General features: G+C 49.0%; 2 protein-coding genes across 2 annotated transcripts; one reads left to right on the top strand and one right to left on the bottom strand.

The window, feature by feature from the left end:
• Positions 1-29,494: 29,494 nt before the first annotated feature.
• On the bottom strand, positions 29,495-43,260 carry POLR1C (RNA polymerase I and III subunit C). The gene is made up of 9 exons (XM_040351747.1): positions 43,153-43,260; positions 41,084-41,155; positions 39,756-39,863; positions 37,296-37,428; positions 37,088-37,207; positions 35,925-36,080; positions 35,380-35,529; positions 32,507-32,623; positions 29,495-30,028 (listed from the first exon to the last, which is right to left on the bottom strand). The coding sequence occupies exons 1-9, from the start codon at positions 43,213-43,215 to the stop codon at positions 29,910-29,912; spliced, it is 1,038 nt and encodes a 345-aa protein (XP_040207681.1). The 5' UTR covers positions 43,216-43,260; the 3' UTR covers positions 29,495-29,909.
• A 104-nt stretch (positions 43,261-43,364) lies between these two features.
• On the top strand, positions 43,365-61,112 carry YIPF3 (Yip1 domain family member 3). Its single transcript, XM_040351749.1, has 9 exons — positions 43,365-43,495; positions 44,330-44,548; positions 47,608-47,714; positions 48,072-48,117; positions 48,210-48,302; positions 53,500-53,631; positions 54,099-54,212; positions 54,304-54,427; positions 60,509-61,112. Exons 1-9 carry the CDS (start codon positions 43,436-43,438, stop codon positions 60,637-60,639), a joined length of 1,026 nt encoding a protein of 341 aa, XP_040207683.1. The 5' UTR covers positions 43,365-43,435; the 3' UTR covers positions 60,640-61,112.
• The last annotated feature ends 10,285 nt before the right edge of the window (positions 61,113-71,397 follow it).

Raw genomic sequence — 71,397 nt, 5'->3', positions numbered from 1 at the left:
TACTATTCCTTTATATTGGCTTTTAAAATTTAGAAATACAGCAATTTAGAAACTGGGTAAAAAGTTTAGCTCTGGGAAACACTTTTTGAAAGATAAATAGTGCACTTTATATACAACTATATAGATCAGACCAAAATGAGGGAAAAATAAAAAAGGAAAGAGGGACGGAGGGACATTGTTCCAAATCAGGGACAGTCCCTCGAAATCAGGGACGGTTGGGAGCTATCCAATATATAATCGTAGAATGGCAGACAGACAACCTAAAGAAATATATAGGGTTGTCCCGATACCGATACTAGTATCGGTATCGGGACCGATTCCGAGTTTTTTCGGCGGTACTCAGACGCCGATACCCCGCCCCGATACACAAATAGAATACTTGCCACCCCCCGTCCCCCCCCGCCACCGCCGACCGCCGCAACCGAAGCCGCCGCCGCGATCCGCCGCCGTTACGCCGCATCCCCGCTACCCCCGACTGTGTAATACGGGCGGGAACATTACAGCTTTGAATCGCTGTAATGATTTGCGCATAGACACTCCCCCTTGCTCGGGTGAACTGTCCAATCCCGAGCAAGGGGGAGTGTCTATACGCAGCGCGGGGCCAATCATTACAGCGATTCAAAGCTGTAACGTTCCCGGCGTATTACACAGTCGGCGGCAGCGGGGATGCAGGTAAGTGGAACATGGCTGGATGGGGGGAGACGATGGCTGCATGGGGGGAGACGATGGCTGCATGGGGGGAGACGATGGCTGGATGGGGGGAGACGATGGCTGGATGGGGGGAGACGATGGCTGGATGGGGGGAGACGATGGCTGGATGGGGGGAGACGATGGCTGCATGGGGGGAGACGATGGCTGGATGGGGGGAGACGATGGCTGGATGGGGGGAGACATGGCTGGATGGGGGGAGACGATGGCTGGATGGGGGGAGACAATGGCTGCATGGGGGGGGACGATGGCTGCATGGGGGGAGACGATGGCTGGATGGGGGGAGACATGGCTGGATGGGGGGAGACGATGGCTGGATGGGGGGAGACATGGCTGCATGGGGGGAGACGATGGCTGCATGGGGGGAGACGATGGCTGGATGGGGGGAGACATGGCTGGATGGGGGGAGACAATGGCTGGATGGGGGGAGACATGGCTGGATGGGGGGAGACGATGGCTGGATGGGGGGAGACATGACTGGATGGGGGGAGACAATGGCTGCATGGGGGGAGACGATGGCTGGATGGGGGGAGACATGGCTGCATGGGGGGAGACGATGGCTGCATGGGGGGAGACGATGGCTGGATGGGGGGAGACATGGCTGGATGGGGGGATACATGGCTGGATCGGGGGGAGACATGGCTGCATGGGGGGGATACATGGCTGCATGGGGGGATACATGGCTGCATGGGGGGATACATGACTGCATGGGGGGATACATGACTGCATGGGGGGAGACATGGCTGCATGGGGGGAGACGATGGCTGGATGGGGGGAGACATGGCTGCATGGGGGGAGACGATGGCTGGATGGGGGGATACATGGCTGGATGGGGGGGATACATGGCTGGATGGGGGGATACATGGCTGGATGGGGGGGAGACATGGCTGGATGAGGGGGAGACATGGCTGGATGGGGGGGATACATGGCTGCATGGGGGGAGACATGGCTGGATGGGGGGAGACATGGCTGGATGGGGGGGAGACATGGCTGGATGGGGGGAGACATGGCTGGATGGGGGGGATACATGGCTGGATGGGGGGGACATGGCTGGATGGGGGGGAGACATGGCTGGATGGGGGGGAGACATGGCTGGATGGGGGGGAGACATGGCTGGATGGGGGGAGACATGGCTGGATGGGGGGGATACATGGCTGGATGGGGGGGACATGGCTGCATCTGTGGGGGGACATGGCTGCATCTGTGGGGGGACATGGCTGCAATATGTGGGGGGACATGGCTGCATTTGGGGACACATTTAAAAAAAGTATCGGTATTCGGTATCGGCGACTACTTGAAAAAAAGTATCGGTACTTGTACTCAGTCCTAAAAAAGTGGTATCGGGACAACCCTAGAAATATATACCGTATTTATCTGCCTATAGCGCACACCGGCGTATAGCGCGCACCCCTAATCTAGACGTGAAATTCCTGGATTTTTTTTTATTACTTACAGTTTTGGTGTCTTGCCAGGCGTCCATCGGCGGCCTTGTCCGGTCCGGTGTCCGTCTGCGGCCTTCGTGGTGTCCTCCCCGCTTTTCCCGCGCTGTCTCTGAGCCGATCCCCGCGCTGTGTTTGAATGCCGCCGCCGACATATACCGAACGCAGTTCACTCGGCCACGCTCGGCTCCTCTCGCATAACCGCGAGGGGAGCCGAGCCTGGCCGAGTGTACCTGAGTGTACTGCGCTCCGTATATGTCGGCGGCGGCATTAAAAAACACAGCGCGGGAAGCGAGTATCGGCATATATCACGCACCAATGATTTTGCCCTGATTTTAAGGGCAAAAAAGTGTGCGGTATACGCTGATAAATACGGTACTGTATGTAGTATGGCAAATCCAAGGCTTCCGTTCCACACTAACTAAAAGTCGCAGGCTGCCTTACTGTACAGTTGGAAGTCTTTGAAGAGAATAGATAACCGGGGGCTCAAGCTGAGTGTTTCCTCGCTGTGACTAGGAGGGCAGGTTCTGCAAGCCAGATATTGCTTTTGCTATCTTACATTAGAAAGGGACAGGTTTTAAGGAATTAAGGTGGGAAATGTGACACAACAGAGCAGAACCTGAATATCTGATGAAATAAGATTTCAATTTACCATACTGGTGACCCCACAATAGGGATGAAACTTTTCCATGGAAGGGAGTTTAATAAGACACGTGGCCACTCATTAAAACTAGAAGAAAAGAGGTTTCTTTACTGGCAAGGATGTGGAATTCCCTTCCACAAGCGGTGGTCTCAGTGGGGGACATCAATAGTTTAAAAAAACTATTAGATAAGCACCTGAACGACCACCACATACAGGGATATACAATGTAATACTGACATATAATCACACACATAGGTTGGACTTTTTTTTTCAACCTCACCTACTATGTAACTATGTAATCTGACTGAGATGTGGCATGAAGTTCTGGCAGAAGGCAAGTCCCATAAACATTTACCCATAGCAACTAAAAGGCAATTTTCTTCCTATGGGAGCCAAAATCCAGTTCAGTGCAATTATGACTTGGCCACATAAAAAGCCACAGCTCACGAAACATGCCATGGCTCCTGGAATGGCCAATAGCGTGTCGCATTGGTACAAACGCTGTATTTTAACACCAAGACCCCATGCACGTGATACCCCATGGCATCCCACCAACCTCCCTCCATTGCATGCCAGTTGGTAGTACCTCCTCGCTTACTGAGCTAATCAATACATTGGAGCCACTAGAAAGTCTGGGCACTGGCCATGACTCTTGGCTTCACTCACCTATCTGTGACTTGGATGGCAGAAGATCCCCATGCACGTGATACCCCATGGCATCCCACCAACCACCCTCCATTGCATGCCAGTTGGTACCACCTCCTCGCTTACTCAGCTAATCAATACATTGGAGCCACTAGAAAGTCTGGGCACTGGCCATGACTCTTGGCTTCACTCACCTATCTGTGACTTGGATGGCAGAAGATCCTGCTCCGGTTTGATGGGTAAAAGAATTTTACGCCGTGTGGCACCAGCATCCAAAATCCAGAGAAGCAGCACGAGAGTGGATGGTGACCTCTCCATGGTAGCTTCCCACCTAGCGGAGGTATAAGAAACCTTGTACTTTGCCCCTTGTGTCCTGGGAAAAAAACACGTTACTTTCCACTTGCTGGCCAACTGGGAAGTCCTGTATGTCTCTTGGCACCTCTTTCTGTGCCCAGTCACTCTTCTGATAGAGAATTGGCCTCCTGAACACTTCAGTCTCAGGGCTCAGGCATCTTCTGATAGATGAGATGGTTATCAGCTGGATTTATATGCAGGGGTGCATCTAACACAAAAGCCCCCCCTTTGCCCTGGCCCCCTCTTCTATCTCACCAAAGTATATGGCAGGAGTTGCTCAATGGGGTCTCAGCCTGGAGAAAGTCTCTGCTATGAGCACTAAATAAACCCAGCAGGGAGTCAGCTCCCCCCCAAACCAACTCACTCAGACACAGCATCCTGACTCAGCCCAGACCCACCCAGAAGAGGAGTGAGAGTGATACATGGAGAGCGAGGAAGAGGAAGGAGAGGATGATACATGGAGTGTGAGGAAGAGGAAGGAGAGGATGATACATGGAGAGCGAGGAAGAGGAAGGAGAGGATGATACATGGAGAGTGAGGAAGAGGAAGGAGAGGATGATACATGGAGAGTGAGGAAGAGGAAGGAGAGGATGATACATGGAGAATGAAGAAGAGGAAGGAGAGGATGATACATGGAGAGTGAGGAAGAGGAAGGAGAGGATGATACACAGAGAGTGAGGAAGAGGAAGGAGAGGATGATACATGAAGAGTGAGGAAGAGGATGGAGAGGATGATACATGGAGAGTGAGGAAGAGGAGTGAGAGTGATACATGGAGAGTGAAGAAGAGGAAGGAGAGGATGATACATGGAGAGCGAGGAAGAGGAAGGAGAGGATGATACATGGAGTGTGAAGAAGAGGAAGGAGAGGATGATACACAGAGAGTGAGGAAGAGGAAGGAGAGGATGATACATGGAGAGCGAGGAAGAGGATAGAGAGGATGATACATGGAGAGCGAGGAAGAGGAAGGAGAGGATGATACATGGAGAGTGAAGGAGAGGATGATACAAAGAGAGTGAGGAAGAGGAAGGAGAGGATGATACATGGAGAGCGAGGAAGAGGAAGGTGAGGATGATACATGGAGAGTGAAGGAGAGGATGATACAAAGAGAGTGAGGAAGAGGAAGGAGAGGATGATACATGGAGAGTGAAGAAGAGGAAGGAGAGGATAATACACAGAGAGCGAGGAAGAGGAAGGAGAGGATGATACATGAAGAGTGAGGAAGAGGAAGGCGAGGATGATATATGGAGAGTGAGGAAGAGGAAGGAGAGGATGATACATGGAGAGTGAGGAAGAGGAAGGAGAGGATGATACACGGAGAGTGAGGAAGAGGAAGCAGAGGATGATACATGGAGAGAGCGAGGAAGAGGAAGGAGAGGATGATACATGGAGAGCTAGGAAGAGGAAAGAGAGGATGATACATGGAAAACGAGGAAGATGAAGGAGAGGATGATACATGGAGAGCGAGGAAGAGGAAGGAGAGGATGATACACAGAGAGCGAGGAAGAGGAAAGAGAGGATGATACATGGAGAGTGAAGAAGAGGAGTGAGAGTGATACATGGAGAGCGAGGAAGAGGAAGGAGAGGATGATACATGGAGAGTGAGGAAGAGGAAGGAGAGGATGATACATGGAGAGCGAGGAAGAGGAAGGAGAGGATTATACATGAAGAGTGAGGAAGAGGAAGAGGAAGGAGAGGATGATACACAGAGAGTGAGGAAGAGAAAGGAGAGGATGATACATGGAGAGTGAGGAAGAGGAAGGAGAGGATGATACATGGAGAGCGAGGAAGAGGAAAGAGAGGATGATACATGAAGAGTGAGGGAGAGGAAGGAGAGGATGATACATGGAGAGTGAGGAAGAGGAAAGAGAGGATGATACATGAAGAGTGAGGAAGGAGAGGATGATACATGGAGAGTGAGGAAGAGGAAGGAGAGGATGATACATGAAGAGTGAGGGAGAGGAAGGAGAGGATGATACATGGAGAGCAAGGAAGAGGAAAGAGAGGATGATACATGGAGAGTGAGGAAGAGGAAGGAGAGGATGATACATGGAGAGTGAGGAAGAGAAAGGAGAGGATGATACATGGAGAGTGAGGAAGAGGAAGGAGAGGATGATACATGGAGAGTGAGGAAGAGGAAGGAGAGGATGATACATGGAGAGTGAGAAAGAGGAAGGAGAGGATGATACATGGAGAGTGAGGAAGAGGAAGGAGAGGATGATACATGGAGAGTGAGGAAGAGGAAGGAGAGGATGATACATGGAGAGTGAGGAAGAGGAAGGAGAGGATGATACATGGAGAGTGAGGAAGAAGAAGGAGAGGATGATACATGGAGAGCGAGGAAGAGGAAGGAGAGGATGATACATGGAGAGAGGAAGAGGAAGGAGAGGATGATATATGGAGAGTGAGGGAGAGGATGATACATGGAGAGTGAGGAAGAGGAAGGAGAGGATGATACATGGAGAGCGAGGAAGAGGAAGGAGAGGATGATACATGGAGAGTGAGGAAGAGGAAGGAGAGGATGATACATGGAGAGTGAGGAAGAGGAAGGAGAGGATGATACATGGAGAGTGAGGAAGAGGGGGCAGGGAATGATACATGGAGAGTGAGGAAGAGGAAGGAAAGGATGATACATGGAGAGTGAGGAAGAGGAAGGAGAGGATGATACATGGAGAGTGAAGAAGAGGAGTGAGAGTGATACATGGAGAGTGAAGAAGAGGAAGGAGAGGATGATACATGGAGAGTGAGGAAGAGGAAGGAGAGGATGATACATGGAGAGTGAGGAAGAGGAAGGAGAGAATGATACATGGAGAGTGAGGAAGAGGAAGGAGAGGATGATACATGGAGAGTGAGGAAGAGGAAGGAGAGGATGATACACAGAGAGTGAGAAAGAGGAAGGAGAGGATGATACATGGAGAGCGAGGAAGAGGAAGGAGAGGATGATACATGGAGAGCAAGGAAGAGGAAGGAGAGGATGATACATGGAGAGTGAGGAAGAGGAAGGAGAGGATGATACATGGAGAGTGAGGAAGAGGAAGGAGAGGATGATACATGGAGAGCAAGGAAGAGGAAGGAGAGGATGATACATGGAGAGTGAGGAAGAGGAAGGAGAGGATGATACATGGAGAGCGAGGAAGAGGAAGGAGAGGATGATACATGGAGAGCAAGGAAGAGGAAGGAGAGGATGATACATGGAGAGTGAGGAAGAGGAAGGAGAGGATGATACATGGAAAGTAAAGAAAAGGAAGGAGAGGATGATACATGGAGAGTGAAGAAGAGGAAGGAGAGGATGATATATGGAGAGCGAGGAAGAGGAAGGAAAGGATGATACATGGAGAGTAAAGAAAAGGAAGGAGAGGATGATACATGGAGAGTGAAGAAGAGGAGTGAGAGTGATACATGGAGAGTGAGGAAGAGGAAGGAGAGGATGATACATGGAGAGTGAGGAAGAGGAAGGAGAGGATGATACATGGAGAGTGAGGAAGAGGAAGGAGAGGATGATACATGGAGAGCAAGGAAGAGGAAGGAGAGGATGATACACAGAGAGTGAGGAAGAGGAAGCAGAGGATGATATATGGAGAGTGAGGAAGAGGAAGGAGAGGATGATACATGGAGAGTGAGGAAGAGGAAGGAGAGGATGATACATGGAGAGTGAGGAAGAGGAAGGAGAGGATGATACATGGAGAGCAAGGAAGAGGAAGGAGAGGATGATACACGGAGAGTGAGGAAGAGGAAGCAGAGGATGATATATGGAGAGTGAGGAAGAGGAAGGAGAGGATGATACATGGAGAGCGAGGAAGAGGAAGCAGAGGATGATATATGGAGAGTGAGGAAGAGGAAGGAGAGGATGATACATGGAGAGCAAGGAAGAGGAAGGAGAGGATGATACATGGAGAGTGAGGAAGGAGAGGATGATACATGGAGAGTGAGGAAGAGGAAGGAGAGGATGATATATGGAGAGCGAGGAAGAGGAAGGAAAGGATGATACATGGAGAGTAAAGAAAAGGAAGGAGAGGATGATACATGGAGAGCAAGGAAGAGGAAGGAGAGGATGATATATGGAGAGTGAGGAAGAGGAAGGAGAGGATGATATATGGAGAGCAAGGAAGAGGAAGGAGAGGACGATACATGAGAGTGAGGAAGAGGAAGGAGAGGATGATACATGGAGAGTGAGGAAGAGGGGGCAAGGAATGACTACAGGGGATACAGTGCAGGAGATGGATGGAGGGAGAGCAGAGCAATCCCTGACACAACACCATACACATGGCATGACCTGAAACAAGTATCCTAATGCCCTGTACACACGATCGGTATTTCCGACAACAAATGTTTGATGTGAGTTTTTGGTCGGGTATTCCGACCGGGTGTAGGCTCTATCAACAAATGTTTGAGAGCTGGTTCTTAATTTTTCCGACAACAAAAGTTCTTGTCGGAAATTCCGATTGTGTGTATCCAATTCCGATGCGCAAAAGTTCTACGCATGCTTGGAATCATTGTACTTAATTTTTCTTAGCTCGTCGTAGTGTTGTACGTCTCTGCGTTCTTGACGTTCGGAATTTCCGAGCAACATTTGTACGACCGTCTGTATGCAAGACAAGTTTGAGCCAACATCCGTCGGAAAAAAATCCACGGTTTTGTTGTCGGAAATTCCGATCGCGTGTACGCGGCATAAGAATACTTTCCTAAATGTACAGAAGACATAACTTCTGTTAACTAAAGCAGTGGTTCTCAACCTCAGTCCTCAAGTACCCCCAACGGGCCATGTTTTGGTAACTTCCCTCAGATAAAATAGCTCTTATCAATACCATATCATTGATATTGGTTTAAAGCAGCTGTGCAAAGTAAAGGAAAACCTGAAATCATGGTCCGTTGGGGGTACTTGATGAGCCAATTAACCTACCAGCATGTCTTTGGATTGTCGGAGGAAACCGGAGTACCCGGAGGAAACCCAGGTAGGCACAGGGAGAACATGCAAAATCCAGGCAGGTAGTGTCGTGGTCGGGATTCGAACCAGTAACCCTTTTTACTGCTAGCCTTTGGTGGGGGGTACAGGTCTGTTTGGCTCCCTATGGGTGGGGACATGCGCGTTTGGCTTCCTATAGGTGGGTTTAGGTGTGCTTTGCTCCCTCTGAGTGGTTACAAGTGTGTTTGACTCCTTATGGGCGCAGTTAACCTAGAACAGGTGCGCTTGACTCTATCTACATAGATACAGGAACGCTCAGCTCCCAATGGTTACAGGTGCACTTTGCTCCCTCTGGGTGGGTACAGGTGGACCCAGCTCCCTCTCTGTGTGTATAGGTGTGATTAGCTCATTCTGGGTGTATACAGTGGGTACAAGGGTGTTTGACTCCTTATGGGTGGGTACAGGTGTGTTCCACGCCATATGGGGGCTAACAGATGTGCTTGGCTCCCTATGGGTGGGTACAAGTGTGTTTGGCTCCCTCTGGGTGTGTACAGGTGGGCTTTCTTCCCTCCAGGTGGGTACAGGTGGGCGCATTTAAGTTAGTACAGGTGCGCTTGGCTCCATCTACATGGATACAGTTACGCTCAGCTTCCTCTGGGTGGGTACAGGTGCATTTAGTTCCTTATGGGTGGCTAAAGGTGTGCTCAGCTTTCTCAGGGTGGGTACACGCAGGGCCGGCCTTTGGGGTGTGCGAGCTGTGCGGCCGCACAGGGCGCCATGGGCAACAGGGGCGCCGTGCGGCCATCGCAGCTTGCAGAATGTGAGTCGCAGTCAGTTGCTCACATGATCATCACAGGAGTCTGACTCCCATGAGTCACAGCAGCAGGTGCTGCCAGGTCCCCCTGCGCGCTGCCAGGTCCCCCTGCCCTAGGACTGGGTGAAGAGCAACGCATCGGTTGCGGCACCTGAAAAAAAATGGCTGCTGCCGGCCCCCGACAGGCACACTGCGCATGCGCCGCCGCTGCACGGGAAAGCCAGAAAACGCTTGGCTATTCTCGGGCAGATGGCGCATGCGCAGTGGCGTCTAAGCGCTGGGCGGCGCCATTTTTAAATGCAAAGCCGCACCGTCCACCGAAAGGTAAGTCAGTTTAGGTGACCAGGGGGCGAGGGGTGAAGATGGGGGGCGCCACAGGATTAGCTCGCACAGGGCGCCTGAACACCTAAGGCCGGCCCTGGGTACAAGTACACTTGGCTTACTCTGGGTGGGTACAGGTATCCTTAGCTTCCTTTGGGTGGGTACAGAGGTGCTTTGTCCCCTCTAGGTGGGTGCAGGTGCCCTTAGCTCCCTTTCGATTGGTACAGATGCTCTTGGCTCCCTATGGGTGGCTAAAGGTGTGCTCTGCTTTCTCTGGGTGGATACAGGTGCACTTAGCTCCTTATGGGTGGCTAAAGGTGTGCTCAGCTTTCTCAGGGTGGGTACAAGTACACTTGGCTTACTCTGGGTGGGTACAGGTATCCTCAGCTTCCTTTGGGTGGGTACAGATGTGCTTGGTTCCCTCTAGGTGGGTGCAGGTGCCCTTAGCTCCCTTTCGATGGCTACAGATGCTCTTGGCTCCCTATGTTTGGGTACAGGTGGGCTCAGCTTCTTCTTGATAGGTACAGCTGTGCTTCGCTCCTTCTAGGTTGTTACAATTGCATTAGGCTCCCTCATGGTAGGTACAGGTGTGCTTCGCTCCTACTAGATTGTTACAGGTGTGTTGGGCTCCCTCTGTGTGGGCACAGGTACAGGTACATCTGGGTGAGTACAAGTGGGCTTAACTCCATCTGGGTGGGTACAACAGTTTTTTTTTACTCCCTACTGTTGTGTATAGGTGTAATTGGCTCATTCTGGGTGTATACAGGTACAGGTTGGCTTGCTCTGAGTTGGTACAGGTAGGCTTGGCCCCCTCTGGTTGGGGACAGGTGTGCTCCACTCTATCTGGGTGAGTACAATTGGGCTCAGATCACTCTGGATGAGAACTCATAGGCTCAGCTCCCTCTGGGTATGCTTGGCTCATTCTGGGTGTGTATAGGTAGGTACACTTGGCTCCCTCTGAGTGGCTACAGATGAACTTAGGTTAGCATAGGTGTCAGGTATGATAGGATGCCATCAGGAAATTTGCCTTCACCTCCTGTTTGGACATCGACATTCATCATTCCGATCTCGGCGTTACAGACACACCTGTTTGAGTTGCTTCACCGTTGGCATCATACAGCAACAGTCCTGAAGAAGGGAGGGTCTTTATTCCCCTGAAACGCGTTGGCTTGACCACTTGTTTCTACATTCAATGAACCATTACAAATTCACCGTCCAACTTGCATTTCATTGGATATCGGGTGCTCCTTTTTACCTACCTTAGCCTCCTGGACAGGACAGAGAAAACAAATTTGAGTATAGTCAGTGGGAGAGGGTTAAAACTAGGGTTGTCCCGATACCGATACTAGTATCGGTATCGGGACCGATTCCGAGTATTTGCGGGAGTACTTGTACTCCCGCAAATACCCCCGATACCGACATAGGATACTTCCCCCCCCCCCGATGCCGCCGCCGCTTACGCCGTCGCCGTTACGCCGCATCCCGCCGCCGTTACGCCGCATCCCCGCTACCGCCGACTGGGTAATACGGGCGGGGAACATTACAGCTTTGAATAGCTGTAATGATTCGCGCCGCGTATAGACACTCCCCCTTGCTCGGGTGAACTGTCCAATCCCGAGCGAGGGGGAGTGTCTATACACAGCGCGGCGCAAATCATTACAGCTATTCAAAGCTGTAATGTTCCCCGCGCGTATTAACCAGTCGGCGGCAGCGGGGATGCAGGTAAGGGGGACATGGCTGGATATGGGGGGGAGACATGGCTGCATGGGGGGAGACATGGCTGGATGGGGGGGAGACATGGCTGCATGGGGGGAGACATGGCTGGATGGGGGGGGAGACATGGCTGCATGGGAGGAGACATGGCTGGATGGGGGGGAGACATGGCTGGATGGGGGGGAGACATGGCTGCATGAGGGGAGACATGGCTGGATGGGGGGGGAGACATGGCTGCATGGGGGGGAGACATGGCTGCATGGGGGGAGACATGGCTGGATGGGGGGGAGACATGGCTGCATGGGGGGGAGACATGGCTGGATGGGGGGAGACATGGCTGCATATGGGGGATATGGCTGGATATGGGGGGGACATGGCTGCATGGGGGGGACATGGCTGCATATGGGGGGGACATGGCTGCATCTGGGGGGGACATGGCTGCATCTGTGGGGGGACATGGCTGGATATGGGGGGGAGACATGGCTGCATGGGGGGAGACATGGCTGCATATGGGGGACATGGCTGGATATGGGGGGACATGGCTGCATGGGGGGGACATGGCTGCATATGGGGGGGACATGGCTGCATCTGGGGGGGACATGGCTGCATCTGTGGGGGGACATGGCTGGATATGGGGGGGAGACATGGCTGCATGGGGGGAGACATGGCTGCATATGGGGGACATGGCTGGATATGGGGGGACATGGCTGGATATGGGGGGACATGGCTGCATGGGGGGGACATGGCTGCATATGGGGGGACATGGCTGCATCTGTGGGGGGACATGGCTGCATTTGGGGACACATTTAAAAAAAAGTATCGGTATTTGGTATCGGCGAGTACTTGAAAAAAAGTATCGGTACTTGTACTCAGTCCTAAAAAAGTGGTATCGGGACAACCCTAGTTAAAACATCTGGCAATGTTTATCTTGTTATCTGTGTCTTCCTACCTCGGTGGCAATCTCTTTTTCATTTTAATGGACAGGAAGTGAGGGGCAATCTCTCCAATGGGGGTCACAGGCAGAGATATAAACGTGACCCTTCCCCGCTATATCCACAGCTGAACAAAATCATTTCGGTGGATTTTGGCTTTAGTTGCGTTCTGTTGGGTTTTACATACATCAGATTTTCCACATCTGATGTCCCCCCCACCGGCACTTTTCTCACAGCTCAGCTTCTGCACTTCTAAATTTAGTCCTCGCTCTCCACCCCTAATTGAAGGGCGTCTACCGAAAAAAAATTTTTTTTCAAGGGCAAATTAGAGGACATAGAATAGATCATCCGGGACTGAGTGGAGTTTTCTAACTAGCTCAGGATGAAGATATTTCCTGCTTGATTTATTGATCTCACCTCTCGCCTGGCTGTAAATCCTAGTATAATGTCCCATCAGGGACTGAGCGGGTGCCTGGGATTACGATTTATTATCAGGACTTCTGGATTATCATGTGTGGAGGACTCTGCACTCCACCTGACATTAACCATATGCCGCAGCTAAACACTCCAAGATGGAGAACAAGGGCCAGATTCTCAAAGAGATACGACGGTGTATCTCCTGATACACCGTCGTATCTCTGACTTAGGCCGGTCGTATCTATGCGCCTGATTCATAGAATCAGGTTACGCATAGATATGCCTAAGATCCGACAGGTGTAACTGTGTTACACCGTCGGATCTTAACTGCAATTTAAAAATGTCCACTGGGGGCGTTCTCGCTGATTTACGCTGAGAAATATGTAAATCAGCGAGATACGCCAATTCACGAACGTACGCGGGCCCGACGCAGTGTTGTTACGACGTTTACGTAAGCGTTTTCCCGGCGTATACTTACCCCTGCTTCTATGAGGCGCAGCCAATGTTAAGTATGGGCGTCGTTCCCGCGTCAAATTTTTACATCGTTTGCGTACGTCGATTCACAAACCCGCTCGTCGCAAGTTCCGCTCACGCCGAAACCACTGACGTCCTAGCGACGTCATTGGGAGCAATGCACGCCGGGAAAATTCGCGGACGGCGCATGCGCATTTAAATCGGCGCAGGGACGCGCCTGATTTAAATAGTACACTCCCCCTAGCCGCGGAATTTGAATTCCGCCGGGGGATTTACGATCCGCCGCCGCAAGTTTGGAGGTAAGTGTTTTGTGAATTACCCACTTGCCTCTCAAACTTGCGGCGGCGGATCTTAAATCACATAGATCACGTGGATCTAAAGATCCGATGATCTATGTGAATCTAGCCCCAAACCTCCATCAGAAACTACCAAAGCCTGAGGCCGTGTACACACGATCGGTCATAACCGATGAAAACGGACTGAAGGACCGTTCTCATCGGTTAACCGATGAAGCTGACTGATGGTCTGATGTGCCTACACACCATCGGTTAAGAAAAACGATTGTGTCAGAACGCGGTGACGTAAAACACACAACGTGCTGAAAAAAACGAAGTTCAATGCTTCCAAGCATGCGTCGACTTGATTCTGCCATCCGCCCGCTTCGCTGATTGTGGCCCGCGACCAGTTACCAAGTCGCTTAAGTGGCCTTCGCACTTCCTATCTCTACAGGAATCTAGATATATGGGGCTACATCACCCCGCATAGTAGAGCCCATTAACGGGAACATTTACAGCATCCCTCTCGGGGATGTTGGATTCTTTAGACTGGCCAATGTACACTGTACAGACTCCGAGAAGATGAGTTATTATCAACATACTGTACTAGAGTACCATCATTAGTCAATAAGCACTGCAAACTATCCTTTATAATACAAAACGCAAAATGCCACTCCTCCCAAAGGAGGTATTTTAGTTGCAGGTGGAGATTTTTAGTCTACATCCAATCCACATAGGTGTGAACCCAGCCATAGTCAAGTCCATGTAAATCTTCAGAATCGTGATCTTTATTCTAAGCAAAAAAATCGTGATTCTCATTTTATCCAGAATCGTGCCGCTCTAGTATACAGTGATATATTTTTTTTTTAACCACTTAAGGACCCCTTCACGCCGATATACGTCATTAGAATGGCACGGCTGGGCACATCAACGTACATGTACGTTACCATTTAAGCCCAGCCATGGGGTCGCCCGCGCGTGCACGCGACCCGGTCCGAAGCTCCGTGACCGCGGGACCCGCGGACCCGATCGCCCTTGGAGTCCCACGATCGGTCCCCGGAGCTGAAGAACTGAGAGAGCTGTGTGTAAACACACCTTCCCCGTTCTTCACTGTGGCGCCGTCATCGATGCTGTGTGTTCCCTTTTATAGGGAAACACAATCAATGATGTCACACCTACGGCCACACCCCCCTACAGTTAGAAACAGAGATGAGGTCACACTTAACCCCTTCAGCGCCCCCTTGTGGTTAACTCCCAAACTGCAATTGTCATTTTCACAGTAAACAATGCATTTTTAATGCATTTTTTGATGTGAAAATTACAATGGTCCCAAAAATGTGTCAAAATTGTCAGAAGTGTCCGCCATAATGTCGCAGTCACAAAAAAAATCGCTGATCGCTGCCATTAGTAGTAAAAAATAAATAATTAATAAAAATGCAATAAAACTATCCCCTATTTTGTAAACACTATACATTTTGCGCAAACCAATCGATAAACGCTTATTGCGATTTTTTTTACCAAAAATATGTAGAAGAATACGTATCGGCCTAAACTGTGGAATTTTTTTTTTTAATATATATATTTTTGGCGGATATTTATTATAGCAAAAAGTAAAAAATATTGCATTTTTTTCAAAATTGTCGCTCTATTTTTGTTTATAGCGCAAAAAATAAAATCCGCAGAGGTTGATCAAATACCACCAAAAGAAAGCTCTATTTGTGGGAAAAAAAGGACGCCAATTTTGTTTGGGAGCCACGTCGCACGACCGCGCAATTGTCAGTTAGAGCGACGCAGTGCCGAATCGCAAAAACTGGCCAGGTTCTTTTAGCTGCCTAAAGGTCCGGGTCTTAAGTGGTTAAGTCTAAAAATCATACTGCAACCACGTTAAAACACATGCCACGGTGTGAATGATCCCTGAGCTGAGCTGTAAATAAATATTCCAAATCCATCAATCAGAACACAACAATTGGCCACTGGTTGCAGCAATAGGAATCCACTCCAACCAATCATACGCTTTCTATATTTTTAAATTTTGTCTCATTTATTATGTCACATTTTAGGGCACCCATAGTGCAGCCAATTTTGTGTAGCACTACCGCCGAAGGAGCTGCTGGTTTAGATTTGGGCCTGCCGTTACCTTACTGTTCCATACGCTCGTTGCAGGGGTTGTCCTTGAAGAGTTGTCCACAACAATGTACGCACCAAACACAAAGGCCCAGATTCAAGAAGCAATTGCGCCCGTGTAACCATGAGTTACACGGCGCAATTGCTTACTTGCTCCGGTGTAATGAGTGCTCCTGATTCAGGAACCTCGTTACACCGGCTGCAGCCTAAAATCTGCGCGGCATAAGGCTCTTATGCCTCGCAGATTTTAGGCTGCATTCTTGCGGGGGCCGCTAGGGGGCGCTCCCATTGTGTATCAGCGTGTAGTATGCAAATTGCATACTACCACTGATTCACAATCTTGCGCGGGCCCCGCGCAAGCCAGGTACGGAGTTTCCGTACGGCTACTTTAGCGCAAGGCTGCCCTTTCTAATAGCAGGGGCAGCCTGTGCTAAAGTATACCGCCGCTCCCGCGTCACGACGTTCAAATGTTACGTTGTTTGCGTAAGTGCTTCGTGAATGGCGTTGGACGCCATTCACGTTCACTTTGAAGCAAATGACGTCCTTGCGACGTCATTTGCCGCAATGCACGTCAGGAAAGTTTCCCGACGGAGCATGCGCTGTACGCTCGGCGCGGGAGCGCGCCTAATTTAAATGATTCCCGCCCCTGGCGGGATCATTTAACTTGTGCGCGCTTACGCCAGGCAAATTTTCCGGCGCGCCCTCGCAAGTCACGGAGCTACTGCTCCGTGAATCGAGGGCAGCGCAAAATATTTGCGTAGGCGCAGGGCAAAATCGTTGCCCCGCTCCCACGCAAATATCGCGCAAATCTTATTGAATCTGGGCCAAAGTCTCTTTCAAGGGTTTTATTGACACAATTATCCAACAGAGGGGTAGAGGGACAGGGAAGAGTCAGGCACTTTTGACTTTGCGGGTCACGGGAATCACTTAGATCCAGAGGATTAACTCAGCTCCACACTAGATTGTAGCAACCACCAGATAGGCCTACTCTCACCGGCCTAGCAGCTGATGCGAAGCTCGACAAAGTCTCTGCCATCGTCAGGCCTTCCCACGATCTTCTGCCACAAGATCATGTAACCGACTGCACACTCGATATAGTTCCAACAAAAGTTACACGACTCGCGGTGCCAAGAATCTTTCAGCCGGACCGGCAGCACAGTGAGGTAAATAAGCCAGGGTATGTCCATCAATTGAAACCCACTTGTTCAGCTTCCTTCCTTGGATAAGGTAGCGAAGGACCATCCCTGGATCAGTAGGCCCCAGAAACTCCTAGGCCTACTCTTAGTTGCTAGGCCTCGGGCCAGCAGGCCCCGAGGCTACAAAACAGCTCAACATCCCTGAGGCCAGGAGGTCGGGTGACCACATGTTCCGGATTGCCCGGGACAGTCCCGCATTTTGCAGGTCTGTCCCGAGCACCTTCATTCCAGGACAATACAGTGTCCCGGAATGAAACCGACACAGCCACCCCCCAAACCAAACGAATGCCCCCAAAAAAGGCCACCGCATCACCGCTTTACTCACTGACAGTACTTGTCCTGGCCAGGAATGCCTAAAAGAAGCACAGTCCCCGCCCCCAGCTTGTGAGTGGAGAAATCATAAATCCCGCTTTTGTGTCCAATCACTGTGCTGTGATTCTTTACACCACAAGCTGATTTTTGGGAAGGGGGGTGTGAAGGATATGCTTCAGTTTAAATTCTCCCTGCTCGTTATGCTGTGTGTGTGTTAGAAGTAAAAAGGATTCATGTATTACAGGCTGTTGAAATGTTAATGTCCCTCCCCCAGCCAGCCCTATGTTAAAGGGTAATTGATCTATTGTGTTGTGTGAAGAAGCCCTGTGGTTACGGTTTACTATGATTAGAAGGGACTCATGTTAATTATTCTGATTGCTTCATTGTGGTAATTACCTCTTCTATATGCGGGGCCAAGCTGTCTAGATAACGTATTCTGTCACAACTAGTAATTACCTTCACTGATGTCATTATCTAAAGAAATGTGTTTACAGGGTCGGCTCCGAAGTGTCTGCCTATAATCTGTATGGAAGCCCCAGTGTGAGGGGGGGCGGAGATTATCATTGTAACAGTTTTGTAATGACATATAAGCTGTGTGTTATAACATTAAAGCTCTCTTGTTCCAGCAGTAAGCTCTGACTCATGTGTGGCTTATTGGGTGATCCCAGGAATATTCCTCCTCGTGGAATGTTGGGGTGATTTGCTTTTATGGGAAGAAGGGAATGCTTGACGGGGATATCATTCTAATACCGTCACAGGGGGTGTCCCTGAATGATAGTTTTGAAATGTGGTCACCCTACCAGGAGGGCCCTCAGGTCGGGATCGGAAGACTAACCCCACTAAATGGCGTCTGTCTCTTGAGTACCCCTCCCCAGAATGCACAGCGGGTTAACCACGCCCCCTGAGCCTCCTCTGAGAGAGAGAGATACCCAATACATCCAGCCTGTTGCCTTTCCAACCGTGACCTGCGGTGACAGCGACACCGACCGTCATGGGGAAACTTGTGCAACCCAGCCGAACTGAACAGAACCAACAATTTAGAATACTCATTCTGAGCCAAATCTACTGCTCAGGCAACTATAATTAAACACATAGCGCCCACTCAATGGGAGCAGGGCGCTACATATGCTACACCAGAATGTGGAAATATTTTAATATCTAGAAGGTGATCGAGGTACGTTTGTAAAGAAAAAAAGAAGGTGATCGAGGTGCCAAGCTGTTCACACGTAAAAATATAAGTACTACAGCGCTAATTAAATATCAAATTATGAAGCATTAACAAAATTACCAAATAATAAACGCAGCAAAAAGTGATGTAGGTCAAACAAATTAGTGCAATATATATATATAAATTAATTTGCGCTGAATATTAACTTAGAAAATGCAAATCGTGCTGATAGGTGACCCATGACTAAGTCAAGTGACTATTGACGTAACGCGTGGGGGAGGAGTTACGAGCGGGACGGATCTAGGATTCGATCTAGGATTCGAATGAGGAGAGGAAACATCATATGAGCTGAGCTGCTTAATGAAGGATCGGTGTATTGTTGCTATATGCGGCTTTTAATCGGTGGATTCGTGAGTGTGCCATTGTTAGAGACCATCTATCCTCCTTGTATTGTTTAATACTCAGCTGCGCTATGAGAGTTTTTCTCTTTTGTTTTCCATGAGCTGTGGTTAATGTGGAAGAGGCGTTCTACTTGTGAAGCAGGAGCACGTTGTCTGAGATCACATCACACCTTCCTTTAATCATCACACTGATTTGGGTGTTGTTTCATTGAAAACCACTGGTGTATATTTATGCAATTGGACTTTATTTGTTTCATTTTGCCTATTAATTTGACACTTAATAGTTTCTTTAAATCACCTATCAGCACGATTTGCATTTTCTAAGTTAATATTCAGCGCAAATTAATTTATATATATAAAGCTGTTCACACGGCATTCCGATCCCAACCTTTCCAACCTGCTGAATTCAGGAATGTTGAACTCCGTCGAGAGCCCCGACCCTCAGCCAGATATATCGCCGTGTTTTTATTCTCTGCAACGTTTTCCTGAATCAGCTCACAGTGACTTCCTGTTTTTTCAGATTTTATTTTTACAGCTCTTCGTATCATGAGTCTCCCCGAGCGCTATAAGAGATTTATGTCATTCCGACCCCACCTCATACCTACTAATATTTCATCATATGCTGGGGAAGGACGCTTAAAGAGGAACCATCATATACCGCAGCGCTGTACAGAGAAAACTGAGCCGGTCATATCAGTCTATGCACCAGAGGAGCTTACACTCTAATGTCCTCACCACAGTCACACACTATTATTATTATACATTTATATAGCTCTGACATATTCGACAGGGCTGTACACAGAACACTGAGCCAGTCACATTGGATTCTAAACCATCTTCTATTGTCCCATTGAAAAGCCTGAGGCTGGTTTCACACTATTTTCACAGGGGGTCCCGTGCGTCCCCTTTTCACCGTTTCAGGTCCGATTTCAGCTCGAATTCGGACCTGAAATGGACCGAAAGACACATAGGACCCTTGTGCAAATTTGTACCGGAGCCGCAGCAGAGTTATGTGAACTGACTCCATAGAGAGCCGGTCAAAATCTCCTGCTATATCATGGTGCCCTGACGTACTTTACAAGTACACATCAGTCATGCAAGGTCGGACTGGGGATAGTGTTGGAGGCGGGGATGCGACACAGATTGTGGCTAGGCCCTCTGGTGCTCGCGTGTCTGGCTTTAACGGAGGTTATTACTAAGAATGTTGATCGCCGGCTTCGGCCGAAATTTGCACATGTTTTTTCTTCTGTGTATATGTGTCTGTTGATACCAACCCGTTGTATTATTGCTGTGGTTCATGTGGACCCCGTCTTCTGTTATGAATAAATAAACAATTAACCACTTAAGCCCCGGACCTTTAGGCAGCTAAATGCCCAGGCCAGGTTTTGCGATTCAGCACTGCGTCGCTTTAACAGACAATTGCGCGGTCGTGCGACGTGGCTCCCAAACAAAATTGGCGTCCTTTTTTCCCCACAAATAGAGCTTTCTTTTGGTGGTATTTCATCACCTCTGCGGTTTTTATTTTTTGCGCTATAAACAAAAATAGAGCGACAATTTTGAAAAAAAATCAATATTTTTTACTTTTTGCTGTAATAAATATCACCCAAAAACATATATAAAAAAAAAAAAATTTCCTCAGTGTAGGCCGATACATATTCTTCTACCTATTTTTGGTAAAAAAAATCGCAATAGGCGTTTATCGATTGGTTTGCACAAAATTTATAGCGTTTACAAAATAGGGAATAGTTTTATTGCATTTTTATTAATTTTTTTTTTTTTACTACTAATGGCGGCGATCAGCGATTTTTTTCGTGACTGCGACATTATGGTGGACACTTCGGACAATTTTGACACATTTTTGGGACCATTGTCATTTTCACAGCAAAAAATGCATTTAAATTGCATTGTTTATTGTGAAAATTACAGTTGCAGTTTGGGAGTTAACCACAGGGGGCGCTGAAGGAGTTAGGGTTCACCTAGTGTGTGTTTACAACTGTAGGGGGGTGTGGCTGTAGGTCTGACATCATCTATCGAGTCTCCCTATAAAAGGGATCACACGATCGATACGCCGCCACAGTGAAGCACGGAGAAGCCGTGTTTACATACGGCTCTCCCCGTTCCTCAGCTCCGGGGAGCGATCGCGACGGAGCGGCTATAAACGAATAGCTGCGCCGTCGTCCCGGATCGCTCCCCGCGGGAATCCGACCGCTGCATGTAGCGGGGGGTTCCCGATCAGACCCCCCACCCGCTAGAAGGCAGGGACGTACATGTACGCCCATTTGCCTCTACGTGCCATTCTGCCGACGTAGATATACATGCGACGGTCGGGAAGTGGTTAATAAGCTGCTACAGTAGATGGTGATTCAGATTGTACATGACCACAACTGTACTGATTCTCCAAACTTTAAAGTAGAAATATAGGCAAAACCTTATTTTTTTTAATTTTGGATAGAGCAACGAAGAGTTATAACCCCTTTTTCGATTTTTATTTCACTGTCTGTGACCCATCGCAGAGATTTCCCTTCACTTCCTGTCCCATAGCCAAACAGGAAGTGAGAGGAAATCCCTGCAAATTAAGGGAATTCTTCAGGGTCACCCCAGAACACCAGTGTCCCCATTGGAAGATTTCCCCTTTATTACTTTTCTGGGGGGCCACACAAAATTTGGGATTTTTTTTTACTTTCAATTTCAATAATAATAGTAAACAGGACAAATAGAGAAGGTGAATCTCCCTAACGGCAGGGGCGGACTGACCATTGGGGCTCTCGGGCACTGCCTGAGGGCCCCATGCCACTAGGGGGCCCCATCAGGGTTGCCAGGCTCAATAAAACCAGGGACAGTATGTACAAATCTGTGTTTATTTTTTAAATCTGTCCCTGATATGTCCGAAACCGACATGCTTTTGATGTGAAAATCCTGAGATTTTAGCTGCCCTGCCTCCTGGCATGGTGGCCATCTGTAAACCCGGGGGCCCCATGGTCTTCTATTGCCTGGGGGCCCCATGAGTTGTCAGTCCACCCCTGCCTAACAGGGGCACAGACGGCAATAACACCTGACGGGGGAGGGGGGGGGTCTAATCCCTCTGCACTCTATCCAAAATTTAAAAAAAAGTTTGCCTTTAGTTATATTTTAATGGGATGCATTCCAAATGCAAAGTCTCTACTGGCAAGTGAGGGCCAAATAACTGTAAGGCTGCTTTCACATTGCAGCGTGCAGCCGCGGTGACGGTATAGCCGCGCTATTTGTAGCGCGGCTATACCGTTGTGTCTACCGCGATATTCGGCCGCTAGCGGTGAGGTTTTAACCCCCGCTAGCGGCCGAAAAAGGGTTAATACCGCCCACGTTGCGGGCGGTATTACCACGCTTTCCCATTGATTTCAATGGGAAGGCGCGGTATAGGAGCGGTGAACACACCGCTCCTATACCGCGGTAAAGATGCGGCTAGCAGGACTTTTGGAGCGTTCCTGCTAGCGCATCGCTTCAGTGTGAAAGCCTTCTGGCTTTCACATTGAAGACTACGGGGCATGATTTTTCATGCGGTATAGAAGCGCTATTTTTAGCGCTGTACCGCATGAAAAACGCCCCAATGTGAAAGGTTCCTAATGGTGAACTTTTGTTGTAAAACAGGCAAACCTGTCCTGCCCGTGATCCGGTTATCTCTTCCTGAACGTCCAGGAACGGCTCCACCTGCCTGTCGGCATCTAAATATCAGCTCTCAGGGGACACTGAGTTGTGTTAATTGCATACCTTAAGGCAGGGGTCTCCAAACTTTTGAAACAAAAGGGCCAGTTTACTGCCCTTTAAGGATTAGGGGGGGCACTGTGGCTAGTAGGGGTAGAAAATACCTTGGCATCAGTGGCAGAAAACAATGCCAAGGGTTGGGGGTTAATGGGAGTATTTTTTTTTTACATAATTGGTATCAGTAAGAGGATAAGCACCCCTTCATTTGTGTCAGTTTGAAGAATAGTGTCCCCTCATTGGTGTCAGTGTGAGGAATAGTACCCCTTCATTGGTGTCAGTGTGAGGAATAGTGTCCCTTCATTGGTGTCAGTGGGAGGAATAGTGCTCCATCATTGGTGTCAGTGGGAGGAATAGTGTCCCTTCATTGCAGTCAGTGTGAGGAATAGTGTCCCTTCATTGGTGTCAGTGTGAGGAATAGTGTCCCTTCATTGGTGTCAGTGGGAGGAATAGTGCTCCATCATTGGTGTCAGTGGGAGGAATAGCACCCCTTCATTGGTGTCAGTGTGAGGAATAGTGTCCCTTCATTGCAGTCAGTGTGAGGAATAGTGTCCCTTCATTGGTGTCAGTGGGAGGAATAGTGTCCCTTCATTGCAGTCAGTGTGAGGAATAGTGTCCCTTCATTGGTGTCAGTGAGAGGAATAGTTACCCATCATTGATGTCAGTGGGAGGAATAGTGCTCCATCATTGGTGTCAGTGGGAGGAATAGCACCACTTCAATGGTGTCAGTGGGAGGAATAGTGCCCCATCATTGGTGTCAGTGGGAGGAATAGCACCCCTTCATTGGTGTCAGTGGGAGGAATAGTGCCCCATCATTGGTGTCAGTGGGAGAAATAGCACCCCTACATTGGTAGGAACAGTGCTCTGTCTTTGGTGTGGATGGAAGGAATATTGCCTTGTATTAGTGGGATGAATAGTGCCCCAGGGGCCGGATAAAGGCAAGCAAAGGGGCCGCAATTTGGAGACCACTGCATTAAAAGATAAGTACACGGGCTGCATGGCACCTGCGATCTGCTGATCATGGGCACAATGCTTTCCCGGCTCCTACAAAAAATAGTCAATGCACATTTTTTTACCTGCAAAAAAAAAATGTGCTTTTCTTTCTTTGTATTAAAGTGAACTTATCCTTAAGACCCCGTTCCCACTGGGGCGCTTTGCAGACACTATAACGCTAAAAATAACTCCTGCAAAGCGCCCTGAAAGAGACGCTGCTGTCCTTCCAATGTGGCTTTCACACTGGAGCGGTGCGCTAGCAGGATGGTGAAAAAAAAAAGCTTTAACCACCGACGCACCCTCCACCTCAGTGTGAAGGGGGCCTTAAAGCGGAGTTCCACCCAAAAGTGGAACTTTCGCTTTAAGGCCTCCTCCCAGTCCCTTTAGGCGATCAGTGGCAGAAGTTCTCATTCCTGAGGTCTTCTGGGACGTATGACAGGTCCTAGAAGACTTTGGGATCATTTACAGAGCACAGCGCCGCATGCGCAGTGAACACCCGGCTGTGAAGCCGCAAGCTGTCACAGCCAGGTGCCCATAGTAGAGATGCCGGTGTAGTGTCGAAGTTTGCTGCCTATCGTAGAATGCTATGGAAGTCACGTGACGGCCAACTGCGCATTCGCGATGCGTTCCAAACGCAAGTGCGATGCGTTCCAATGGATTTACGACAGTACACTCCAGCGAACCCGGCATTTAGGGCGACGTGGATTTAGAGGAAAGTGGCCAGTCGGCCTCACGTCCTCGCTTTGCTCAGACGGCTCGCTCGGCCTCCTGGCTCTTTTTTTAACATCCTCCAATCCACGGGGATGTTAAGGAAAGAGCCTTGAATGCCGACCAAGGTTTCACTGGTGTGTACTGTCGTGAATCCATTGGAACGCATCGCATTTGCGTTTGGAACTCATCGCGCATGAGCAGTTGGCCACCACGTGACTTCCGGAGCATTGTACGATAGGCAGCAAACTGTGACAATACACCGGCGCCGCTGCGGGAAGAACACAGCGCGGGTGAGAGCATCGCTAGGATCCTGGGACAGGTAAGTGGCTGTTTATTAAAAGTCAGCAGCTACAGTTTTTGTAGCTGCTGACTTTTAATAAACAAAAATATGACTGGAACTCCACACTTTAACAACTAAAACCAACTAATAAATGTGCTGCAAACTAGTCACAAAGCAGATGGCAGCACAGAGTCCCATCACATCACTGACAAACACACCGCCATCTTGTGGCCAATTAGCAGACGGCAGGACAGAGCATTTCTGCACTAATCACAGCACTACCACAAAGCTGCACATTTAACAATAAAAATTGTTAGAAATGTTAGAATTTCCTGAAAAATAAATCTTTTTTGTAGGGGGGAGATCGGGTGTAGCTGTGTTCAGAATTAAGCAATCACATTCAAACTCATGTTAAAGAGGAGGTTCACCCTAAAAAACCTCTATATACCATTACATCCAGCATACTTCCGCCATCTACAGTATGCTGTTTCTTTTTTTGCCGTACATACCGTTTTATCGTTATTTTCCCCCTCCGGCTTCCGGGCGTTCCTATTGCGAGGTTAGACGATTGACGTCTGGTGAAAAACTTCCCCTGGCGCGTCACCAGTTTTCCATAAATAGCCGACCTGCGAGTCGGCTCTATACGGCGCCTGCGCAGTCAGCGCTACACGGCGGGCGCAGGCACCGTATAGAGCCGACTCGCAGGTCGGCTATTTACGGAAAACTGGTGACGCGCCTTGTGCGCCAAGGGAAGTTTTTCACCAGACGTCAATCATCTAACCTCTCAATAGGAATGCCCACTCCCGCGGGAGCCAGAACCCGGAAGCATACTGTAGATGTCGGAAGTATGCTGGATGTAATGGTATATAATTATTTTAGCCCCCATTCACACCTAGGCGTTTTGTCGCACATTTCCCTCTATGGAGATGGTTCACATCTCCACGCCGAACGCCTGAAAAAAGGTCCCGGACCTTTTTTTCAGGCGGCTTTCGGCTAGGAGATGGGAACCATCTCCATAGAGGGTGTAATCTTGGGGCACATCTAGGCGGACAATACCGGCGTTTTGTCGCCGCAAATCGCGGTACAAAACGCCGCAATTTGCGCCGACAAAACGCCGCAAATTTGTCTGCCTAGGTGTGAATGGGCCCTTAGGGTGATCCTCCGCTTTAAATAGGAGTCAGTGCACAAGTGCCTCAGATTAACCCCAAATAAAGTTCAGCTGTTCTAGTAGGTCTTTCCTGACATTTTCTTAGTCACATCCGACAACAAAAGCCATGGTCCGCAGAGAGCTTCCAAAGCTTCAGAGGGATCTCATTGTTGAAAGGTATCACTTAGGAGAAAGGTACAAAAGAATTTCCAAGGCATTAGATACACCATGGAACACAGTGAAGTCCGTCATCGTCAAGTGGAGAAAATAAGGTCCAACAGTGACATTACCAAGAACTGGACGTCCCTCCAAAATTTATAAAAAGACAAGAAGAAAACTGGTCAGGGAGGCGGCCAAGAGGCCGACAGCAACATTAGAGGAGCTGCAGGAATATCTGGAAAGTACTGGCTGTGTGGTGACAACAATCTCCCCTATTCTTCATATGTCTGGGCCAGTGGTCTTCAAACTGCGGCCCGAGGGCCAGATGCGGCCCTTCGCTTGCCTTTATCCGGCCCTTGGAGCTCTATCCCTCCCAATGATACGAGACACTATTCTGCCATCTGATACAGACAATGGAGCACCATTTCTCTCACCGACACCACTAATGGGGCACTTTTCCTCCCTATGATACAAACGATGGGGCACTATTTCTCCCCCTAATACCAGATGTTTACTCCCACTGATGCCAGGAAAAATTTCACTCCCACTGGCCAAAGTCCGGTCCTCCAAGAGTCTGAAGGACAATAAACCGGCCCTTTGTTTAGAATGTTTGGAGACCCCTGGTCTGGGCTATGGGGTAGAGTGGTAAGACGGAACCTTTTCTTATGAAGAAAAACATCCAAGCCCTGCAAAAACACACCTGAAGTCTCCCAAAAATAATGTGGGAAAATGTGTTCTGGTCTGATGAAACTTTTTGGCCATACTGTAAAACCTTGGTTTGAGAGCGTTTTGCAAGACAAGCAAAATGTTTTACTAGATTTGATATACAAGCGATGTCTTGATATAAGAGTAGCGTCATGTCACAACTGAGTATAAAAAAGAAGAGAGGAGCCTCCAAGTGTAGCAATATGGTTACATTTCATGAAAGTACAACATTTAGTAACTTATTGCTATACTTAGAGGCACCTCTCTTCTCTTTTATACTCTGTAAAAAAAAATGCTTTGATATACAAGTGCTTTGGATTACAAGCATGTTTCTGGAACGAATTATGCTCGCAATCCAAGGTTTTATTGTAATTCCAAAAGATATGTTTGCTGCAAAACACCTGTCTCAGGGCCCAACAATATCCGGGCACCCGGTCGCAATTGCGACAAGAAATTGTGACCTGGCGCCCGCCGGTAATTGAGGCCACGGACTCAATTTCCGGCCGTCACAATCGCGGCGGGGGAGGTGAGGGCGCACAAAGGCATAGGATCCTGTGTCTCCGTGCACCCCCACCTCGCGATCGCGGCGGGCCCACAACGGCCGGTAATTGAGGCAGACTTGTGAAGGCCCAACCTTATTTCTGTGACCTCGCGCCATCTGATGGTGGCCATTGGCATTACAAGTAAAACAGGAGTTCTAATGTGTTTTCTTCACTGTTTTCCCTGCAAAATCTCCTTCCCTCTAATTAGAACCCCCAAACATTATATATATTTTTTTATTCTAACATCCTAGAGAATAAAATGGCGAGCGCTACAATACTTTCTGTCACACCGTATTTGCGCAGCGGTCTTACAAGCGCACTTTTTTGGGGAAACTTTTTTTTTTTTTAATTACAAAAAGTGTGACAACAGTAAAGTCAGCCCAATTTTTTTTTTACATTGTGAAAGATAATGTTACGCAGAGTAAATTGACACCCAACATGTCACGCTTCAAAATTGCGTCCGCTCATGGAATAGGCGACATTTAAAAAATTCTACAGGTTGCATGTTTTGAGTTACAGAGGAGGTCTAGAGCTAGAATTATTGCTCTCGCTCTAACGATCGCGGCGATACCTCACATATGTGGTTTGAATACAGTTTACATATGCGGGCGCTACTCGTGTATGTGTTCGCTTCTGCGTGCGAGCTTGGCGGGACGGGGCGCGTTTTCTGGCTCCTAACTTTTTTAGCTGGCTCCTAGATTCCAAGCAAATTTGTCAAACCCTGACCTGTCCAATACAGGTATTTTGCTCCCACTTCCGGCAATAGATCGCCGCAGATTCCACGGTTAACTACGCCACATCCGGCCCCTCCTCCATCGCTTCTTCTGGGAGACGCACACAGCTCCCAGAAGACAGCAGGGTCCAGCGAGATCACACAGTGCGACTCACACATGCGCAGTAGGCAACCAGGCTGTGAAGCCGCGAGGCTTCACTTCCAGATTCCCTTAGGCCCCTTTCACACTGGGGCGGGAGGTGCGGTGGCGATATAGCACTGCTATTTTAGCGGTGCTATTCCGTCGGAATTGCGGCGGTATTCGGCTGATAGCGGTGCAGTTTTAACCCCCACTAGGGGCCGAAAAAGGGTTAATATAGCCGCGGTTTCCTATTGCTTTCAATGGGAAGTACCAGTAAACACACCTCTCCAAAGATGACTTTTGGCGCAGTTCTGCTAGCACACCGCTCCAGTGTGAAAGCCCCGAAGCCGCTGTTTAGCGTCGGTTTACAGGCGCTATTTTTAGCGCAATAGCACCTGCAAACCACCCCAGTGTGAAAGTGGCCATACTGAAGATGATGGCACCTCCACCCAGGAGCTGAGGGATAGATCGGCTTCAGGCGAGAACATTGCGGGCACCTGGACAGGTTAATAGCCTGATTCATAGAGAGGTACGCCGTCGTAACTCTGAATCTACGCCGGCGTTAATTTAAGCGTATTCTGGAAACCAAATACGCTTAAATTAGGCTAAGATACGAGCGGCGTAAGTCTCCTACGCCGTCGTATCTTAAAGTGTAATTTTTAGGCTGGTCGCTAGGTGGCACTTCCGTTGAGTTCGGCATACAATATGTAAATTACTAGATACGCCCATTCACGAACGTACGTGCGCCCGTCGCCATAAAGATACGCCGTTTCCGTAAGAGATACGCCGCGTAAAAATAAAGCTGCCCCCTAGGAGGCGTAGTCAATGTTAAGTATGGCCGTCGTTCCCATGTCGAAATTTGAAAATTTTACGTTGTTTGCGTAAGTCGTCCGTGAATAGGGCTGGACGTAATTTACGTTCACGTCGAAACCAATACGTCCTTGCAGCGTACTTTGGAGCAATGCACACTTGGATATGTACACGGACGGCGCATGCGCCGTTCGTAAAAAACGTCAATCACGTTGGGTCACGAGTAATTTACATAAAACACGCCCCCCCCATCCTCATTTGAATTAGGCGCGCTTACGCCGGCCACATTTACGCTACACCGCCGTAACTTAGGAGGCAAGTACTTTGTGAATACAGCACTTGCCTCTCTGACTTAAGGCGGCGTAGCGTAAATACGATACGCTACGCCGCCTTAAAGACGCGGCGCTCTACTTGAATCTGGCCAAAGGTGTCCTAATATTAAAAGTCAGCAGCTGCAGTATTTGTAGCTGCTGACTTTTGGCGGAACTCCGCTTTAATTATCAAAGATCCACCTGCAGCAGCCAACTGTATTCCAACTTTCATTATCCATCATGCTCCAGACTAGAATTAAATGTGACTGTTGGCTGTGAGCGCAGTCTTCCCTCTGACAGACATTGGACACTCAGATACCTAACATAACATTTCTATTATATGTACGGCGACATGTTCAAGCTGTTGTGACTGTGCCCACCAAAGGTTTTACCATACAAGTCCAGCATAACACATCAGCATCCCCCAATATTTTATTCCCAGGCAGAATACATCTTACAATAACAGATCAATTCTGTGCCATCTTCTGGAATCATCATATATAAAAAAAAAATATATGGTAAAGATCTGTTTCCCCCCCAAAATGTTCAGCATTCTCATCCAACAGACTGAAAAAAAATCATAATTTAACTCTCTCTGGTTCACAGACTCTCCGTATCATGACCAGAACAGCGGTCACAAGCAGGGAATATATTATCCAATCACAGTTCAGCTGACATTATAAGGCACCACCCAACTGGGGGGCCAAAGTCCTGCACACAGAACCAATCATCTGATTGAACAGTCTCATGCAGCCAGTGCTTCCAGAAAACACTGCGTTGGCCCAGCTCTTCAGGAGGAGAAGAAGACGCATTCCCTCAGCTTCAGTCCATCTGCGCGGCATCCAACTCATCCAGGAAGCGGCGACATTTCCCCATCAGACCCATGATGGATTCTTTCATCAGGATGTCCGGGGCTAGGATGCCAGTAGACTCTATGGAAACTGAAGAGGGAGAAAAATGTATTCAGGACACACAAAATCTACAGATGTAAATAGGATGGAAGAACGAAGAAAAAGAAAAGAGAAAAAGAAAAGAGAAAAAGAAAAGAGAAAAAGAAAAGAGAAAAAGAAAAGAGAAAAAGAAAAGAGAAAAAGAAAAGAGAAAAAGAAAAGAGAAAAAGAAAAGAGAAAAAGAAAAGAGAAAAAGAAAAGAGAAAAAGAAAAGAGAAAAAGAAAAGAGAAAAAGAAAAGAGAAAAAGAAAAGAGAAAAAGAAAAGAGAAAAAGAAAAGAGAAAAAGAAAAGAGAAAAAGAAAAGAGAAAAAGAAAAGAGAAAAAGAAAAGAGAAAAAAAAAAGAGAAAAAGAAAAGAGAAAAAGAAAAGAGAAAAAGAAAAGAGAAAAAGAAAAGAGAAAAAGAAAAGAGAAAAAGAAAAGAGAAAAAGAAAAGAGAAAAAGAAAAGAGAAAAAGAAAAGAGAAAAAGAAAAGAGAAAAAGAAAAGAGAAAAAGAAAAGAGAAAAAGAAAAGAGAAAAAGAAAAGAGAAAAAGAAAAGAGAAAAAGAAAAGAGAAAAAGAAAAGAGAAAAAGAAAAGAGAAAAAGAAAAGAGAAAAAGAAAAGAGAAAAAGAAAAGAGAAAAAGAAAAGAGAAAAAGAAAAGAGAAAAAGAAAAGAGAAAAAGAAAAGAGAAAAAGAAAAGAGAAAAAGAAAAGAGAAAAAGAAAAGAGAAAAAGAAAAGAGAAAAAGAAAAGAGAAAAAGAAAAGAGAAAAAGAAAAGAGAAAAAGAAAAGAGAAAAAGAAAAGAGAAAAAGAAAAGAGAAAAAGAAAAGAGAAAAAGAAAAGAGAAAAAGAAAAGAGAAAAAGAAAAGAGAAAAGAGAAAAGAGAAAAGAGAAAAAAGAAAAAGAGAAAAAGAAAAGAGAAAAAGAAAAGAGAAAAGAGAAAAAGAAAAGAGAAAAGAGAAAAAGAAAAGAGAAAAAGAGAAAAGAGAAAAAGAAAAGAGAAAAAAGAAAAGAGAAAAAGAAAAAGAAAAGAGAAAAAGGAGAAAAAGAAAAGAAAAGAGAAAAAAAGAAAAAAGAGAAAGAAAAGGGAAAAAAAGAGAAAAAAAAGGGAAAAAAAGAGAAAAAAAAGAAAAGAAAAAAGAGAAGAGAGAAAAAGAAAAAAGAAAAGAGAAGAAAAAAAGAAAAAAAGAAAAGAAAAGAGAAAAAAAAAAGAAAAGAGAAAAAAAAAAGAAAAGAAGATACTTTTTTTATCTTAATTAACCACTTATCTACCAGCCGCCGTCAATTGACGGCAGCATAGTAGCTCAGTTGTTCTGACAGGACGTCGTATGACGTCCTCGTCTTTTAAAGCCGGCGGCACGCACACCCGCCGCTTTACTGGGAACACGATGCGCGTGCCCGGCGGCTGGCCGGCACCCGCGATTGCCCAGTAACTGAGCAGGACGGTGGATCTGTGTGTGTAAACACAGAGCTCCACGTCCTGTCAGGGAGAGAGGAGACCGATGCTGTGTCCCTTGTACATAGGGGACACAGATCAGTCCCCTCCCCCTACAGTTAGAACACCCACTAGGCTACACATTTAACCCCTTCCTCGCCCCCTAGTGTTAACTGTATAAATGTGACTGGCAGGAAGGGGTTATCAGTGCACGTGATCAGCAGTGTCCAATCACTGCTGATCATAGTGTAAACAGGAAAAGGATGCCCACCCACCACCGATGACCACCAGGCATGCCATCCATGGCCACCAGGGATGCCAATCTGTGCCCACAAATGCCAATCCGTGCCCATCACTAGTGCCTGCTTATCAGTGCAGCCTTTCGATGCCACCTCATCGGTGCCCATCAGCAAAGGAGAAAACCTTAAGTTTTTACAACATTTTATAACAGAAAAGAACAACATTTTTTTTTCTTCAAAGTTTTCAGTCTTTGTTTAGCAAAAAATAAAAAACCCAGGGGGTGATCAAATACCACCAAAAGAAAGCTCTATTTGTGGGAACAAAATGATAAAAAGTTTGATTGGGCACAATGTAGCATGACTGTGCAATTGTAAATTTAAAAAGTGACAGCGCTGAAAGCTGAAAATAGGCCTGGGCAGGAAGGGGGGGGGAGTGCCCAGTATTGAAGTGGTTAATCTAGCTCACGGTTGGAGTAAGGAGACATAGCAACCCCTCTGCTTTGCTCCTTGTGGGCTGTCCTTTTCCCCCCAGGCCCCACCCTCCAATCGAGCTCAGTGTTCCGGTCAGACGACGCAGCGGTGCCCCTACTTTACATTTATGAAGATTTTCTTCTCTCAGATTCCAGCAGCTCTCTCAGCAACATTACAGACTTTAGGCGCAGAGCTCCCAGGGCCACACTGGACCCCAAAATATGAAGTTCTGCCGATGGAGTACCCCCTGCTTACCCTCTTAGTAATCTCATGTTCCACTCATTACAATCCCTGCTGTAGTACAATCTCCAAACAGGAACACGCAGCGAACCTCGTACTTACATATAAAGTGGTCCCGCACGCGTGTCATGCGCACCAGGTCTTTCAGGTCATCGTGGCGGAAGATCTCTCTGCTACACGTGTCGATCCGCGAGTTTTCTACACGAGCAACTTTCTTCCCTGGAGGAATTAAACACAATGCAGATCGTTACAGTGATCCCCGAATGACGGGGGAAAAAAATGCACTATGGCCTACGGATGCCCCAGTGACAAGGAAAGCTGCACTATGGACTATTGCATGGGCAATTGCAAGGAAATTATTATTATTATTATTATTATACAGGATTTACCGTATTTATTGGCGTATACCGCGCACTTTTTTGCCCTGAAAATCAGGGCAAAATCGTGGGTGTGTGATATACGCCGATACCCGCGCTGTGTTTTGAACCACTGCGCCGGCATATACCGAGCACAGTCGGGCAGGCTCGGCTATACCCGAGTGTACTGCGCTCGGTATATGTCGGCGCACTGGTTCAAACACAGCGCGGGGATCGAGCGGGGAGGACACCACGATGGCCGCCGATGGGCGACGAGCAGGACGCGATGGACGACGGGCAAGACGCCGACGAGGGGCATCCAAACTAAGTATTTTTATTTTTTCCAGGAATTTTCCTTCAAGTTCGGGGGTGAGCGATATACGCCGGGGCGCGTTATAGCCAGATAAATACCGTATATAGCGCCAACAGTTTACACAGCGATTTACAATATAAAAAAGGGAGACAATATACCGTATTTTTCGCTCTATAAGACGCACCTGACCATAAGACGCACCTGACCATAAGACGCACCTGACCATAAGACGCACCTGACCATAAGACGCACCTGACCATAAGACGCACCTGACCATAAGACGCACCTAGGTTTTAGAGGAGGAAAACAAGAAAAAAAAATATTCTGAACCAAATGGTCCACTAAATTATTTACCAGTGCCCATGAAATGCAGCCTGACCCGTGCCAAAGAAATCCCTCCCAGCATAAATCCTCACTCTCAGAAAAAAATCCTCCCCATCTCAAACTTGTGCCGTCTTCTCTCCCCTCCCAGTACAAACCCCTCCTCCCCCAGCTGCTTCTCCTGTTCTGTAAAAACAGCCTGCTCTGCTGGGACTTGTAGTGCCTCTGTGGGGGGCTGAGATATGGCAACCTGCTCTGCTGGGACTTGTAGTGCCCTATACCATGGGGAAACCAAGGAATCCTCAGTCCCCCCCAGAGGCACTACAAGTTCCAGCAGAGCGGGTTGCCATATCTCAGCCCCCCACAGAGGCACTACAAGTCCCAGCAGAGCGGGTTGCCATATCTCAGCCCCCCCCCCCCACAGAGGCACTACAAGTCCCAGCAGAGCGGGCCGTCACCTGTCCTCCAAACACAGCACAGCCTTCCATCCACTCATTCCTTGGCTGCCATAAATTCCTCCCCACTCTCCTCTCACAATAGTGTCCTACCAGAGTCTGGGCGGCACGATGAGCTGCATAGTGGGGCAGTGTTCTGTATTATTCACAAGGCTTTGTCACTGACCAGGCACCTCCGTGGCTGCAGCGGCGGCGGCTGGAGCAATAAGCTGGGCATCGGCGGATGTGGCAACTGTGCGGGAGGAGGCCGCGGGAACTGGGACTTGGAAGTTCAGGTCGGGGGGTTTTCAGGCGGCTTTTTTTTGTGGCAGGGGCATTGACAACGGCGGTGGGGGGCGGTGCCATATGTTCATTCGGACTATAAGACGCATAGACTTTTTCCCTTATATTTTTTGGGGGAAAAAGTGCGACTAATGCAAAAAGTGCGACAATATTGTGACCTGGCGCCCGCGGCTTTGCGGCCTACAAGGCCGCGGCGGGGGAGCACGGAGGCACAGGATCCTGTGTCTCCGTGCGCCCCCGCGACGGCCGATAATTGAGGCTGCGGCCTTGTGAAGTCCCAAGCTCTTCCTTCTGTGAGCTGGCGCCATCTGGTGGTGGCCGTTGGCATTACAAGTTAAACAGGAATTCTAATGTCATTTTTCACTATTTTCACTGCCATCTTCTTCCCTCCAATTAGAACCCCAAAACATTATATATATTTTTTTATTCTAACACCCTAGAGCAGGGATATGCAATTAGCGGACCTCCAGCTGTTGCAGAACTACAAGTCCCATGAGGCATAGCAAGACTCTGACAGCCACAAGCCTGACACCCAGAGGCAGAGGCATGATGGGCGTTGTAGTTTTGCAACAGCTGGAGGTCCACTAATTGCTTATCCCTGCCCTAGAGAATAAAATGGCGATTGTTGCAATACTTTGTCACGCCGTATTTGCGCAGCGGTCTTACAAGCGCACTTTTTTGGGAAAAAAATACACTTTTTTAAATAAAAAAAATAAGACAACAGTAAAGTTATCCCAATTTTTTTTTTATATTGTGAAAGATATGGTTACACCGAGTAAATTGATACCCAACATGTCACGCTTCAAAATTACGTCCGCTCGTGGAATGCCGACAAACTTTTACCCTTTAAAATCTCCATAGAAGACGTTTAAAAAATTCTACAGGTTGCATGTTTTGAGTTAGAGAAGGTCTAGGGCTAGAATTTATGCTCTCGCTCTAACGATCGCGGCGATACCTCACATGTGTGGTTTGAATACCGTTTACATATGCGGGCGCTGCTCACGTCAGGACGGGGCGCATTTTCTGGCTCCTAACTTTTTAAGCTGGCTCCTAGATTCCAAGCAAATTTGTCAAACCTTGGTCTAATGGTCCGAAAAATACGATAATAAAATACAAGAGGATTAAAATGGTTGTAAACCCTGAAAGTACTAGGAGGAGAAACCAATACTCACAACCAATGTGATTGTACACCATCTATATCCCACCGCTAGAAGGACAGACTTCTACAACATAATGGACGACACTCACCATTCACATCATCCAACGCGATAACTCCGGGCGAGAAACACTTCTGCAGCCTCTCCGCCATGTCACCCTCTATGGGCTGCAGCAGTGTGATCTCCGGCAGTAAGCGGTAACTGGCCGTGGCCACGGGAGAGAACTTGGCGTGGTCCTTACCTGCAGGGTGAACAGAATTCAGCACACATTATGCCTTTTTACCTCTTTTTTTCCCCAATTTTATAAATATTACAAAAGGATAATCATATGAGAAATAAATTACGACACTGAGTGTCCTGGAAGAAGGAACACGAATTGATGGGACCATCACAGCCCAGCGAAAGGAACTACTTTACATAGAATTTGGAAAATTATAATGATTTTGGGTCAGTTCCCTTTGAATCCAGAAGAGGATTCCCAGAGCTCTACGGGTTAGCAGTAGGCTGGCATGCTTGTTCCAGGTCTGACTTATAAGGTAGTGAAGCCAAGGATAAGGATGACCACCCAAAGCCTGCACACTGAAGTCAGCAAAGACAGCTCCCATGTTTCAATCCTCCCCATCCCGGGTAGCTTACCAACTCCCTTGACGCAGTGCACAATGACGTGGATCTCCTGGCCAGGCCGAAGCTGGGCGATGAGGATGTCGCTGTGCACGGTCCGAGGCGGCTCGATGTCATGGAAGAGATCGGATTGGTTCCCCTGAGGGAGCCACTTCATGTGACTGGTGTATACTGTTGAGGAAAGAAACAACCCGTTAGAGGGGGTTCAAAAGGAAGAGGGAAGCCTCATATGCAAGGGGGTTCTGAAAGGATGGGGCAGCCCCCTGGGTTAGGGTGTTCCGAATTAGGGCTAGGGGGGCAACCTCAGTAGGAGGGGGAAAGAGTCTAGATGGACAGGGCAGTGTCAGGGGAGGCCAGTTCTGGAAGGATGGGGCAGCTCCTGGGTGGAGGGATGGGGCCCAAATTAAGGTTGGGGGCAACCACCAGAGGAGGTGATAAGGGAATCCAGGAAGACAGGACAGGGGAGGCCTTTGGAAGGGGGAAGCCTCAATGGGGGGCTGAATCTAAAGGGGTGAAGCGGCCCCTGGGTGGGGGTGCCAAAATTAGGGTTCAACCTCAGGAAGAGGGGGGATAAGGGAATCCAGGAGGGCAGGGGAGGCCCATGGAAAGGGTAAAGCCTCATTGGGGGGGAGGGGCAGGTTCCAAAAGGATGGGGCAGCCCCCCGGGTGGGAGTGCCCAAATTAGGGTTGGGTTCAATCTCAGGAAGAGAGCATAGGGGAATCCAGAAAGAGAAGGCAGGTGAGGCCCATGGAATGGGAAAAGCCTCATTGGGGGGGGGTCTGAAAGGATGAGGCAGCCCCCTGGGTAAGAGTGGCCAAAATTAGGTTCAGGGGCAAGCTCAGGAGGAGGGGATTAGAGAGTCCAGGGTAGTGTCAGGGGGAGGCCCAAGAGAGGGAAGCCTCATTGGGGGGGGCAGTTCTGGAGGGAGATGGTGCAGCCCCAGGGTGTTAGGGGGCAACCTCAGGAAAAAGGTTATTAGGAAGTGCAGAAGGAAAAGGCAGTGTCAGGGGAGGCCCAGGGGAGAGGGAAGCCTCATTGGGGGGGGGGCCCTCAATTAGGGTCAAGGAGACAGGGCACCTTCAGGGGGTGCTGGAGAGATGGAAAAGCCCCTTGTTCTCCAGGGGGAGAGGGTAGCATCAGTGGGGGCCGAGGAGGGACTGGAGACCAGACATCTAACCTTTATGGTCCAGGTAGAGCTCGCTGGGGTCGGAGGAGTCCTTGGCCGCCCGGGGGTTCCGCGTACATTTCACATTCAGCTCGAACTGCAGCGTGTCGATCTCCGTTCCCTCTGCATCATCTAGGGGGGGGCGAGAGCAGCTGTGAAGGACTTGAACAGCCTCGTATTACATGCAGCAGGATACACAAAGGGGTTACCTTCTACTTACCCGAATTCTGATACTCGAATAGGCGAGGGTCGGCACGGATTGGGATGAGGCCCAGGCGGTGGGCGAGGATCTCGTCCTGTATGATCGACGTGTTCTTATAGACATAGACTTTCTCTATGGCCATGGTGGGGACCTGCGGGGAGAACAGGGAGGAAACCCCTCAGACTGAGCGGAGGGGTGGAGCTCCTAGGAACACCCACTTCTCCAGACTTGCATCCACCCATTAAGGCATTTTAATATTTGCAGAACTCCTCCCCCAAGAGCCAGAGCACTACTTGCCTCAGGGGATGTGGGCCCTTGGGGGGGGTGCTGTGATGTTTTCAGGAAGCCATGAACAGCACCGCCGGCCTCTCCCACCTGCCTTCTATAAAGAACCACAGAGACACATTCTAAACCAAGTTACACTATATTGTCAAAAGTATTGGGACGCCTGCCTTTACACACAGCCATTGGCTCCTGCTGCTGTCAATCAAATCCAGTGACACGGGGGGGGGGGGCAGGGCCGAGTCAATGGACGCAGCAACATGACTCAAGAGCGTGCCCCCAGGGAATGCAGCTCTCCGTAGGGGGCACTCGAAGAGGTGGGGCCAGGAATGTCGCCGGGGGACCCCAGAAAAGGAGGGTGGGGACCGCTCTGTGCAAAATCTTTTTTTGCGACCATGCCGTTTCTAAAGGGGGTCATACCGTGACTGGGGAGTGACGTCACGCAACTCCAGTCACAGAGCCGGAGTTCGCGGCCCCGGAAGGAAGAGGGGTGAAGATGGACGCTCGTTGCTAGTGGGGACATTGGTGACATTGCAGGCTTTAGGTAAGTGACACAACAGGCTGCTATGCGATGCATACTAGCCCATTATGCTTTACCTTCGCAGGGGAAATAAAGAGGAAGTAAAAACCATCAGGGTTTACTTCCCCTTTAACCACTTAAGGACATGCTCATGTATATGTACGTCGGTTTTTTAAAGATGGATATCTCGGTAACAGCAGCAGCTGCTGCCACAACCGAGGTATCCATCTTTAGCATGAGCGGTCCTGTAAAAGATAATGGCGGTCTCCGCGGCGGATTCGCCGTTATCGGCGGCGGGAGAGGGGGCCCCCCCTCCTCCCGCCGCTTACCGAAGCCGTCGGTAGCGGCGGAGGCGATCGGGTCCTTCAGCCTGCTGTGTGGGGGATGCGAGTGAGGGCAAGATGGCCCCCACCCGTCCCCATAGCCTAGCAGGGCGGAAGTGACGTCAAAACGTCAGTCCCGCCAATGCGTCTTAAAGGCACATTTTTTTAAATGTCATTTTTTCAAATGACAACATTTCCATTTTTATTTATTTTAAGTCTAAATATGAGCTGTGAGGTCTTTTTGACCCCAGATCTCATATTTAAGAGGACCTGTCATGCTTTTTTCTATTACAAGGGATGTTTACATTCCTTGTAATAGGAATAAAAGTGATCAAATTTTTTTTTTTTTCAGTGTAAAAAATTATAAAATAAATAAGAAAAAAAAAAAAATAATGTTTAAAGCGCCCTGTCCCGACGAGCTCGCGCGCAGAAGCGAACGCATACTAGAGTAGCGCCCGCATATGAAAACGGTGTTCAAACTACACAAGTGAGGTATCACCGCGATCGTTAGAGCGAGAGCAATAATTCCAGCCCTAGACCTCCTCTGTAGCTCAAAAGATGCAACCTGTAGAATTTTTTAAACGTCGCCTATGGAGATTTTTAAGGGTAAAAGTTTGACGCCATGCCACGAGCGGGCGCAATTTTTAAGCGTGACATGTTGGGTATCATTTTACTCGGCGGAACATTATTTTTCACAATATATAAAAAAATTGGGCCAAATTTATTGTTGTCTTATTTTTTAATTCAAAAAAGTGATTTTTTTTCCAAAAAAAGTGCGCTTGTAAGACCGCTGCGCAAATACGGTGTGACAAAAAGTATTGCAATGACAGCCATTTTATTCTCTAGGGTGTTAGAAAAAATATATATATATAATGTTTGGGGGTTTTAAGTAAATTTTCTAGCAAAAAAAATGTTTTAGTCTTGTAAACGCCAAATCTAAAAAACACCTAAGGTCCTTAAGTGGTTAAAGCGTCAGCATACCAAAACATTTTGGACAATTTCATGCTCCCGATTTCCTAGTGTCCCCCTCACTTCCTGACTCAGTGACCCCTATGGGAAGTGGTGGGAAATCTTCCCAATGGGGACACAGCAATAAAAGCCTGACAGAGGAGCCAACCCAACCCATCCCGACTCTGTGCCTTGACCCCCAAGTGGTGAGCTCAGAGGAAAACATTGCTCACCGACCAATCAGTGCCATCCACCCCCATACTGATCCCGCCCTATAAAGAAAAAATAAATAAATACAGAACTAAAGCCAGAGGACCAGCATGACAGCTGCTGCAAATAGGGGCCCCATAATCGGAAAGCACAAGGCTCCAGCGAAGCCCCGCCCACCTACTGGATCCGTCATACCTCGGCCAGCAGGATGCGCCGGAATGCGTTGGCCAGCGCCGCGTCTATTCCCACCATGTCAAATTCCAGGAGGTCGTCCTCCATCTTGGTGACCTCTATCCGGAAATTCTGCAGATGAGAGAGGAAGGATGAAAATGTCACTCGGCAAAGAACAACCTACCCTCCCCCCCCTCCAAAATCCTCCGAGGTCCATCTATGGGGGAAGTGTGGACACAGCCGACTGCCATGTAACATTTCAGACTGGAAACATCAAGAGCCTGCGCTGACCCTGGAGACAGGAGAGTGTGGAGGGCCGTTACCAGGGCAGAGAGTCTTCCAGGGAAGGTGGAGAATGAATACAGGTCATAAAAGGTCATTCCACCCATAGAAGCCCCCTCCCTCCCCAGGTTTGGTGGATGCAAAAGAGAAAGTGGGCGGGTCTGCGCAGTATGTAAAACAGGGGTTGACAAATTTGCTTGGAATCTAGGAGCCAGCTAAAAAAGTTAGGAGCCAGAAAACGCGGCCCGTCCCGACGAGCTTGCGCACAGAAGCGAACGCATACGTGAGCAGCGACCGCATATGTAAAGGGTGTTCAAACCACACATGTGAGGTATCGCCGCGATCGGTAGAGCGAGAGCAATAATTCTAGCCCTAGACCTCCTCTGTAACTCAAAACATGCAACCTGTAGAATTGTTTTTAAACGCCGCCTATGGAGATTTTAAAGTGTAAAAGTTTGTCGCCATTCCACGAGCGGACGCAATTTTGAAGTGCGACATGTTGGGTATCAATTTACTCGGCGTAACATTCTCTTTCACAATATTAAAAAAAAAATGGGGATAACTTTACTGTTGTCTTATTTTTTAATTAAAAAAAAAAAAGTGTAATTTTTTCCCAAAAAAGTGCGCTTGTAAGACCGCTGCGCAAATACGGCGTGACAGAAAGTATTGCAACGATCGCCATTTTATTCTCTAGGGTGTTAGGATAAAAAATATATATAATGTTTGGGGGTTCTAATTGGAGGGAAGGAGAGGTCAGTGAAAATAGTGAAAAATGACATTAGAATTGCTGTTTAACTTGTAATACCAACGGCCACCACCAGATGGCGCCAGCTCACATCTGGTGGTAATAACTTGTAATACCAACGGCTCACCACCAGATGGCGCCAGCTCATAAAAAAAAATGTTGCCTACCTTCCAAGCCAAGTCGCCAGGACACTATTTCTAGTCGCCATGGCGACCGGGATTTGTTGAGCCCTGATGTAAAATATCATTGCGGACGGGGTTATGGGAGGAGCAGCCCTGTACCTGCATATCTGACCCCTCCCCCAGGATAGCGGTCACACACTCACCTTCTGGAAGCGCTCCAGGTCCCAGGTGTCGTCATATCCGGGGTAATTCCCAGGGAAATCCGTACTGTGCACCTACCGGAGAGAAGACAGACAGGTGACATCACACACAGAGCCCCTCCCACCAGGGCCCTTGGAGCGGCCAATCAGATTCTCTGATGATTCAAGCACAGAGAAACACTGAAAGCTGGTTGGTCAGCTTCATAGGATAGGAGGAGAGCTGCATCCAACATGCTGAGAGGGCGGACTGATGGGGGTGGAGGTCCCAATAGGAGGAGGGACGGGGGTAGGAGAGTAGCAGGGAGGGAGGTGCATTCATATAACACAAGGGAGCAGAAAGGTGGGTACACCCAGGAGGAGGGTGGGCAATAGACCGTAGGGTGTGTGTAGGTGGGTGCGCAGTAGACGGTAGGTGGGTGGGCAGTAGACGGAAGGCGGTGTGTGGGTGGGCGGGCAGTAGCCGGTGTGTAGGTGGGTGGGCAGTAGACGGTGTGTAGGTGGGTGGGCAGTAGACGGTAGGTGGTGTGTAGATGGGTGGGCAGTAAATGGTAGGTGGTGTGTAGATGGGTGGGCAGTAGACGGTAGGTGGTGTGTAGATAGGTGGCATGTAGGTGGGTGGGCAGTAAGCGTGTGGGCAGTAGACAGTAGGTGGGTGGGCAGTAGGCGGTGTGTAGGAGGGTGGGCAGTAGACGGTGTGTAGGAGGGTGGGCAGTAGACGGTGTGTAGGAGGGTGGGTTGGTGGGCAGTAAACGGTGGGTGGTGTGTAGGTGGGTGGGCAGTAGACAGTAGGTGGTATGTAGGTGGGTGGGCAGTAAGCGTGTGGGCAGTAGACGGTAGGTGGATGGGCAGTAGAAAATGTGTAGGTGGGTGGGCAGTAGACAATGTGTAGACAGTAGACAGTGGGGTAGATTCAGGTACAGCTGCGCACTCCTTATGGAGGCGCAGTGTACCCTTTTTACCCTGTGCCTACGCAAATTATTTGCGCTACGCTTCATTCATAAAGCAGTAGCCACGCAATTTGCGTGGGCGCTCTTCAAAAATGTCCGGCGTAAGGGCGCCTAATGTAAATGATCCCGTAGGGGGCGGGAATCATTTAAATTAGGCGCGTTCCCGCACCGAGCGCATGCTCCGTCAGGAAACTTTCCCGACGTGCATTGCGGTAAATGACGTCGCAAGGACGTCATTTGCTTCAAAGCGAACGTGAATGGCGTCCAGCGCAATTCACGATTCACTTACGCAAACTACGTAAAATTCAAACCTCGCGACGCGGGAACGACGGGTATCCTTAGCATTGGCTGCCCCTGCTTTTAGCATGTGCAGCCTTACGCGTAAACTGCGTACGGTTGTGAATCGGGGTGAGTATGCAATTTGCATACTCTACGCTGACCACAACGGGAACGCCACCTAGTGGCCAACGTAAGAATGCAGCCTAAGATATGAGGGCATAAGAGCCTTATGCCACGCATATCTTAGGCTGTAGTCGGCGTAACGAGGTTCCTGAATCAGGAGAACTCGTTACGCCGGCGCAAGTAAGCAATTGCGCTACGTAACTATGGTTACGCAGACGCAATTGCTACCTGAATCTACCCCAGTGTGTAAGTGGGTGGGCAGTAGACGGTAGGTGGTGTGTAGGTGGGTGGGCAGTAGACAGTAGGTGGGTGGGCAGTAGACAGTAGGTGGGCAGTAGACGGTGTGTAGGTGGGTGGGCAGTAAGCGTGTGGGCAGTAGACAGTAGGTGGGTGGGTAGTAGGCGCTGTGTAGAAGGGTGGACAGTAGGCGGTGTGTAGGTGGGTGGGCAGTAGACGGTAGGTGGTGTGTAGGTGGGTGGGCAGTAGACGGTAGGTGGTGTGTAGGTGGGCAGTAGGTGGGCAGGCAGCAAGTGTGTGGGCACTAGACAGTGTGTAGGTGGGTGGGCAGTAGGCAGTGTGTAGGTGGGTGGGCAGTAGGTGGTGTGTAGGAGGATGGGCAGTAGACGGTAGGTGGGCAGACGGTAGGTAGTAAACAGTAGGTGAGTGGGTAGTAGACGGTAGGTAGTGTGTAGGTAAGCGGTAGGACCCCGGTCAGTCACTCACATTCTGCAGTGAGAATTCTCCCAGCCGCACGCGGCTTCTCATCTGCTCCACCGTCGTCGCCATCTCTGACGCCTCCCACGCGACCCGCCTACCTCTGCCACATCCAATATGGCGACCAACTCCCGCCTACCAATTTAACAGCCTGCCTCCAGCAAGATGGCCGTCCGGACCCGCCCCCTAAACAAGTCACCGGGGAGATTCAGCTTACAACTCCGCCCCTCCACGTATCCTGTTTACTTCCGGGTGTCAGGAAGAGGATCGCAGATACCCCTAGAGGGGCAGAATGGCGGCTCCGGGGGGCAGGAACCTCCCAGACTGGGGGGGCTTCCAGGACGATGTGCAGGTGGCCCCCAATTACCGGCCCCTCCCGCATCACTGTCCCCATTATTGCCCCCCCCCCCTCTCAATACAGGAGATCCCCCCCCCAACCCCTCCATAGATATAATGCCTCAATACCAGCCCCACCTCCAGGGGTCAACTTCCATATCTGGGACCCCCCCTCCCCAACAATGGGCCCAACTTATACTGACACCCCACCTGGGGGGTCTCCTCTCCATATTTCACCCAACTTCCTGCCTCCACTAAGCCCCCCCACACTGCCCACCTCCCCCTCCTCCCACCACTATTCCTGACCAAGTGGGGGTCTCCTTCCAAATCTGGCCCCCCCCCTATCCCCAACAATGGGCCCAACTTATACTGACACCCCACCTGGGGGATCTCCTCTCCATATATCACCCAACTTCCTGCCTCCGCTAAACCCCCCCCCCCACCTCCCCCTCCTCCCACCACTATTCCTGACCAAGTGGGGGTCTCCTTCCTAATCTGGGCCCCCCCCCCTATCCCCAACAATGGGCCCAACTAATACCCCATCATCACCTGGGGGGGGCCTTCACATACCACCCCACCTCCACCGCCCCCCTCCCTTACTGCCCACCTATGGGGGGATCCCCTTTTCCCACCGCTATTCCAAGTGGGGGGTCTCCCTTCATGTTCATCCCCTCCCCCATACTGATCCCCCCCTATTCCTGGCATGTCAGTGATCTCACCCAACACTATCCCCCCCCCCCTCCATACCTCAGAAGACCCTCCACCACCATAATACACCCAAATACACCCCCCTCACCCCCGATCCCTTCATTCCACACTCACTGATGGGGGGGTATTCTTTGTCTTGCAGAGCGGGGGTGGGGCTGCGGTGATTGACATGGAGAACATGGATGACACGTCTGGCTCCAGCTTTGAGGACATGGGGGAGATCCACCAGAGGATGAAGGAGGACGACGAGGAGGAGGGTGAGGGCGAGGCGGACGGCGTCCCCGAGGAGGGCGATGAGGACGGAGAGTTCCTGGGCATGAAGGGGATAAAGGGTCAGCTGGGGCGCCAAGTGGCCGGTGAGGTAAGTGTCCGCTCCTGTGTCCTGGTTACCTACCCCCTTTTCTCCTCACCCACTGTCCACCATGTCTGGTTACCTACCTCTCTTCTCACCCACTGTCCAATGTGTCCTGGTTACCTACCCCTCTTCTCCTCACCCACTGTCCAATGTCTCCTGGTTACCCACCCCTCTTCTCCTCACCCACTGTCCACCATGTCTGGTTACCCACCCCTCTTCTCACCAACCGGTCCACCATGTCTGATTACCCACCTCTCTTCTCCTCACCCACTGTCCACCATGTCTGGTTACCCACCCTTCTTCTTCTCACCCACTATCCACCATGTCTGGTTACCTACCCCACTTCTCACCAACCGGTCCACCATGTCTGATTACCCACCTCTCTCCTCACCCACTGTCCAATGTGTCCTGGTTACCCACCCCTCATCTCACCCACAGTCCAACGTATCCTGGTTACCCACCTCTCTCCTCACCTACTGTTCAATGTGTCCTGGTTACCCACCCTCTTCTCCTCACTCACTGTCCACCATGTCTGATTACCCACCTCTCTTCTCACCCACTCTCCAATGTGTCCTGGTTACCCACCCCTCTTCTCCTCACCCACTGTCCACCATGTCTGGTTACCCACCCCTTTTCTCCTCACCTACTGTCCAACGTGTCCTGGTTACCCACCCCTCTTCTCCTCACCCACTGTCCTCCATGTCTGGGTTACCCACCCTCTTCTCACCCACTGTCCAATGTGTCCTGGTTACCCACCCCTCTTCTTCTCACCCACAGTCCACCATGTCTGGTTACCTACCCCTCTTCTCCTCACCCACTGTCCAACGTGTCCTGGTTACCCATCCCTCTTCTTCTCACCCACAGTCCACCATGTCTGGTTACCTACCCCACTTCTCACCAACCGGTCCACCATATCTGATTACCCACCCCTCTTCTCACCCACAGTCCAACATATCCTGGTTACCCACCTCTTCTCCTCACCCACAGTCCAAACGTGTCCTGGTTACCCACCACTCTTCTCCTCACCCACTGTCCACAATGTCTGGTTACCCACCCCTCTTCTCCTCACCCACTGTCCACAATGTCTGGTTACCCACCCCTCTTCTCCTCACCCACTGTCCACAATGTCTGGTTACCCACCCCTCTTCTCCTCACCCACTGTCCACAATGTCTGGTTACCCACCCTCTCCTCCTCACCCACTGTCCACAATGTCTGGTTACCCACCCTCTCCTCCTCACCCACTGTCCACAATGTCTGGTTACCCACCCCTCTTCTCCTCACCCACTGTTCAATGTGTCCTGGTTACCCACCCCTCTTCTCCTCACCCACTGTCCACAATGTCTGGTTACCCACCCCTCTTCTCCTCACCCACAGTCCAATGTGTCCTGGTTACCCACCCCTCTTCTCCTCACCCACAGTCCAATGTGTCCTGGTTACCCACCCCTCTTCTCCTCACCCACTGTCCACCATGTATGGTTACCCACCCCTCTTCTTCTCACCCACTGTCCATAATGTCTGGTTACCACCTCTCTTCTTCTCACCCACTGTCCACCGTGTCCTGGTTACCCACTTCTCTTCTCACCCACTGTCCACAATGTCTGGTTACCCACCCCACTTCTCCTCATCCACAGTCCACCATGTCTGGTTACCCACCCCTCTTCTTTTCACCCACTGTCTACCATGTCCTGGTTACCCACTCCTCTTCTCCTCACCCACTATCCTCTGTGTCCTGGTTACCCACCTCTCTTCTCCTCGCCCACTGTCCACAATGTCTGGTTACCCACCCCTCTTCTCCTCGCCCACTGTCCACAATGTCTGGTTACCCACCCCTCTTCTCCTCGCCCACTGTCCACAATGTCTGGTTACCCACCCCTATTCTCCTTACCCACTGTCAACCATGTGTGGTTACCCACCCCACTTCTCCTCATCCACAGTCCACCATGTCTGGTTACCCACACCTCTTCTTTTCACCCACTGTCTACCATGTCCTGGTTACCCACTCCTCTTCTCCTCACCCACTATCCTCTGTGTCCTGGTTACCCACCTCTCTTCTCCTCGCCCACTGTCCACCATGTCTGGTTACCCACCCCTCTTCTTCTCACCCACTGTCCACCCGGCCTGGTTACCCACCCCTCTTATCCATACCCACTGTCCTCCATGTCCTGGTTACCCACCACTCTTCTCCTCACTTACTGTCCACCATGTCTGATTACCCATCCCTCTTCTTCTCACCTACTGTCCCCACTCACCTGTGTCCTGGTTACCCACCCCTCTTCTCCTCACCCACTGTCCACAATGTCTGGTTACCCACCCCTCTTCTCCTTACCCACTGTCCTCCATGTCTGGGTTACCCACCCCACTTCTCTGCACCTAGTGTGCTCGGTGTCCTTGTAACCTACCCCTTTTCTCCTCACCCACTGTCCTTTGTGTCTTGGTTACCCACCCTACTTCTCACCCATTGTCCACCCAGCCTGGTTACCCACCCCTCTTCTCCTCACCCACTGTCCTGGTTATCCTGCCCACTGCTCCTCACCCACTGTCCACCTGGCCTAGTTATCCACCCCTCTTCTCCTCAACCACTGTCCTCTGTGTCCTGGTTACCCACCCTTCTCCTCATCCACTGTCCACTGTGCTTGGTTACCCACCCCTCTTCTCCTCATCCACTGGTTACCCTCCCTGCTCTTCCTCACCCACTGTCGACTGTGCCCTGGTTACACACCCCTCTTCTCCTCACCCACTGTCTACCCAGCCTGGTTACCCACCCCTCTTCTCTTCCATCACCATCTTCTGTGTTTGGTTACCCACCCCACTTTTCACCCACTGTCTCTGGTTATCCACCCTACTTTTCCTTACCCGCTGTCCTCTGAGTCTGGGTTACCCACCCCATTTCTCCTCCCCCGCTGTTCTCCATTTCCAAACCATGCACCCTTTTCTCCTCACCCTCTGCCCTCTATCCAGACCTTACTTCTGACTGACCTCTGTGTGTGGGGTCGGGTAACCCACCCACTCTTCGTATTGCCTGCTGTCTCCTCAGTCGGGGTCACTCAGTCTTTTTCTCCCTCAGATGTGGCAGGCGGGGAAGCGGCAGGCCTCTAAAGCCTTTAATCTTTATGCCAACATAGACATCCTGCGCCCGTACTTTGATGTGGAGCCCATACAGGTCCGGAACAGGTGAGTGCGACCCCCTATGGCGTGGTGACAGTGCAGAGGATTAGACCTCCAGTACAGATATAAGTGGAAGGTCTGAGGACTGTTCAGAGGGAGGGAGGATTATCTGCACACTTCAGCGAACAGTTATGGAGTTGCACAGGTCTCTACAAAGGCATTTTCTGTATTCAGCATTTTATTTACAATATCAGGTGTAAAGTTCTTGTTATTTGTCTTGTCATGTAATTTAGGGAAATATAAATATGTTCTTTGGCTGTCTCCAGGAGTCCCCCCCCCCCCCCCCCACCATATATTCCTGTGTTTTGAGGACCCATTGCATTTTCACCAGCATAACATTTCTTCCTGTTTCCCCCTCCCCAGGTTGCTGGAGTCGATGATCCCCGTAAAGATGATCAGCTTCCCCCAGGTGTGTATGACCGCCCAATCATGACTAATTTACCCCCCGATCTGGTTCAGTGATGGGTAAAAAGATCTCATGGCTCCCTCTTCTGTCTGCAGAAAATCGCTGGAGAGCTGTATGGACCTCTTATGCTGGTGTTTACCATGGTGGCCATTCTGCTGCATGGCATGAAATCATCTGGAACTGTCATTGTAAGGGGGCAAAAGCAATTTGGGGGTGGGGGGTGCATTATCAAATGGTGTATGAGGTGCAGTTTAGGATGAGGGGTGTGGTATTGGATAGCATAGCGGACCTGGTTGAGGATGAAGAGTCTGGTTGGGGGGTAGTTTTCGCCATGAAGAATGGGCTAAGAATGGTGCATGTGGCATAGGCTAGATAATTTGGTTGGGGGTGGAGGGGGTGGTATGGGACAGGGTGGTGGATGGAGTACAGAATGGAGAGTATGCTAAAAGGTGGAAGGGGCAGTATTGGATAGAATGGTGGATGCCTTTATAGGATGAAAGTTTGGGGATGGGATGGTGGATGTGGTTATGGAAGGGCAGTATTTGTCAGGATGAAGGATAGGATGCAGTATGGGATGGAAAGGCTGATGCGACATAGGATATAGAGATGGTTGGGAAAAAGTATGAAATAGGATGGCAGTCACTGTATAGGATGGAGAGTTTGGTAGAAGAGGGAATGTATGGTAATGGATAGGACAGGGATAAGCAATTCGCGGACCTCCAGCTGTTGCCAAACTACAAGTCCCATCATGCCTCTGCCTCTGGGTGTCATTCTTGATGCTGTCAGAGTCTCGCTATGCCTCATGGGACTTGTAGTTTGGCAACAGCTGGAGGTCCGCTAATTGCATATCCCTGGGATAGGATGACAGGTGAGGTGTAGGATGTACAGTAAGGTTCGGGATGAAGGGTTTGGCTAGTAGTATGAGAATATTGCATAGCATGACACCCAGAGGCAGAGACATGATGGGAACTGTAGTTTTGCAGTAGCTAGAGGTCCGCTAATTGCATAACCCTGTGGTATAGGATGAAGAGTTTGGTTGCGGATGAAGAGTTTGGTTGCGGATGAAGAGTTGGAGAGTTTGGTTGCGGGTGGAAAGTTTGGTTGCGGATGGAGGATGTGGTATAGGATGGTTGCGGATGGAGAGTTTGGTTGCGGATGGAGGGGCAGATTCAGAAAGAGATACGATGGTGTATCCTCTGATACGCCGTCGTATCTCTGAGTTCTGCCGGTCGTATCTATGCGACTGATTCAGAGAATCAGTTACGCATAGATATTCCTAAGATCCGCCAGGTGTAAGTGTCTTACACCGTCGGATCTTAGGCTGCAATTCCAGGCCGGCCGCTAGGTGGCGCTTTCTTTTTTTTTTACGCGGCGAATATGCAAATGAGGATTTCCGCCGATTCAGAAACGAACGACCGCCCGGCGCATTTTTGTTACGTCGTTTGCGTTCGGCTTTTTCCGTCGTAAAGTTACCCCTGCTATGTGAAGGGGTATCCTATGTTAAGTATGGCCGTCGTTTCCCACGTCGAATTTTGAAATTTGACGTTGTTTGCTTAAGTAGATTCAGAAAAGGGCTGGACGTAAGTTACGCTCACGGCGAAACCAATGACGTCCTTGCTACGTCATTTGGAGCAATGCACGCTGGGAAATGTGACGCACGGCGCATGCGCCGTTCGTTCGGCGCGGGGACGCGCCTGATTAAAATTTTACACGCCCCCTACCCGCGGAATTTGAATTCCGCCGGGGGATTTACGATACGCCACCGCAAGTTTACAGGCAAGTGCTTTCTGAATAAAGCACTTGCCTCAAAAACTTGCGGCGGCGTAACGTAAATGAGATAGGTGAGCGGATCTAAAGATCCGCTCACCTATCTGAATCTGGCCCGGAGAGTTTGGTTGCGGATGGAGAATTTGGTTGCAGATGGAGGATGTGGTAAATGATGAAGAGTTTGGTTGCGGATGGAGGATGTGGTGTAGGATGAAGAGTTTGGTTGCGGATGGAGGATGTGGTGTAGGATGAAGAGTTTGGTTGCGGATGGAGGATGTGGTGTAGGATGAAGAGTTTGGTTGTGGATGGAGGATGTAGTGTAAGATGGAGAGTTTGGTTGCAGGTGGAGAGTTTGGTTGCGCATGGAGAGTTTGGTTGCGGATAGAGGATGTGGTATAGGATGAAGAGTTTGGTTGCGGATGGAGGCTGTGGTATAGGATGAATAGTTTGGTTGCGGATGGAGGATGTGGTATAGGATGAAGAGTTTGGTTGTGGATGGAGGCTGTGGTATAGGATGAATAGTTTGGTTGCGGATGGAGGATGTGGTATAGGATGAAGAGTTTGGTTGTGGATGGAGGCTGTGGTATAGGATGAATAGTTTGGTTGCGGATGGAGGATGTGGTATAGGATGAAGAGTTTGGTTGTGGATGGAGGATGTGGTATAGGATGAAGAGTTTGGTTGTGGATGGAGGCTGTGGTATAGGATGAATAGTTTGGTTGCGGATGGAGGATGTGGTATAGGATGAAGAGTTTGGTTGTGGATGGAGGCTGTGGTATAGGATGAATAGTTTGGTTGCGGATGGAGGATGTGGTATAGGATGGAGAGTTTGGTCTCGGATGAAGTGTTGGAGAGTTTGGTTGCGGGTGGAGAGTTTGGTTGCGCGTGTGGTGTAGCATGGAGAGTTTGGTTGCGGATGGAGGATGTGGTATAGGATGGAGAGTTTGGTTGCGGTTGGGGAGTTTGGTTGCGGTTGGGGAGTTTGGTTGCGGTTGGGGAGTTTGGTAGCGGATGGAGAGTTTGGTAGCGGATGGAGGATGTGGTATAGGATGGAGAGTTTGGTTGTGGATGGAGAGTTTGGTGGAGGATGAAGGATGTGGTGTAGGATGAAGAGTTTTTGGTTTAAGATGGAGGATGTGGTGTAGGATGGAGCATGCGGTATAGGATGAAGAGTTTGGTTGTAGATGGAGGATGTGGTGTAGGATGGAGAGTTTGGTTGCGGATGAAGGATGTGGTGTAAGATGGAGAGTTTGGTGGAGGATGGGGTGGAGGATGTGGTGTAGGATGGAGCATGCGGTATAGGATGAAGAGTTTGGTTGCGGATGTAGGATGGAGAGTTTGGTTGTAGATGAAGGATGTGGTGTAGGATGAAGAGTTTGGTGGAGGATGGAGGATATGGTATAGGATGAATAGTTTGGTTGGGGGTGGAGGATGTGGTGTAGGATGGAGAGTTTGGTTGCAGATGGAGGATGTGGTGTAGGATGGAGAGTTTGGTTGTAGATGGAGGATGTGGTGTAGGATGGAGAGTTTGGTTGTGGATGGAGGATGTGGTGTAGGATGGAGAGTTTGGTTGTAGATGGAGGATGCGGTATAGGATGAAGAGTTTGGTGGAGGATGTGGTGTAGGATGAATAGTTTTTGGTTGAAGATGGGAGGATGTGGTATAGGATGGAGAGTTTGGTGGAGGATGGTGGATGTGGTGTAGGATGGAGAGTTTGGTTGTAGATGGAGGATGTGGTGTAGGATGGAGAGTTTGGTTGTAGATGGAGGATGTGGTGTAGGATGGAGAGTTTGGTTGCGGATGGAGGATGTGGTGTTGGATGAAGAGTTGGTTGCGGATGGAGGATGTGGTGTAGGATGGAGAGTTTGATTGTAGATGGAGGATGTGGTGTAGGATGGAGAGTTTGGTGGAGGATGGAGGATGTGGTGGAGGATGGAGGATGTGGTGTAGGATGGAGAGTTTGGTTGTAAATGGAGGATGTGGTGTAGGATGGAGAGTTTGGTGGAGGATGGAGGATGTGGTGTAGGATGGAGGATGTGGTGTAGGATGGAGAGTTTGGTTGTAGATGGAGGATGTGGTGTAGGATGGAGAGTTTGATGGAGGATGTGGTGGAGGATGGAGGATGTGGTGTAGGATGGAGGATGTGGTGTAGGATGGAGGATGTGGTGTAGGATGAAGAGTTGGTTGCGGATGGAGGATGTGGTGTAGGATGGAGAGTTTGATTGTAGATGGAGGATGTGGTGTAGGATGGAGAGTTTGGTGGAGGATGGAGGATGTGGTGGAGGATGTGGTGTAGGATGGAGGATGTGGTGTAGGATGGAGAGTTTGGTTGTAGATGGAGGATGTGGTGTAGGATGGAGAGTTTGGTGGAGGATGGAGGATGTGGTGTAGGATGGAGAGTTTGGTTGTAGATGGAGGATGTGGTGTAGGATGGAGAGTTTGGTTGCGGATGGAGGATGTGGTGTTGGATGAAGAGTTGGTTGCGGATGGAGGATGTGGTGTTGGATGAAGAGTTGGTTGCGGATGGAGGATGTGGTGTAGGATGGAGAGTTTGATTGTAGATGGAGGATGTGGTGTAGGATGGAGAGTTTGGTGGAGGATGGAGGATGTGCTGGAGGATGGAGGATGTGGTGTAGGATGGAGGATGTGGTGTAGGATGGAGAGTTTGGTTGTAGATGGAGGATGTGGTGTAGGATGGAGAGTTTGGTGGAGGATGGAGGATGTGGTGTAGGATGGAGGATGTGGTGTAGGATGGAGAGTTTGGTTGTAGATGGAGGATGTGGTGGAGGATGGAGGATGTGGTGGAGGATGGAGGATGTGGTGGAGGATGGAGGATGTGGTGTAGGATGGAGGATGTGGTGTAGGATGGAGAGTTTGGTTGTAGATGGAGGATGTGGTGTAGGATGGAGAGTTTGATGGAGGATGTGGTTGCGGATGGAGGATGTGGTGTAGGATGGAGAGTTTGGTTGTAGATGGAGGATGTGGTGTAGGATGGAGAGTTTGGTTGCGGATGGAGGATGTGGTGTAGGATGAAGAGTTGGTTGCGGATGGAGGATGTGGTGTTGGATGAAGAGTTGGTTGCGGATGGAGGATGTGGTGTAGGATGGAGAGTTTGATTGTAGATGGAGGATGTGGTGTAGGATGGAGAGTTTGGTGGAGGATGGAGGATGTGGTGGAGGATGGAGGATGTGGTGTAGGATGGAGAGTTTGGTTGTAGATGGAGGATGTGGTGTAGGATGGAGAGTTTGGTGGAGGATGGAGGATGTGGTGTAGGATGGAGGATGTGGTGTTGGATGAAGAGTTGGTTGCGGATGGAGGATGTGGTGTTGGATGAAGAGTTGGTTGCGGATGGAGGATGTGGTGTTGGATGAAGAGTTGGTTGCGGATGGAGGATGTGGTGTAGGATGTAGAGTTTGATTGTAGATGGAGGATGTGGTGGAGGATGGAGGATGTGGTGTAGGATGGAGGATGTGGTGTAGGATGGAGAGTTTGGTTGTAGATGGAGGATGTGGTGTAGGATGGAGAGTTTGGTTGTAGATGGAGGATGTGGTGTAGGATGAAGAGTTTGGTTGTAGATGGAGTGTAATGATATAATAAAGAGTTTATTCTTTGACACACAGGTGGAGGGCACACTCATGGGCACCGCCATCGGGACTTGCTTCGGATATTGGCTTGGAGTTTCATCCTTTATTTATTTTGTTGCCTATTTGTGTAACTCTCAGATCACCATGCTTCAAACCCTCTCCCTGCTGGTGAGTACTCGTATTCCAGTATTAAAATATTCAAGCCAGGGGCCTGCATTTTCAGCGCTAGGTAAATATAAAGCATTGGGTATGATTAGTTTGTATTTTCCTATGCAACCATCAGGCCGGGTTCTGGTCTCTTTTTCACCTGTATATTCGTAGCTGCACTGTTGAAAAAGCCAAGTGTTTACAGAGCTCAATAGCTCAAGCTGCAATTTGCACACACATTGAATGAGTCAGATCAGAGACACCCTCTTGAGAAGTGACTCCCCCCCCCCCCCCTACTAGTGCAGTGAGTCCACACCCTCCCCTGTACAGCTTCATCTGATGTTTCAATCAGTTACTGTGATTCAAAGCAGGCACCTAATGCTGTCTCCTTAGGTAAGCCATAGTGCTCTGGGGAACCTGTGTTATGGTTGGTCTTTGTATTAAATGAAGGTAGAGAGGACGCTCAATGTGACACTCTTCTCTTGCAGGGTTATGGCCTCTTCGGACATTGCATTGTCCTCCTCATCACCTACAACATTCACTTCCACTCTCTCTTCTACGTCTTCTGGTTGGTGATCGGCGGCATGTCTACCCTGCGCATGGTGAGGAATCTCCCCACATGGGGGGGGGGAGTTTATATCCACTCCCTATTACCGTGCTTCAATTTGACGCTGTTCCCTTGTCATCCTGCAGGTGGCGGTGTTGCTGTCTCGCACAGTCGGTCAAACACAGCGTCTGATCCTGTGCGGCATATTAGTGGCTCTGCACATGTTGTTCCTCCTGTACCTGCACTTCGCCTATCACAAGGTGGTGGAAGGTAAGGAGACTTCCTATGTATGGACATCATCTGTCGGCAGGGGGGGGGGTCTAGTATGGCTTCTGCTGGGGTAGAGATTATCACCTAAAGTGGACCTGTCATAGGAAAATGTGAAAGATAGTTTGTTCAGGCTTCATCTCAGAGATGAACGCCGTACCTCGCTTCAATCTTGCACAGTTGTTTCCGGCTCCACGCCTGTACTGAAATTTCACTGCACACTGTTAACATCCCACAATGTGCATTAAAAGATGAAAACGTGACAAGTTGGCTGTCAGATGGAAAGTATACAAGCACAGGATTTCACGCACCACAGCGACACAGGGGTAGATTCAGAGAGCAATTACACCGGCGTATCCATAGATACGCAGCGTAATTGCTAAGTTGCGCCGGCGTATCTACTTTCTGTATTCAGAAAGCTAGATACGCCGACTTTAGCCTAAGATACGACTGGCATAAGTCTCTTACGCCGTCGTATCTTAGGGTGCATTCTGACGCTGGCCGCTAGGTGGCGCTCCCATAGTTGTCAGCGTAGAGTATGCAAATTACATACTTACGCCGATTCACGAACGTACGTGCGCCCGGCGGTAGTTTTTTACGTTGTTTGCGTAACTCGTTTTCGTCGTAACGTTGCTCCTGCTATTAGGAGGCGCAGCCAATGTTAAGTATGGATGTCGTTCCCGCGTCGCGATTTGAAAATTTTACGTCGCTTGCGTAAGTCGTCCGTGAATGGCGCTGGACGCCATTTACGTTCACGTCGAAACCAATGACGTCCTTGCGACGTCATTTACCGCAATGCACGTCGGGAAATTTTAGGGACGGCGCATGCGCAGTATGTTCGGCGCGGGAACGTGCCTAATTTAAATGATCCACGCCCCCTACCGGATCATTTGAATTACGCGCGCTTATGCTGGCCCCTTTTACGCTACGCCGCCGCAAATTACGGAGCAAGTGCTTTCTGTATACAGCACTTGCTCCTGTAAGTTGCGGAGGCGTAGCGTAAATACACTACGCTGCGCCGCCGTAACTTTAGGCGGAGATACCTGAATCTACCCCACTGTCCCTACCTGATGTACACAGCAGCATTTTGGTAAAACGTTATTGTTCTGGACATTTACAGTGGGGGGAAAATAAGTATTTGATCCCCTGCGGATTTTGTAAGTTTGCCCACTTACAAAGAAATGAAGGGTCTATAATGTTTATCATCTGTGTATTTTATATGATAGAGACAGAATATCAACCAAACATCCAGAAAAACACACAATACAAATGTTATAAATTGAGATGCAGTTCAGTGAGTAAAATAAGTATTTGATCCCCAAGTAAAACATGACTCAGTACTCCGGTGGAGAAACCCTTGTTGGGAAGCACAGAGGTCAGACGTTTCTTGTAGTTGGTGATCAGGTCTCCACACATCTCAGGAGGGATTTTGGTCTCCACTCTTCTTTTTCAGATTGTAAAGGTAAATTTTTTTTCACCTTAATGCATCCTATGCATTAACCACTTAAAGGGAGTTCTCCAAGCTAAAACTTTTAACCCCCGCTGTGCCCGGGCTGTAAAACTATACAAAATAAACTTTCACTTACCTGCCTACGATCCCCCGTTGTTCCGATATCGCCGTCCCGTTCTCCGGTCTCTTCCACTTCCTGCGGGTCGGTGACTCACAGTGCGCTCAGCCTATCAGCGGCCGCGACGGGACATTGCTGCGGCCGCTGATAGGCTGAGCGCACTGTGAGTCACCGACCCGCAGGAAGTGGAAGAGACCGGGACCGGAGAACGGGACGGCGATATCGGAACAACGGGGGATCGTAGGCAGGTAAGTGAAAGTTTATTTTGTATAGTTTTACAGCCCGGGCACAGCGGGGGTTAAAAGTTTTAGCTTGGAGAACTCCTTTAACGACTGCCGCACGACGATATACGTCGGCAGAATGGCACGGCTGGGCAGATGGATGTACCGTCACGTCTTTTACATCTACCCAGCCCCGGACCCGATCGCCGCTGGGGTCCCGCGAACGGGGAGAGCCGCGTGTAAACACGGCTTCCCCGTGGCGGCTGCATCGATCGCGTCATCCCCTTTATAGGGGAGACACAATCGATGACGTCAGTCCTACAGCCACACCCCCCTACAGTTGTAAACACACACTAGGTGAACCCTAACTCCTACAGCGCCCCTTGTTGTTAACTCCCAAACTGCAACTGTCATTTTCACAATAAAGAATGCAATTTAAATGCATTTTTTGCTGTGAAAATGACAATGGTCCCAAAAATGTGTCAAAATTGTCCGAAGTGTCCGCCGTAATGTCGCAGTCGCGAAAAAAATCACTGATCGCCGCCATTAGTAGTAAAAAAAAAAAATAATTAATAAAAATGCAATAAAACTATCCCCTATTTTGTAAACGCTATAAATTTTGTGCAAACCAACCGATAAACGCTTATTGCGATTTTTTATTTTTCTACCAAAAATAGGTAGAAGAATACGTATCGGCCCAAACTGAGGAAAAAAAATTTTTTTTATATATTTTTTGGGGATATTTATTATAGCAAAAAGTAAAAAATTTTGCATTTTTTTAAAAATTGTCGCTCTATTTTTGTTTATAGCGCAAAAAAATAAAAACCGCAGAGGTGATCAAATACCACCAAAAGAAAGCTCTATTTGAGGGAAAAAAAGGATGTCCATTTTGTTTGAGAGCCACGTCGCACGACCGCGCAATTGTCTGTTAAAGCGGGGGTTCATCCGAAATTTTTTTTTTTAACATTAGATTGTGGCTAATTCTGGGAAGCACAATCGGGTGTTTTTTTTTTTTAAATGCAGTACTTACCATTTTAGAGAGAGATCTTCTCCGTCGCTTCCGGGTATGGTCTGCGGGACTGGGCGTTCCTATTTGATTGACAGCCTTCCGACCGTCGCATACAGCGCGTCACGAGTTGCCGAAAGAAGCCGTACGTCGGTGCTGCTCTATACGGCGCCTGCGCACCGACGTTAGGCTACTTTCGGCAACTCGTGACGCGCTGTATGCGACGGTCGGAAGGCTGTCAATCAAATAGGAACGCCCAGTCCCGCAGACCATACCCGGAAGCGGCAGACAACATCTATCTCTAAAACGGTAAGTACTGCATTGATTTTTAAAAAAAAACACCCGATTGTGCTTCCCACAATTAGCCTCAATCTAATGTTAAAAATTTGTTTTTCGGGTGAACCCCCGCTTTAAAGCGACGCAGTGCCGAATCGCAAAACCTGGCCTGGGCCTTTAGCTGCATTTTGGTCCGGGGCTTAAGTGGTTAAGGTTTCTTGGCAACTCAAAGTTTCAGCTCCTCCATACATTTTCTATAGGATTAAGGTCTGGATACTGGCTAGGCCACTCCATGACCTTTATGTGCTCATTGAGCCACTCCTTTGTTGCCTTGGCTGTGTGTTTTGGGTCATTGTCATGCTGGAAGACTCATCCATGACCCATCTTCAGTGTTCTGGCTGAGGGAAGAAGGTTCTCATCCGAGATTTTACAATACATGACCCCGTCTATTGGCCCCTTAACGCGGCAAAGTCGGTCTTTACCTTTAGGAGAGAAACGGCCCCGAAGCATAATGTTTCCACCTCCGTGCTCTGACTGTAGGGATGGTGTTCTTGGGGGTCACAGTCAGCATTTTTCTTCCTCCAAACACAGCGAGTCGAGTTATTGCCAAAGAGCTAAACTTTGGTCTCATCTGAGCACAGCACTTTTTCCCAATTCTTCTCTGAATCATTTAGATGTTCATTGGCATGACTGTACATGAAAAATGCTGACTATGACCCTAAGAACACCATCCCTACAGTAAAGCACGGAGGTGGGAAGATGATGCTTTGGGGTGTTTCTCTGATAAAGGTACACACCGACTTTGCTGCATTGAGGGGCCAATAGACGGGGTCATGTATTGTAAATTCTTGGATGATGAACCTTCTTCCCTCAGCCAGAACACTGAAGATGGGTCATGGATGGGTCTTCCAGCATGACAATGACCCAAAACATACCGCCAAGGCAACAAAGGAGTGGCTCAAGAAGAAGCACATTGAGTTCATGGAGTGGCCTAGTCAGTCTCCAGACCTTAATCCCTATAAAAAAGTTTTATAGGGATACACAATCGATGATGTCACACCTACAGCCACACCCCCCTACAGTTGTTAACACATATGAGGTCACACATAACCCCTTCAGCGCCCCCTTGTGGTTAGCCATAGAGATTTCTGGATCTCCACCCACAGCCGAGGCTTCTTTGTACAGTGGGGGAAAAATAATTATTTCATCCCCTGAAGATTTTGTAAGTTTTCCCACTTACAAGGACATGAAGGGTCTGTAATTTTTATCATAGGTGTATTTTATATGATAGAGACATATCAACCCAGAATTTTTTTTTAACATTAGATTCAGCCAAGTTGTCAGAATGACAATCGGCTGTTTTTTTTTTATTTTATCCCCGTACATAGCGTATTTTCATCGCCGCTTCCTGGTATGTCTTCTGCGGGACTGGGCATTCCTAATTGATTGACATCCTTCCGACCGTCGCATACTGCGCGTCACGAGTTGCCGAAAGAAGCCAGACTGCGAGTTGGCTCTATACAGCGCCTGCGCACCGACGTTCGGCTTCTTTCGGAAACTCGTGACGCGCTGTATGCGACGGTCGGAAGCCTGTCAATCAATTAGGAACGTCCAGTCCCGCAGAAGACATACCCGGAAGCGGCGATGAAAATCGGTATGTACGGGGGATAAAATAAAAAAAAAACAGCCGATTGTCATTCTGACAACTCGGCTGAATCTAATGTTAAAACATTTTTTTTTGGGTGAACCCCCGCTTTAACTCCCAAACTGCAATTGTCATTTTTACAATAAAGAATGTATTTTTTGCTGTGAAAATGACAATGGTCCCAAAAATGTGTCAAAATTGTCCGAAGTGTCCGCCATAATGTCGCAGTCACGAAAAAAAATTGCTGATCGCCGTCATTAGTAGTAAAAAAAAAAAAAAAAAATTAATAAAAATGCAATAAAACTATCCCCTATTTTGTAAACGCTATAAATTTTGCGCAAACCAACCGATAAACGCTTATTGCGATTTTTTTTTTTACCAAAAATAGGTAGAAGAATACGTATCGGCCTAAACTGAGGAAACACAAAAAAAAGTTTTTATATATTTTTGGGGGATATTTATTACAGAAAAAAGTAAAAAATATTGAATTTTTTTCAAAATTGTCGCTATATTTTTGTTTATAGCGCAAAAAATAAAAACCGCAGAGGTGATCAAATACCACCAAAAGAAAGCTCTATTTGTGGGAAAAAAAGGACGCCAATTTTGTTTGGGAGATACATCACACGACCGCGCAATTGTCAGTTAGCTTCCTAAAGGTCCGGGTCTTAAGTGGTTAAGGATTTAGAGAAGATCTGTAAAGAAGAGGGGACCAAAATCTCTCCTGAGATGTGTGGAGACCTGATCACCAACTACAAGAAACGTCAAATACTTATTTTACTCACTGAACTGCAACTCCATTTCTAACATTTGTTATATGTGTTTTTTCTGGAATTTTGATTGATATTCTGTCTCTATCATATAAAATACACCTATGATAAATATTACAGACCCTTCATTTCTTTGTAAGTGTGCAAACTTACAAAATCTTCAGGGATGAAATAATTATCTGTCCCCCACTGTACAAAGAAGCCTCGGCTGTGGGTGGAGATCCAGAAATCTCAATGGCAGGGGTCCTCAAACTACGGCCCTCCAGCTGTTGTAGAACTACACATCCCATGAGGCACTGACATTCATAGACATGACTAGGCATGATGGGAATTGTAGTTCCTGAACACCTGGAGGGCCGTAGTTTGGGGAGATCCCAGGCGTCCATAATAATAAAGTTTTAACAAAATGTAGCTATCATTAGCATGGGGCCAGTCATTTGTTGTGCTTATAGGGAGTGTGGACGAGCCCTATACATGCGAGTTCGGGAGCTTTATTGGTATTCTGGGTGGAGTCATTAAGGGTACAGGACGGGGAAACGATAATTCCTACTTTGTACTATTTCCTGTGCCCGCTCACCCGCTGTGCCCTTCTCCTTGACAGGTATCCTGGACACACTGGACGGACAGAACAACATGCCACCCCCTTTCCAGAGAGTCGCTCGTGATTTGTCCTTGGGCACCAACTCCGTTTTGAACGCGACCCTCCAGGCCGTGCCCGCCCAGTCCGGCTGAGCGCGGGTCACATGACGGGAAGTATTGCGGATACAAAGGACTTCCTCAAAGACTGACCCCTGCAGGTCACATATATCTTCTGGGGGATGCTATGAGGGTTCCAAGGTTTTATTCCTCTGGGTGGTGCCCAGTTGGGTTTGCTGGGTTCTTCTTTTGGACTTGCTCTTTGTAAAGGGTTAAATACCCCTTTCTCTTTCTACAAAGGGTCACCTAATACCCCCCCCCCCACTAATTTTATTTTATGATGCTGATAGTTTGGACAGCCCCTCCCCCAGCCGCCTGAGCGTTGATGATGTCGAGTTTCCAGGGTAAGCGGTTTTATGGAGCTTTTGTCTATCTGGGTGGGCAATCTGTCTCCACCCATGTACAGAATTCCTCCCAATTCTTTGTATAGTTGGTTCTCATTGTCTCATGAAGTCTTCATCAATCATTTTAAGCTTCATAATAAATTATAGAGAAGTGTTACACCCCTCCCCCGCCTGAGTTCTCCTTTCTCTAGGGATCAGGGCCGACCTCATTCTGGAGTTCGCTCCTATTATACATTGTTAATGGGCCATATTCTGAGTATAGTAACGATGGAGTATCTCAGGATACTCCATCGTATCTCTCTTTTTTGACCCGCGTATCTATGCGAGTGATTCTTAGAATCATTTTCGCATAGATACGCTTAAGATCCGACATGTGTAAGTCACTTACACTGTCGGATCTTAAATGTAATTACCCAGCCGGCCGCTAGGTGGTGTTTACGTTCAGGTCTCATTTGTTTATGCAAATGAGCCTGATACGCCGATTCACAAACAAAATCGCGTCGCGTAACCGTCGTTTGCGTAAGTGTAAGGTTACCCCTGCTATATTAGGGGTAACCTTACGCCAGTCCCACGTAGGCCATGTTAAGTATGGCGTCGGGTCCGCGTCGTCTTTTCCCGTCGGGTACGTCGTTTCCCTAAGTCGTTCTTGAATACGACTTTACGTCAATGACGCACACGTCGGCGTCATTGACGTTTTCCGCCGAGAACTGGAGCATGCGCACTGGGCTATTTTAAGCCCGGCGCATGCGCAGTTCGTTCGAATCGGGGGCACGCTTAATTTAAATACAAGCCGCCGCCTTGGAGTTACGCGGGGATACGCCGGACCAATTACACTACGCCGCCCCAAACTACGGAGCAAGTGTTTGGGGAATACAGCACTTGCTCCTGTAGGTTGGGGCGGCGTAGTGTAAATGGCTTACGCGCCGCCCGCCTAAAAAGTAGCAGAATATGGCCCAATGTCTTTTCAAAGTCATTTTTAATCTTCTAATAAGTAGTTCTGGGGCGATCCTGCTATGAAGGTCCTTGTTCAAGCAACCCCTTCTAGGGTGACAACGCTCTGTCCCCGTCTCCCAGTTGTGCTCCTGCGTTGTCACCCTATGACATGGGCTTCAGATGGAGACCACAAATGACCGTTTCATTACACAGGCATAGGCCACTGTCATATGGAAACCCTCCCGGAGAAATGCTAATCAGCAAACTCTGCAGTGCATGCAGACCAGAAGTGCATTCAGAGAGCAACGCCACTGAAATGGAACAAAGGATTTTATCACATACATTAATATATGAGGTGAAGGGACCCGGCCAATACGTGCCTATGGGTGGAGAGACCTGATCAACGTGCCCATGGGTGGAGAGACCCGATCAACGTGCCTGTGGGTGGAGAGGCCCAATCGACGTGCCCATGGGTGGACGGTCCTGGGTGGCGCACCCATGCGTGAAGGGACCAACGCTCCTGTGGGTTGATGGAACCTTGCGGCCCGAAGTGCCCGTGGGTGGAGGGGCCTGGTCAGCTGACGCGCCCGTAGGTAAAGGGGCCTGGTCGGCTGATGCGCCCGTGGGATAGGGGGCCTGGTCGGCTAACGCGCCCGTGGGTTAGGGGGCCTGGTCGGCTGACGCGCCCGTGGGTGAAGGGGCCTGGTCGGCTGACGCACCCGTGGGTGAAGGGGCCTGGTCGGCTGACGCACCCGTGGGTGAAGGGGCCTGGTCGGCTGACGCGCCCGTGGGTGAAGGGGCCTGGTCGGCTGACGCGCCCGTGGGTGAAGGGGCCTGGTCGGCTGACGCGCCCGTGGGTGGAGGGGCCTGGTCGGCTGAGGCGCCTGTGGGTGGAGGGGCCTGGTCGGCTGACGCGCCTGTGGGTGGAGGGGCCTGGTCGGCTGACGCGCCCGTGGGTAAAGGGGCCTGGTCGGCTGACGCTCCCGTGGGTTAGGGGGCCTGGTCGGCTGACGCGCCCGTGGGTGAAGGGGCCTGGTCGGCTGACGCGCCCGTGGGTGAAGGGGCCTGGTCGGCTGACGCGCCCGTGGGATAAAGGGGCCTGGTCGGCTGACGCGCCCGTGGGATAAAGGGGCCTGGTCGGCTGACGTGCCCGTGGGTGAAGGGGCCTGGTCGGCTGACGCGCCCGTGGGTGTAGGGGCCTGGTCGGCTGAGGCGCCCGTGGGTGGAGGGGCCTGGTCGGCTGACACGCCCGTGGGTGAAGGGGCCTGGTCGGCTGACGCGCCCGTGGGTGGAGGGGCCTGGTCGGCTGACGCGCCCGTGGGTGAAGGGGCCTGGTCGGCTGACGCGCCCATGGGTGGAGGGGCCTGGTCGGCTGACGCGCCCGTGGGTGAAGGGGCCTGGTCGGCTGACGCGCCCGTGGGTGGAGGGGCCTGGTCGGCTGACGCGCCCGTGGGTGGAGGGGCCTGGTCGGCTGACGCGCCCGTGGGTGGAGGGGCCTGGTCGGCTGACGCGCCCGTGGGTGAGGGGGCCTGGTCGGCTGACGCGCCCGTTGGTGAAGGGGCCTGGTCGGCCGACGCGCCCGTGGGTGGAGAGATGATTAGACAAATCAAAGTAAAGGGCTCTTCTCCAAAATCCTAAGTCATTCTCCTACAGACCGGGGTGCTGAACCCTGGCATGAGCTCGTCTTATGCCCCATAGATCTCATGGGTCTAAGAAGGTGAAAAAGAAGCCAGGAAAGTTCAAATACTGGAAACCACTGTTCCGGACAAACCAGCAAAGTGTCCCTGGCTTGAACCACCTCCTCTGACATGTTCCATCACATTAATGTTGTCATAGTAGGAGGTCCCAGGCAGGGACTCTTTGCTGGCAGGTACAAAGCAATAAAGTTTCCAATATTTGAACTTTCCGTGGAGCACAACCATCTTGTTCTCCTTCCTAAGCTTGTGTTCCATGTGGGTGGGGGGGTCTGAGGGGTGTACAGAGTCTGGGAATTGGGAAAAGTCAGCGGCGTATTTCCAAAACACTGAAAAACATCCATTATGTAGGTTTTCTCTGCCGGATCTGTGATTTACATCTCCGACTTCCCTCCATATACATGTCCTGCCTCCTTGGTGTCACCCTCTTCACCTCTACCTGTCAGGATGGCTCCCATTGCCCTGTGCTGGTTCTAGGAAAGTCGGGTCCCTGTACGTTCTACTGGGCCCCAGAACCAGCACTGCACCCAGAAGTCACTTTCTGCCTAATAATATGTGGGTTCCTTTATTGGTCCGGCTCCATCCCATTCCGGGAAATAAGTATTGTAGTGTAAACCTACCAATAGACGCAGTGCAAAGGACCGTAACCATCAACGGCCAATCAGACAGGAAAGCTGAATCCTGCAGACAGGAAAGCTGAATCCTGATTGGGTGGACATGATGCAGGGTCAGCCATAAATAGAACCCGCTATTACCACCTCCCAAAACTTCAGGTAGATGTCACTTACTAAAGCTGGAAAGTGCAAAATCGGTCTCACTTCTGCATAGAAACCAATCCGCTTCCAGGTTTTATTGCCAAAGCTGAATTAACCACTTGCCGCCCGCCAATGACAAATTGACGTCGGCAAAGTGGTTGTAGAATCCTGAGTGGACGTCATATGACGTCCTCAGGATTCTGAGCCGCTGCGCGCCCCCGGGGGCGCGCATCGTGGCGATCGTTGTTGCAGGGTGTCAGTCTGACACCCCGCAACACCGATCTAGGTAAAGTGTCTCTCACGAAGACTCTTTACCACATAATCAGCCGTGTCCAATCACAGCTGATCACGATGTAAACAGGAAAAGCCGGTGATCGGCTTTTCCTCACTCGCGTCTGTCAGACGCGAGTAGAGGAGAGACGATCGGCTGCTCCTGTGACAGGGGGGGTTTGTGCTGATCGAAATTATCAGCACAGCCCCCCCGAGGATGACCACCAGGAATGCCCACTGGACCATCAGGGATGCCCACTGGACCACCAGGGATGCAAAAAAAAAATGTATGCCACCCTAGACCACCAGGGATGACAATGACACAAAAAATGGATGCCAATCAGTGCCGCAATGGATGCCAATCAGTGCTCACAATGGGCATCACTGATTGGCAGGCATTGTTTGGCACTGATTGGCATCCATTAGTACAACACATACGATAGTGCCACCTATCTGTGCCGCCTATCCAAGCCCATCAGTGCCGCATATTAGTGCCTATCAATGCCACCACATCAGTGCCACCTCATCCGTGCCCATCAGTGCCGCCTTATCACTGCCTGTCAGTGCAGTGAAGGAGAAAACATACTCATTTACAATGTTTTATAACAGAAACAAAAAAAAAACATTTTTTTTTCTAAATTTTCGGTCATTTTTTTTTTTTTTTTTTGCAGAAAATAAATATCCCAGAGGTGATCAAATACCACCAAAAGAAAGCTAAATTTGTGGGTACAAAATGATAACAATTTAGTTTGGGTACAGTGTAGCACGACCGCGCAATTGTCATTCAAAGTGCAACAGCGCTGAAAGCTAAAAATTGGTCTGGGCGGGAAGGTGTATAAGTGCCCCCCCCGGTATGGAAGAGGTTAAACAATCTGAAGTTAGAATCTGATTGGTTTTTCTGCAGCTGTGAGGCTGATTTTGCAATCTCCAGCTTTAGTAAATAATCCCTGTTTTTCAGCCTTTAGGAGGGCCGGACTGTGGCCAGCGGGGGCAGAAAAAGCCCCGGGCCCAGCATTGGTGAGAATAAATATGGCCTCATAGTTTGCGATCAGTAGGATAAGGAGTAGGGCCCCTATTAATAGGAGTAATTGTATCTCATCATTGGTATCCGTGGAAGAAAAAGTGCCCCTCTGTCAGTGGGAGGAATAGTGACTCATATCAGTGGGAGGAATAAAGCCCTGCCGGATAAAGGCTAGCAAAGGGCCGCATCTGGCCCTCGGGCCACAGTTTGGAGATCCCTGCTCTAAGCAGTCTTGAATGTAGGATATATCTCAGTACAAAGTTACAGACATTTATAGAAGAGACAGATAGCCAGATTCAGGTAGGTTTACGCCGGCGTATCAGTAGATACGCTGTCGTAACTCTGAATCTACGCCGGCGTTAATTTAAGCGTATTCTGGAAACCCGATACGCTTAAATTAGTCTAAGATACGAGCGGCGTAAGTCTCCTACGCCGTCGTATCTTAGGGTGCAATTTTCCTGCTGGCCGCTAGGTGGCACTTCCGTTGAGTTTGGCGTAGAATATGTAAATGACCAGAGACGCCGATTCACGAACGTACGCATTTTTTTTTTACGTCGTTTACGTATGGCTTTTTCCGGCGTAAAGTTATTCCAACAAATAGCTGGCCTAGCCAATGTTAAGTATGGCCGTCGTTCCCGCGTCGAAATTTGAAAATTTTACGTTGTTTGCGTAAGTCGTCCGTGAATGGGGCTGGACGTAATTTACGTTCACGTCGAAACCAATACGTCCTTGCGGCGTACTTTGGAGCAATGCACACTGGGATATGTACACGGATGGCGCATGCGCCGTTTGTAAAAAACGTCAATCACGTCGGGTCACCATTAACATAAAACACGCCCCCCCATCCTCATTTGAATTAGGCGCGCTTACGCCAGCCCCATTTACGCTACGCCGCCGTGAATTAGGAGGCAAGTGCTTTGTGAATACAGTACTTGCCTCTCTGACTTAAGGCGGCGTAGCGTAAATATGATACGCTACGCCGCCTTAAAGCACCTACCTGAATCTAGCTAATTATGTACCGTTACAAGTCTTGATAACCAAAAATCCATCTTCAAAGCATTTAACATTTATGGAAAAGTTGGACATTTTCTCCCCTTCTATTATCCATAAAATTTAGAATTCACCTCCTAACATTAAAGAAGAAATCGTTGGGATTTTAATTGAGGTCGTGGCCAATAGGGAACACGTACCTCCGTCCCTGTCTAGTGAAAAAATATGTGCCATCGGGGGCCCGGAGAGCGAATAGGTCGGCGCTGCTGGAAAGCATAGAGATGACTGGTGACCAGATGGTCACCAGTCATCTCTATGACCGTCGGAGGCCCGGGCGCGACGTTATGACGTCACGCCCGGTACCTCGGAAGTAAACAAAGCCGCAATCGCGGCTGTCGGCATGTGATCGTGATTTTTTTTTTCACCAATTTCATGCTTGTAGGCCTGGAGGAGAGATGTGAGGTCTTATTGACATCTCTCCATAAAGAGGACCTGTCACACACATTCCTATTACAAGGGATGTTTACATTCCTTGTAAGAGGAATAAAAGTGATCAAAAAAAAAAGTGTAAAAATGAAAAAAAAAAAATTTCAAAACGCCACTGTCATCTCGCACGAAGAAGCGAACACGCTTTCAGGTCCCGCCCACATATGTAAACGCCGTTCAAACCCCACATGTGAGGTATCGCCGCGTGCGTTAGAGCGTGTGCAACAATTCTAGCACTGGACCTCATCTGAAACTCGAAAATAGTAACCTGTAAAAAATGTTAAAGCGGCACCTATGGAGGTTTTTAAGTACCGAAGTTTGGCGCCATTCCATGAGTGTGCGCAATTTTAAAGCGTGACATGTTGGGTATCTATTTACTCGGCGTAACATCATCTTTCACATTATACAAAAAAAATTGGGCTAACTTTACTGTTTTGTTATTTTTTAACCACTTAAGGACCGGACCAATATGCTGCTAAATGAAGGGGTTTTTACAATTCGGCACTTCGTCGCTTTTACAGACAATTGCGCGGTCGTGCGACGTGGCTCCCAAACAAAATTGGCGTCCTTTTTCCCCCCACAAATACAGCTTTCTTTTGGTGGTATTTACTCACCTCTGCGGTTTTTATTTTTTGCGCTATAAACAAAAATAGAGCGACAATTTTGAAAAAATGCAATATTTTTTACTTTTTGCTGTAATAAATATCCCACAAAAACATATATTAAAAAAAAAAAATTTCCCTCAGTTTAGGCCGATACGTATTCTTCTACCTATTTTTGGTAAAAAAAATCGCAATTAGCGTTTATCGATTGGTTTGCGCAAAATGTATAGCGTTTACAAAATAGGGGATAGTTTTATTTTTTATTTATTTTTTTTACTACTAATGGCGGCGATAAGCGATTTTTTCCGTGACTGCGACATTATGGCGGACACTTCGGACAATTTTGACACATTTTTGGGACCATTGTCATTTTCACAGCAAAAAATGCATTTAAATTGCATTGTTTATTGTGAAAATGACAGTTGCAGTTTGGGAGTTAACCACAAGGGGGCGCTGTAGGAGTTGGGGTTCACCTAGTGTGTGTTTACAACTGTAGGGGGGTGTGGCTGTAGGTCTGACATCATCGATCGAGTCTCCCTATAAAAGGGATCACACGATCGATGCAGCCGCCACAGTGAAGCACCGGGGGGCGGCTAGAAACGAATAGCCGCGCCGTCGTCCCGGATCGCTCCCCGCGGGTTTCCGACCGCCGCATGTAGCGGGGGGGTCCCGATCGGACCCCCGACCCACGTCTAGGCAGGGACGTACAGGTACGCCAATGTGCCTGTACGTGCCATTCTGCCGACGTACATATACATGCGGCGGTCCGGAAGTGGTTAATTCATTAAACCGTTTTTTTTTCCCCAAAAAAAGGCGTTTGAAAAATTATTGCGCAAATACCCCGCGAGAAAAAAAGTTGCAATGACCGCCATTTTATTCCCTCGGGTGTCTGCTAAAACAGACTCAACAGACATCCGACAGATGGAAGCGTCGTGTGATCAGATGTGAAGAGGTGGAGCAGCGGCTGCGAAAGGTCCCGAGGTTGGGTGAGACGCTCATCTGAGCCGAGCGGGACAGGGCGCCGTCCCGGCCCCCCCCCCCCCACGGAACCCCCCCTCCCCCCCCTGATGGTTCTGGTGATCTCAAGAAAAAAAAAAGGAAAGAAAAACTTTTTTTCCTTTTATATAAAATATACATATTACCTGCTTTGATTTTGGGAATACTGATGAGTAAGTCTGGTTTATGACACAATGCAATACTTGCCTTGATTATGGGAATACTGATGGACTGTGATTTAATACAATACTTACCTTGATTTTGGGATTACTGATAAAAGTAAGCTGGACTGTGATATAATGCAATAGTTGCATCGTGTCAGTACTGATAAAAAAGTCGGGGCTGTGATATAATGCAATAATTGCCTAGATATTGGGAGCTCTGATAAGTAAGCCTGGACTGTGATGCAAGCAATGATCATAGAGGGAGAGAGAGAAACCGGTATAAAGCCTTAACTGATTAACCGATTAAGGAGCGCAAAACCCTCATATACTGCGCAGTCACTGTATAAATCTGTAGAAAATTTCACAGGACATTGGTAGTGTATGTCCCAGCGTAGAGATTCTGGGCTGGGATATGCGGGTGAACATGTTGTATTCTGTCCCCGAAGTAATAACGGCCTAAAGGTTATAATTACACAACCAGGCAGGATACATTTGAAGTAAGATTCAAAGACGGCCGGTCTATATCAGTAAATTACCTGTTTGGGTTGACAACTCTGTGCAAGGAGGAAAATACTGGGGTCAGTTCCCTAAGTTACACCGCTGGTACCCCCTGCATAAGAGGATAAGCTGGAAGATACGGCTGGCCAGACCATAATAGCCATTGTTCGGCACAGATAGAACCGGATTGGGAAAAAGGGTCGGATTGACAGGGGCGGTAGCCCCGCTCCAGGCTCTCTCTTTCATTGGCGCCTCTTTACTGAATTTTTCCTGGTTGATACGTTGCATTTTTTTTGCTCCTTTTTCTCCCTATTTTTTTTTTGAAGAGACAGTGTCGTGGGGAGTGACCATCAAGGCCGAGTACAAGAAATAGACAGTAGATTGGGAAAAGGAAGGAAGGAGGGGGAAGGAGAGAGGGGAAGAGGAGAGAAGGAGGAAGGGAAAGAAAGGGAAAAAAAAAAAAAAACACACCATTTCCAAACTGGGGAAAAGAATCAGACCCTCCAACAAAATGAATAGATCGACGAGAGGTGGTACTACTAAACCAACTAAGAATAATTCGGGGAATAGCTCCATACAGCAATATATGACTCAAGAAGGGAGCCTTAAAAGTCCGGGACTCCCAAAGAAGATCGAAAAGAAGAAGAGTGATAAAAAAAAGGTGCAGGTAGTGCGGAGAGCTCTAGAGGTGAAACGACACTAGAAAGCGAGCAAGAGCAAAATAACGCAGAGGAGCAAGCCCAAGATACACACCCCCTTACAAAGGCAGAGATGAACGCAATGTTGCAGAGGATGGAAAATGTCATGGAAAATATCATAAAGACGGAAATTAACAAGGTAAGAATAGACCTCGGAGGTCTCCGCGAAAGAGTGGTAGAGACGGAAAGGAGAATAGAGGAACAGGACCAGGAAATAAACTCCCTAAAAAAGCAAGTAAAGGCCCTGACCGAGAATCAGAGATTGACGGCATATAGGATCGAGGACCAGGAGAATCGCAACAGGCGACAGAACCTTAGAATCAGAGCGATAGTAGAAGAAAAGGATGAAGACCTCAGAGAGATCATGAACATAATTTTTAACCCCCTGCTGGAGAGACCAGTAGAATCTAAGCCCCTTAAAATCGAGAGAGTCCACCGAGTGGGGAATCCCCAACAGATAGAAAGACTCGGTCCTAGAGATGTCGTGGTACGTTTCAGGAATTACGTCGATAAAGCAGAAATTTGGGGAAGGCTTAGGGGGAAACCCCCCCTGAAATATAGAGAGACTGAGCTACAAATATTCTCCGATCTGTCGAAAGAAACGTTGGCAAGGAGAAGACACCTGAAACCCTTCTTAGAGCTGATGCGGGCACAAAATATAAAGTACCAATGGGGCTTCCCGGCGTGCTTGATAGGCATAAAGGGGGGTAAAACAGCACGACTAAGGCACCCAGAGGAACTAAAAGATTTCTGCTCGAAAATGGACTTAACAGTTCCAGAACTACCGGAGTGGGTGGACTAGCGGGGCTCTGATTAACCTAGAATCTCAGGATCCTGGATTGGGGGAGGGGGGGGATGGGGGGGAGTCAATGGAGTGCTTGGAGCACCACCATAAAAGAGGAGTCGAGGTTGAAGGTGATGAGTCTTCTACCAGCGGCTCCCAGGCCAAGAGCAGGCCAGGGTGAAGGTGGGAGGGAAGGGGGGATGGGGATTTGGGGGGGGGGGGAAAGGGGAGGGGGGGAGGGAGGGTTAACGGGAGGGGGACCATCTGAACGACTCCACAAGAATTATTTTCAAACTTATAAAAAAAAAAAAAAAAGATAAATGACAGATATTAAGTTCCTATCATACAATGTAAAAGGATTAAACTCCCATATCAAGAGACATAAAATTCTTGGCGAATTAGCACAGTATAAAGTAGATATTGTCTACCTACAAGAGACCCACATTACCATAGAGTCCAATATAAAGCTGTACTCACTTGAATATCCTGTTTGGTACTAGAGATACACTCTCATCGAGATCTCGTGGGGTTGCCATTGGATTTTCAAGAGGAGTTAGAT

The sequence above is a fragment of the Rana temporaria genome, chromosome 4 (assembly GCF_905171775.1).
Source record: "Rana temporaria chromosome 4, aRanTem1.1, whole genome shotgun sequence".
In the NCBI taxonomy this organism is placed as follows: Eukaryota; Metazoa; Chordata; class Amphibia; order Anura; family Ranidae; genus Rana; species Rana temporaria.
The sequence above is the reverse complement of the archived record's forward strand: the minus strand, read 5'-3'. Positions and strand labels throughout refer to the sequence as shown.

Excerpts from the sequence above, each read along its gene's own strand:
- POLR1C (XM_040351747.1), bottom strand. The coding sequence starts at position 43,215 with ATGGCGACGACGGTGGAGCAGATGAGAAGCCGCGTGCGGCTGGGAGAA. Across the intron at positions 37,429-39,755 it reads GGCGCATCCTGCTGGCCGAG|GTCCCCACCATGGCCATAGA; the intron begins GTATGACGGATC and ends TTCTCCCCGCAG. Across the intron at positions 36,081-37,087 it reads GCTCTACCTGGACCATAAAG|TATACACCAGTCACATGAAG; the intron begins GTTAGATGTCTG and ends TTTCCTCAACAG.
- YIPF3 (XM_040351749.1), top strand. The coding sequence starts at position 43,436 with ATGGCGGCTCCGGGGGGCAGGAACCTCCCAGACTGGGGGGGCTTCCAG. Across the intron at positions 48,118-48,209 it reads AGATGATCAGCTTCCCCCAG|AAAATCGCTGGAGAGCTGTA; the intron begins GTGTGTATGACC and ends TTCTGTCTGCAG. Across the intron at positions 54,428-60,508 it reads CTATCACAAGGTGGTGGAAG|GTATCCTGGACACACTGGAC; the intron begins GTAAGGAGACTT and ends TCTCCTTGACAG.